This window comes from Pimephales promelas, chromosome 3 (genome assembly GCF_988280905.1).
Source record: "Pimephales promelas chromosome 3, fPimPro1.hap1.1, whole genome shotgun sequence".
NCBI classification, from domain to species: Eukaryota; Metazoa; Chordata; class Actinopteri; order Cypriniformes; family Leuciscidae; genus Pimephales; species Pimephales promelas.
The window spans coordinates 31,888,494-31,952,489 of NC_142771.1; the positions used below are offsets into that span (position 1 = coordinate 31,888,494).

Below are 63,996 nucleotides of genomic sequence, written 5' to 3' on the forward strand. Positions count from 1 at the left end.
ACTTAATTTTTCACCCGAAAAAAAAAAAAACGTAAGGGGTACCACTGTCGTTTTTTTTCGGGCCGAATTTTTGAGTTTCGATATCTCAGCTCTTGAAGGGGCTAGAGCCTCCGTTTTTGCACTCAGGTCTAAGTCTCATGGCCCTCTATCAGAATCCAGAGTTTTGAGAAGATTGGAGAAACTTAATTTTTCGCCCGAAAAAAACAAACAAAAGGGGTACCACTGTCGTTTTTTTTTTTCGGGTCAAATTTTTGAGTTTCAATATCTCAGCTCTGGAAGGGTCTAAAGCCTCGATTTTTGCACTCAGGTCTAAGTCTCATGGCCCTCTATCAATTCCAGAGTTTTGAGGAGATTTGAGAAACGCAATTTTTAGCCCGAAAAAAAAAAACGAAAGGGGTACCACTGTCGTTTTTTTTTCGGGCCGAATTTTTGAGTTTCGATATCTCAGCTCTGGAAGGGGCTAGAGCCTCCATTTTTGCACTCAGGTCTAAGTCTCATGGCCCTCTGTCAGAATCCAGAGTTTTAGGAAGATTGGAGAAACTTAATTTTAAGCCCGAAAAAAAAAACCGTAAGGGGTACCACTGTCGTTTTTTTTTTCGGGCCGAATTTTTGAGTTTCGATATCTCAGCTCTGGAAGGGTCTAGAGCCTCCATTTTTGCACTCAGGTCTACGTCTCATGGCCCTCTATTAGAATCCAGAGTTTTGGGAAGATTGGAGAAACTTAATTTTTCGCCCGAAAAAAAAAAACGTAAGGGCTACCACTGTCGTTTTTTTTTTTTTTTGGGGCCGAATTTTTGAGTTTCGATATCTCAGCTCTGGAAGGGCCTAGAGCCTCCATTTTTGCACTCAGGTCTAAGTCTCATGGCCCTCTATCAGAATCCAGAGTTTTGGGAAGATTGGAGAAACTTAATTTTTCGCCCGAAAAAAAAAAACGTAAGGGGTACCACTGTCGTTTTTTTTTTTTCGGGCCAAATTTTTGAGTTTCGATATCTCAGCTCTGGAAGGGGCTAGAGCCTCCATTTTTGCACTCAGGTCTAAGTCTCATGGCCCTCTATCAGAATCCAGAGTTTTGGGAAGATTGGAGAAACTTAATTTTTCACCCGAAAAAAAAAAAACGTAAGGGGTACCATTGTCGTTTTTTTTTTGGGCCGAATTTTTGAGTTTCGATATCTCAGCTCTGGAAGGGTCTAGAGCCTCCATTTTTGCACTCAGGTCTAAGTCTCATGGCCCTCTATCAGAATCCAGAGTTTTGGGAAGATTGGAGAAACTTAATTTTTCACCCGAAAAAAAAAAACGTAAGGGGTACCACTGTCGTTTTTTTTTTCGGGCCGAATTTTTGAGTTTCGATATCTCAGCTCTGGAAGGGTCTAGAGCCTCCATTTTTGCACTCAGGTCTAAGTCTCATGTCCCTCTATCAGAATCCAGAGTTTTGGGAAGATTGGAGAAACTTAATTTTTCGCCCGAAAAAAAAAAACGTAAGGGGTACCACTGTCGTTTTTTTTCGGGCCGAATTTTTGAGTTTCGATATCTCAGCTCTGGAAGGGGCTAGAGCCTCCATTTTTGCACTCAGGTCTAAGACTCATAGCCCTCTATCAGAATCCAGAGTTTTGGGAAGATTGGAGAAACTTAATTTTTCGCCCGAAAAAAAAAAAAAACCTAAGGGGTACCACTGTCGTTTTTTTTTTTTTTTCGGGCCGAATTTTTGAGTTTCGATATCTCAGCTCTGGAAGGGGCTAGAGCCTCCATTTTTGCACTCAGGTCTAAGTCTCATGGCCCTCTGTCAGAATCCAGAGTTTTAGGAAGATTGGAGAAACTTAATTTTAAGCCCGAAAAAAAAAAACCGTAAGGGGTACCACTGTCGTTTTTTTTTTCGGGCCGAATTTTTGAGTTTCGATATCTCAGCTCTGGAAGGGTCTAGAGCCTCCATTTTTGCACTCAGGTCTACGTCTCATGGCCCTCTATTAGAATCCAGAGTTTTGGGAAGATTGGAGAAACTTAATTTTTCGCCCGAAAAAAAAAAACGTAAGGGGTACCACTGTCGTTTTTTTTTTTTTTTTGGGGCCGAATTTTTGAGTTTCGATATCTCAGCTCTGGAAGGGCCTAGAGCCTCCATTTTTGCACTCAGGTCTAAGTCTCATGGCCCTCTATCAGAATCCAGAGTTTTGGGAAGATTGGAGAAACTTAATTTTTCGCCCGAAAAAAAAAAACGTAAGGGGTACCACTGTCGTTTTTTTTTTTTCGGGCCAAATTTTTGAGTTTCGATATCTCAGCTCTGGAAGGGGCTAGAGCCTCCATTTTTGCACTCAGGTCTAAGTCTCATGGCCCTCTATCAGAATCCAGAGTTTTGGGAAGATTGGAGAAACTTAATTTTTCACCCGAAAAAAAAAAAACGTAAGGGGTACCATTGTCGTTTTTTTTTTGGGCCGAATTTTTGAGTTTCGATATCTCAGCTCTGGAAGGGTCTAGAGCCTCCATTTTTGCACTCAGATCTAAGTCTCATGGCCCTCTATCAGAATCCAGAGTTTTGGGAAGATTGGAGAAACTTAATTTTTCGCCCGAAAAAAAAAAAACGTAAGGGGTACCACTGTCGTTTTTTTTTTCGGGCCGAATTTTTGAGTTTCGATATCTCAGCTCTGGAAGGGTCTAGAGCCTCCATTTTTGCACTCAGGTCTAAGTCTCATGTCCCTCTATCAGAATCCAGAGTTTTGGGAAGATTGGAGAAACTTAATTTTTCGCCCGAAAAAAAAAACGTAAGGGGTACCACTGTCGTTTTTTTTCGGGCCGAATTTTTGAGTTTCGATATCTCAGCTCTGGAAGGGGCTAGAGCCTCCATTTTTGCACTCAGGTCTAAGTCTCATGGCCCTCTATTAGAATCCAGAGTTTTGAGGAGATTGGAGAAACTTAATTTTTAGCCCGAAAAAAAAAAACGAAAGGGGTACCACTGTCGTTTTTTTTTCGGGTCAAATTTTTGAGTTTCGATATCTCAGCTCTGGAAGGATCTAGAGCCTCCATTTTTGCACTCAGTTCTAAGTCTCATGGCCCTCTATCAGAATCCAGAGTTTTCGGAAGATTGGAGAAACGTAATTTTTCGCCCGAAAAAAAAAACGTAAGGGGTACCACTGTCGTTTTTTTTCGGGTCGAATTTTTGAGTTTCGATATCTCAGCTCTGGAAGGGTCTAGAGCCTCCATTTTTGCACTCAGGTCTAAGTCTCATGGCCCTCTATCAGAATCCAGAGTTTTGAGGAGATTGGAGAAACTTAATTTTTAGCCCGAAAAAAAAAAACGAAAGGGGTACCACTGTCGTTTTTTTTTCGGGTCGAATTTTTGAGTTTCGATATCTCAGCTCTGGAAGGGTCTAGAGCCTCCATTTTTGCACTCAGGTCTAAGTCTCATGGCCCTCTATCAGAATCCAGAGTTTTGGGAAGATTGGAGAAACTTAATTTTTCGCCCGAAAAAAAAAAACATAAGGGGTACCACTGTCGTTTTTTTTTCGGGCCGAATTTTTGAGTTTCGATATCTCAGCTCTGGAAGGGTCTAGAGCCTCCATTTTTGCACTCAGGTCTAAGTCTCATGGCCCTCTGTCAGAATCCGGAGTTTTGGGAAGATTGGAGAAACTTAATTTTTCGCCCGAAAAAAAAAACGTAAGGGGTACCACTGTCGTTTTTTTTTCGGGCCGAATTTTTGAGTTTCGATATCTCAGCTCTGGAAGGGTCTAGAGCTGGGTTCACCAATCTCGGTCCTGGAGGGCCACTGTCCCTGCAGAGTTTAGCTCCAACCCTGATCAAACACACCTGAGCAAGCTAATCAAGGTCTTCGGGATCAGTAGAAATTCACAGGTAGGCGTGTTTGATCAGGGTTGGAGCTAAACTCTGCTGGGACAGTGGCCCTCCAGGACCAAGATTGGTGAACCCTGGTCTAGAGCCTCCATTTTTGCACTCAGGTCTAAGTCTCATGGCCCTCTATCAGAATCCAGAGTTTTGGGAAGATTGGAGAAACTTAATTTTTCGCCCGAAAAAAAAAACTAAAACGTAAGGGGTACCACTGTCGTTTTTTTTTCGGGCCGATTTTTTGAGTTTCGATATCTCAGCTCTGGAAGGGCCTAGAGCCTCCATTTTTGCACTCAGGTCTAAGTCTCATGGCCCTCTATCAGAATCCAGAGTTTTGGGAAGATTGGAGAAACTTAATTTTTCGCCCGAAAAAAAAAAACGTAAGGGGTACCACTGTCGTTTTTTTTTTCGGGCCGAATTTTTGAGTTTCGATATCTCAGCTCTGGAAGGGTCTAGAGCCTCCATTTTTGCACTCAGGTCTAAGTCTCATGTCCCTCTATCAGAATCCAGAGTTTTGGGAAGATTGGAGAAACTTAATTTTTCGCCCGAAAAAAAAAAACGTAAGGGGTACCACTGTCGTTTTTTTTCGGGCCGAATTTTTGAGTTTCGATATCTCAGCTCTGGAAGGGGCTAGAGCCTCCATTTTTGCACTCAGGTCTAAGTCTCATGGCCCTCTATTAGAATCCAGAGTTTTGAGGAGATTGGAGAAACTTAATTTTTAGCCCGAAAAAAAAAAAACGAAAGGGGTACCACTGTCGTTTTTTTTTCGGGTCAAATTTTTGAGTTTCGATATCTCAGCTCTGGAAGGATCTAGAGCCTCCATTTTTGCACTCAGTTCTAAGTCTCATGGCCCTCTATCAGAATCCAGAGTTTTCGGAAGATTGGAGAAACGTAATTTTTCACCCGAAAAAAAAAACGTAAGGGGTACCACTGTCGTTTTTTTTCGGGCCGAATTTTTGAGTTTCGATATCTCAGCTCTGGAAGGGTCTAGAGCCTCCATTTTTGCACTCAGGTCTAAGTCTCATGGCCCTCTATCAGAATCCAGAGTTTTGGGAAGATTGGAGAAACGTAATTTTTCGCCCGAAAAAAAAAAAACATAAGGGGTACCACTGTCGTTTTTTTTTCGGGCCGAATTTTTGAGTTTCGATATCTCAGCTCTGGAAGGGTCTAGAGCCTCCATTTTTGCACTCAGGTCTAAGACTCATAGCCCTCTATCAGAATCCAGAGTTTTGGGAAGATTGGAGAAACTTAATTTTTCGCCCCAAAAAAAAAAAACATAAGGGGTACCACTGTCGTTTTTTTTTCGCGCCGAATTTTGGAGTTTCGATATCTCAGCTCTGGAAGGGGCTAGAGCCTCCGTTTTTGCACTCAGGTCTAAGTCTCATGGCCCTCTATCAGAATCCAGAGTTTTGAGAAGATTGGAGAAACTTAATTTTTCGCCCGAAAAAAAAAAACGAAAGGGCTACCACTGTCGTTTTTTTTTTCGGGTCAAATTTTTGAGTTCCGATATCTCAGCTCTGGAAGGGGCTAAAACCTCCATTTTTGCACTCAGGTCTAAGTCTCATGGCCCTCTATCAGAATCCAGAGTTTTGAGGAGATTGGAGAAACTTAATTTTTAGCCCGAAAAAAAAAAAACGAAAGGGGTACCACTGTCGTTTTTTTTTTCGGGTCAAATTTTTGAGTTTCGATATCTCAGCTCTGGAAGGGTCTAGAGCCTCCATTTTTGCACTCAGGTCTAAGTCTCATGGCCCTCTATCAGAATCCAGAGTTTTGGGAAGATTGGAGAAACTGAATTTTTCGCCCGAAAAAAAAAAACGTTAGGGGTACCACTGTCGTTTTTTTTTTTCGGGCCGAATTTAGGAGTTTCGATATCTCAGCTCTTGAAGGGGCTAGAGCCTCCGTTTTTGCACTCAGGTCTAAGTCTCATGGCCCTCTATCAGAATCCAGAGTTTTGAGAAGATTGGAGAAACTTAATTTTTCGCCCGAAAAAAACAAACAAAAGGGGTACCACTGTCGTTTTTTTTTTTCGGGCCAATTTTTTGAGTTTCAATATCTCAGCTCTGGAAGGGTCTAAAGCCTCGATTTTTGCACTCAGGTCTAAGTCTCATGGCCCTCTATCAATTCCAGAGTTTTGAGGAGATTTGAGAAACGCAATTTTTAGCCCGAAAAAAAAAAACGAAAGGGGTACCACTGTCGTTTTTTTTTCGGGCCGAATTTTTGAGTTTCGATATCTCAGCTCTGGAAGGGGCTAGAGCCTCCATTTTTGCACTCAGGTCTAAGTCTCATGGCCCTCTGTCAGAATCCAGAGTTTTAGGAAGATTGGAGAAACTTAATTTTAAGCCCGAAAAAAAAAACCGTAAGGGGTACCACTGTCGTTTTTTTTTTCGGGCCGAATTTTTGAGTTTCGATATCTCAGCTCTGGAAGGGTCTAGAGCCTCCATTTTTGCACTCAGGTCTAAGTCTCATGGCCCTCTATTAGAATCCAGAGTTTTGGGAAGATTGGAGAAACTTAATTTTTCGCCCGAAAAAAAAAAACGTAAGGGGTACCGCTGTCGTTTTTTGTTTTTTTTTGGGGCCGAATTTTTGAGTTTCGATATCTCAGCTCTGGAAGGGCCTAGAGCCTCCATTTTTGCACTCAGGTCTAAGTCTCATGGCCCTCTATCAGAATCCAGAGTTTTGGGAAGATTGGAGAAACTTAATTTTTCGCCCGAAAAAAAAAAACGTAAGGGGTACCACTGTCGTTTTTTTTTTTTCGGGCCAAATTTTTGAGTTTCGATATCTCAGCTCTGGAAGGGGCTAGAGCCTCCATTTTTGCACTCAGGTCTAAGTCTCATGGCCCTCTATCAGAATCCAGAGTTTTGGGAAGATTGGAGAAACTTAATTTTTCACCCGAAAAAAAAAAACGTAAGGGGTACCACTGTCGTTTTTTTTTTCGGGCCGAATTTTTGAGTTTCGATATCTCAGCTCTGGAAGGGTCTAGAGCCTCCATTTTTGCACTCAGGTCTAAGTCTCATGTCCCTCTATCAGAATTGATAGGGAGCTATCAGATTTCAGCCCAGGACCAGAGATGATGAAATGAGACCAGGAGTCGAGAGGTTCAATCAAAGAGAAAAATTTACTGAAGAATAGTTTGCAGTTCAATTGGCAGAGCCAGCGTCAAAGTCTCACGAGGAGGTCGCAAGCTAACTCGTACCGTACACACAAATCGTACACTAGTTATACTGTTTTCAAGGGTATACATTGCATAAACATTCACTTCTGATTGGCTGAGAGAACATAAAGTCTAAACAATTATGTAGAGATAGAAGGGCAGGTTGACATCAATCTTGATAGCTGTCATTCAAGTCACGAGAAGTCCAATAATGGCCTCGGGGGTGCCATCGAAAAGTGTCATGAGACCTGCTCCCCAGGACACGTGATCTGCACAGAACATTCAACATACACCAAAGCCCAATAGGATACAGACTTAGCAAGATTGCACCGGTCTGAGCTCTTATTATCAGGTCAAGTGACCCAAAACATACTGATAAAACCTTCAATCCTCAGACAGAGAAGAAATAACAATTACTCTATTTCTTGAGGGATCCATGTATCAAAGAAGTACAATTTTATTAAACACCTATTAAAAACAGGAATGATTATAACTTGATTCGTGCTTATTATAAGAATAATGTAATCATAAAAAAAGATATACTTAAATTGAAGAGGCAAGGGATGATTCTGACCCCAACCCTTCAGTCCCCCGTTTTAGACCAATGTGGGGTCCAATACCGCCACGTCTGGTCTATCAAGTGAGGTCACTACGGAGAGGGGGAGTGGTGACGCATGCTTCCCTGACGGGTCACACTTGTCTCTTCACCTCGTCACGGACATGCTGGATACTAAAAAGTCCAGTCCCCGTTAAGAGGCTCTCCCGCCCTCCACTCACAACAGGGCTTCAATGTTGTCTCGATCCATTTTGTCCCTCAGGTGGGTCGTGAGCATCAGCAGTCTTTTGTCCTCCTCAGCAGGATTCAGATTTCTGCAAGCATTCCTGCACAGATAGGAGAAGCAAAAACGAACACACAACCACATACACAGACATAGGAACAACAACCCTACAAGGGCTCCAACGGCATACAGCGCATAGTGCACAAATCCCATGACTATCTCCTCCGAGGCAGTCATCAAATCCTCCCAAGCTTCTTCCACATACTCTTCTACGGTTTCTGCCATATCTGTGAATATAGCACCAACAGAAAAAGCCAACACAAATGCAACAGCAATAGCAGAGGGTGGTTCAGAGTCCGACATCAGAGCAGTTCCCTTTGACTTAAACCAGACAGAATTCAAGTACTCATAACCTGCAAATGGCTCAGTTTTCTTTACTTGCTCAAGGAAAGCTGTAATGTATTTCTGCTGAGCTTCCTGTGCCTTTACCTGGGGAAAATATTCAGTTTCCCGTTTCAATTCCGTAACACAAAGGGAACCCTCCGCTCCATTAACACCTTTATTCTGATCCACTGGACGCCACGTGGGACCCAAAGGATGGGACCACCTATGTTTAGCACAATTCTTGGGAGAAATGTCATACCCATCATGCAACTGAATTGGACCCAAAAACTGACGAAATTGTTTTTCCCTATCAAACCACTCATCCCCTATGGCTACATCCTTTAACTGAGGCCACATCCTCACCTGAAATGGTTGAAAATTATCCCACACTAGCTCCTCATATTTTACTGGTACCAAACGAGTCTTCATTCTAGTATACATCAATTCAATAGTTAATTTAAGCACATGTAGGTGCATCCAGGCAGTTACATTATAAGCCATGGAGGTTGGGCTGTAACATTTTTCCTCCAAATAGTCATGCAATTGATTCACTTTAATAGATGTTTTATTGGCAATACCTCTAGCGAGCTCGTACTGATGTAACACGTCATGGAAATTAGTCCAAGTGTAACCTGGCTTAACAAAAGAGGAATTACACACTTCCATAGGCACTTCCATTACCTTCACACCGGTGAGTTTCTCCGAAATAGATTTACATTTTCTGACATCCCCTGAAGGAAAGGTTTTAACAAACCATCGTCGAATATTTTCACCTAAACAACGTTCCACCTGTGCTGTCCCTTTCCACGGATCATCAAACCTAGTGTACCTGGGCCAAGAGAGAGACAAAGCATTGACAAAAGGCAAACCATTTTTACTGCCATTGAGGTCAAAATTCATTTTGTCAGATTTATCGATTCGTCCGAATCGGTCACAAACAGCACCATAAGACCTGTCTACGTCCCACCTGACCATGTGAACCCTCGTGGGAACTAACACTTTCCATCTCATGGCATCCTCATCTTTCACGATCTGTTGATACAAATCTGAACCTGGTTCTTCTCTCACAACAATGTTGCTATGTATGTAACTTTGGACCACATCTTTGACAACCTGGTTGGAACCTAACTCAGTTTTAGCTTTGGGCATGTAATATGACATTATGTGTCGAGGGTCAGGTGCACTAGGGAAAAGGGGAAGTTTCACTGGTTTACCTCCTAGAATCATGTGGGAGTCCCCTAATGCTGCAGCCTGACGCTTCTTTCGCCCTGCTCTACTCTCATTCTTCCTGGGCTTCAACAAATAGCTATTAGCCATATTTATTCGTTTGGAGCAGGCAGTGTGATTCTCATGGGCTATGCTACCTGGAATCCAACTCATGGAACTAAAGTTTGCTTCATAAACATAAACGCTTCCATCTCTCACCCAACGACCTTTTTGCATAATGAGGGTATTATCAGGATAATTTGGGGAGTGACCAAGCCAATAGGTCACTGACTCATTTCCGTCCAACCGATAGCATCTATCGTTTACTTTCTGGTACATAGTCGAAATCAAATTTAGACCCTCTGTTGAATTTAGACATGGGTATTGTACCCAGGAAGGACGGTTGTCAGTTTCTTCACAATCCCAATTAGTCGAAAAAGCATGAAATCGACCGGTCCAAATTGAGATCTGTATCCACAGTAGGAATGACAGAGCGATCAAGATTAAACATACAAAAGAGAGCGGGAGTACTAATCTGATAAAGGCCCGTCTCATTTTCCGTCGTTTCTCATTACAAACTTCTTCTTGTAGAACTAGCAGCTTCAATATGTCGTCTGGCTCAGCCATCTGTAAATGATAAAACAGTAATGCCAGAATTTAGATACTCACACACGACAGACATTGAAGATGTACGATTTATCATGTTATTATGTGGTGTTATTCTAGTTGCAACACCTCTCGAGTGGTTTCACCTGTGACCAATGTCTCCATACTGTACCCAATACACCTCTGTCAAGTAACACAGATGTGTTAGTGGTCAACAAAACTTGGTAAGGTCCGTCAAATTTTGGACCTAGAGGAGAAATTATCTCCCTTTGCAACATTACGTTGTCACCTATCTCAGGCAACGAAGGCATGTCTTTTTGCTCAGCATTATCTTTCTCTGCTTGTCTGATACTGACACTAACCCTGGTGTCTTTCAAACAATCATCCAAAGCCTTCAGATAATTTTGCAGAGCATCTTTCAAAGGCCCTGACGGTCCCTCATGTTGCAGGGGAGCGTCCCAGGGCAGTCGCATGTAGCGACCTGTCATTATCTCAAAGGGACTGATTTGTGTGGTTTTGTTCGGGCTGGCTCTCATACTTAAAAGGATGGTTGGGATAGCAGAGTGCCATCCCTTCCCCCACTCCAGAAGTTTCTTTCTCAGTGAAGTTTTAATCGTCCGATTAGAACGTTCGACAGAGCCACTAGACTGGGGGCGAAACGGAATGTGGAAGTGCTGTTTTACTCCCATCAATTTCATCACGTTTTTCATTACCTTCCCCGTGAAATGTGTGCCCTGATCTGAGTCAATGTGCAATGGTAAACCCCATCTGGGGAAAACTTCATTCAACAGAATTTTTGCGGTCGCGTCTGCTGTGCAGTTTTTCAGAGGAAACGCCTCCACCCATCTGGAAAACAAATCAACAATCATCAGAATGTATGAAAAGCCTCCACTAGGGGGCAGGGGGCCTATGAAATCAATCTGAAGGTGGGTCCATGGCCCTTGAGGTCGAGGGGCATGTCCTAAAGGAATTTTTAGCTTCGCTGGGGAATTCACTTTAAGACATACTATGCATCTTTTACAAAAGTCATTGCAAGAAGCCCTCAACTTTGGCCACCACCAGGTTTTTGAAATCATTGCATGTAAATTCTCAGGACCAGCATGTGCCAAACCATGATACAAAGACATTAGTTCAGTCCTAGCAGAAACAGGACAAACATAACGGTCATTGAATTTCCACAACCCTTCTGAATTTTTCTTTGCACCTAATTTTGTCCACTGCTCTATCTCCTCAGGGTCATTCTCCGCATAGAGTTCAAAAATGTCTCTAGAGGGTTCACTCTCCTGTGGAGCAAGAGCCATCACACTCACACATGTCTCAGTCAATTTTGCAGCCTCCTTGGCAGCAGCGTCAGCAGCTTGGTTCCCTTTTGCCTCTGGGGAACTGTCAGTGGAATGTCCAGTGATTTTGATGACGGCTCCTTCTGCGGGAAGATCACATGCAGCCATCAATTCTTTTACCTGATGCTGATGAGAGATGGGGAGACCAGCCGTGGTTAGAAATCCCCTGCGTTTCCACACAGGGCCGAAGTCATGAACCGTGCCGAAAGCATAACGACTGTCAGTGTAGATATTGACGCGTCTCCCTTTGCTGTGCTGTAATGCTCGTGTTAAAGCAACCAGTTCTGCCACTTGAGCCCCTCCCCCTGAAAGAGAACCACAGTCAACAGTTTCACCATGTTCATTTACAACAGCCCAGCCTGTGAATCTTTTCCCTTGTTCATGGAAGCTGGACCCGTCCACAAACAGATTCATGGCATCAGCCAGGGGCTCAGACTGGAGAGGGCTTTGGCAGTCTGTGTCAATCAGTCGTGCACAGTTATGAACAGTTCCTTCATCTGGAAGCAAGGAGGCAGGGTTTATAGCAGTCTCAATGTCAATTTGTATCTCCACATTTTTACTCAAAAGAGTGGCTTCCCATTTAGCCCGCCTCTGGTTAGAAATAGATCCTAAACGAGTGTTTGTTAGCAGTTTCAAAATCTGGTGTCTAGTGTGCAAGATCACCTTTTGATGAGTCACAATGTTCTCGGTGCTTTTCACTGCCCACTCGGCACAGTCACATATCAGCAGACATGGATGCTGTCCTGCCATGGAAACAGGAATAGGAGTAGAATAGTAGCCTACCATCCCATACGAACTTCGTCCTGGAACCTTTTGACCCAGGGCAGCAGAGTAGGATCTGTTTCCCACCCAGGTCCACAGATGGAAAGGTCTGGTTGAGTCAGCATGTCGCAGTGCTGGGGAGGAAGCAAGAGTTTCTTTGATACTCACAAAAGCCTCCTCCATCTCCTCGGTCCACTCGATCAGATCTGCTCCAGGTTTTCCTCCTTTCAGTGCCTCTGTGAGTGGTTTAGAAAGTTCAGTGTATTCACAGACATACTGGCGGCAGTAATTCAAAAGACCCATTACTTGCCTTAGACCAGTGACAGTGTGCGGCTTTGGAAGTTCAATGATAGCTTTAACTCGTTCAGGGGTGATGCGTCTGCCATGCACCCCAACAATCTGTCCCAGATAAGTCACTTCAGGCAAAGCTAGCTGTGCTTTCTTCAAGTTCACTTTGAATCCCCCGTTTTGGAGGGCATTCAAAACAGTTTGGACAGCAGTCAAATGTTTGAACTTAGTTGGACTAGCAATCAAAATGTCATCCACATACTGCAGGACAACTGATCCGTCTTTTTCAATTTGTTTTCTTACCGGATCAATGAAGGATGCTAGTACCTGATGAAACAAGGTGGGGCTGTTGCAGAAGCCTTGTGGAAGCCGACTCCAGGTCCATTGGCGACCCCTGCTGGTGAAAGCAAATTTCCCTTGGTCCTCCTTTGCTAAGGGACAAGTCCAAAAACCGTTAGAAATATCAAGAGCAGTAAAATGACAATGTTCAGCTCCTATTTCGTGAAGGATAGTTGCGGGGTTAGCCACCAGAGGGTGCACTTTCTCAGAAACAGCGTTCAAAGCAGTATAGTCAATTGTCAAACGCCAGCTTCCGTCAGGTTTTCTGACAGGCCACATTGGAGAATTCGTGGGAGAGGAACATGGAACAATTATTCCTCGCTTACTTAACTCATCTACAACAATGTCAGCTCCCTCTCTAGCTTCATTTTTCAAGGGATATTGTCGTTTGGCTACATGCATGGGACCTGGGATGCTTAGTGGCTGGATCTGTGCAAGACCACAATCATATTTGTCTTTTGCCCATACCTCTGAGAATTTTGAAATTATGAACTTCCACTCAGGGCGAGTTTCAGTTAAACCGACAGGTTCAGCCACTGCACATCTCTCATGGTGGGGACCAGAGTGAGATAAGCGAATTGTTTCATTGCAGCCAAGCACAAGCTTATCTTCTGAAAGCAAAACATCAGCTTCGAGTTCTTTTAGAATGTCAACACCAATGATAGTCCCCACACTATTATTACCCACCCAAAACTCAGTCCAATACACTTTGTCAGAATCAGAAAGCATTAGAGGAACATAAACAGATTTGTGAAACACAGTTTTGCCATTTAGGCCTTCTATGTACAAAGTTTCAGGAGTGATCTCAAGATCGAGATCAGTAATTGATACTGTAGCACCCGTGTCAATTAAAGCCATGCACTGCCGGCCTCCTAACAATGCGCTTACGAATGGACGAGTGTCAGCATCATCATCAATATTACCGGAGGCCGCTGACCCCTAGTCTCCACCTATCAGCTGTCTCAGCTTTGCAACATCAGCGTGAGACAGAGAGGCAGATGGGGGAGCTCCCTTTTGTGAGTTATCACTAGAGGCATTGTTTTTGTTCCCTCCCTTCTTCCCATTTCCTTTATTCTTGGGTCTACGACAATGTCTAGCAATGTGACCTTCCCTACCACAATTTCTACATTTAGCAGCTGACTTGGGACAGTTTCTGGAAGTATGGCCTAACTCATCACAGTTATAGCATGTTACATCATTGCGGGGAGGGGCTTCCCCTTCAACGGAAACAGCAGCCGCATTCACAGTGTTAACATTAACATTAGCACGTCTTTGCAAACGGCTCCAGCTCGTGGAGCACCAACGAAGCAAATCTGCCCAAGTTTGGATCTCAATACCACTGTTAGTCAGCATATCGTGGTATTGCGTATTCAGACCGCCTGTGGCTGATTCAATGGTCATAGACGCATCAAAATCTTCCTCAATGTTATTAGCAGCACAGTAGGTCTCATAGGCAATACGAAACCGGTCTACATACTCTACCGGGCTTTCACCGGTTTTCTGTTGGATTTGGGTTACACTACTCCACGGGAAAGATCCCTTACCCAGCAATTCTTTTACAGCATCTTTATATGCACCATAGGCCACACAAAACTCACCCCAATTTGTAGGGACCCGAGGGAAAAAGTCTACAGCCTGGACAGCCCTCAATTTAGAGGCGGGAACTAACCCTTCAACCAGCGACTGTACATCAGCAATGCCTAGATTCTGTTGCCTAGCAACAGCCTCTAGCTTGTCCCATAGAGTTTTGTTTGGGTTATACAACTTAAAAGGTTCCAACCCTGCAAGCAAACTGTTTTTCTCGGTGGGGGTGAGTCTGATCCATTGACCATTCTCACACCCTGCACCCATTTCAGTATTCAACCCGGCCCTGTGTGTATGTCTAATTGGGGCGGCGGATACAGTAGCCTTAGGCTTAAATGTCTCCATGGGGGTCAGATTAACATTTTTGACCCCTGAGTTATTTTCTACACGGTTTGCTTGCACAGAAGGAAACTCTGAATTGTAGGGAGGGGGAGCTGCAACAGCCACATTTAACATCTCGCGTACCTCAGCATAGGGCCCGCAATACTGTTTCTCAGTCTGTTCGGCAGAGCCTGAAGCAGCAGCTACTTGAACAGAGGGAGAAAAGAGAGCGGGGGCGGAGGGAGTGAGAACTTCCTCCTTCTTTCTAGCCTGTTCTGCTTTTTCACACACAGCCTCAAACCCTTTGCTCAAACTACACAGATCAGTGCCTACTTCAGTCCCATTGATTTTTATCACTCTATCACGTAGAGCAACCATACACTGCCAACCCTTAATCATGTTTGGGATTGCCTCTTCAGGGGTTACGGGGATTCCTCCCATCTTACAAATCCATGAATAGGCAAACACAGACAAAAATTTCACTCTGTCAGCCTCTTTCTTTTTATGCAGCCAGTCTATCTGCTCTGTGATTTTCCAATCAGCATCAAAACCCTGTCTGACCATTTTCTTAATCAGTATTGCACATTTTTTTGTTTTGAGCGCATCAGAGAAGGGCTGTTTACAGCATGCCGTCCCTTCAGCCTCATCAATTTGGTCAGAACAATTTGAACTATCTTTGTTATCTGCCATTGTTGGTCACAGATAAAACTCACCACAGAGAATGTTTTTTAATAGTGAATTGAAAAATACGTTTTAAATGACAAGTCTGGACTTCTACACAAAGAAACCACAAAGTATTCTTCACTCACGACTCCCGATCACAACCTCTGATCCATTCCAATTTGGGTCATAATTTATTTAAAAAGAGGGATCGTTCTTGATGCATCCCTGGCAAACAACCCTGTTTCTATTGCTATTTTTATTTATTTATTTTTCTCTAACTTATTTCTCAGTCCCTAACTGACTACTCCACTAAATTCGGGGATCCCCTTTCTGAGATGGAAGAGATAGAGTAGGTTCACGGCGCCCTAGACCTCCCGTCCAGGGTCGTACTCTGCTGGGGTGGTGCTACACCAACAGCTGCCCAGTGGGCCCCCACAGAGCACGCTTCGCTTGCGCTGTCTGCTCTTGTTAAACTTTAAACAATGCTGTCAGCGACTTTTCTTTTTATACTTTAACCCTTAAGTATAATAACTCTTCACTCTCCTCATCGGAGTGAAGCTCTTCCGTTCCCCTTCACAATCTCTTCCACTCAGACAGACCTATAGCCTATAATATAATAAATCTTCCTACCTTGTCTTGTCGGTTTGCCAGGGTGTCACCTCAGAATGATTGCCCGCATTCTCCACCACTGATAGGGAGCTATCAGATTTCAGCCCAGGACCAGAGATGATGAAATGAGACCAGGAGTCGAGAGGTTCAATCAAAGAGAAAAATTTACTGAAGAATAGTTTGCAGTTCAATTGGCAGAGCCAGCGTCAAAGTCTCACGAGGAGGTCGCAAGCTAACTCGTACCGTACACACAAATCGTACACTAGTTATACTGTTTTCAAGGGTATACATTGCATAAACATTCACTTCTGATTGGCTGAGAGAACATAAAGTCTAAACAATTATGTAGAGATAGAAGGGCAGGTTGACATCAATCTTGATAGCTGTCATTCAAGTCACGAGAAGTCCAATAATGGCCTCGGGGGTGCCATCGAAAAGTGTCATGAGACCTGCTCCCCAGGACACGTGATCTGCACAGAACATTCAACATACACCAAAGCCCAATAGGATACAGACTTAGCAAGATTGCACCGGTCTGAGCTCTTATTATCAGGTCAAGTGACCCAAAACATACTGATAAAACCTTCAATCCTCAGACAGAGAAGAAATAACAATTACTCTATTTCTTGAGGGATCCATGTATCAAAGAAGTACAATTTTATTAAACACCTATTAAAAACAGGAATGATTATAACTTGATTCGTGCTTATTATAAGAATAATGTAATCATAAAAAAAGATATACTTAAATTGAAGAGGCAAGGGATGATTCTGACCCCAACCCTTCAGAATCCAGAGTTTTGGGAAGATTGGAGAAACTTAATTTTTCGCCCGAAAAAAAAAAACGTAAGGGGTACCACTGTCGTTTTTTTTCGGGCCGAATTTTTGAGTTTCGATATCTCAGCTCTGGAAGGGGCTAGAGCCTCCATTTTTGCACTCAGGTCTAAGTCTCATGGCCCTCTATTAGAATCCAGAGTTTTGAGGAGATTGGAGAAACTTAATTTTTAGCCCGAAAAAAAAAAAACGAAAGGGGTACCACTGTCGTTTTTTTTTCGGGTCAAATTTTTGAGTTTCGATATCTCAGCTCTGGAAGGATCTAGAGCCTCCATTTTTGCACTCAGTTCTAAGTCTCATGGCCCTCTATCAGAATCAAGAGTTTTCGGAAGATTGGAGAAACGTAATTTTTCGCCCGAAAAAAAAAACGTAAGGGGTACCACTGTCGTTTTTTTTCGGGCCGAATTTTTGAGTTTCGATATCTCAGCTCTGGAAGGGTCTAGAGCCTCCATTTTTGCACTCAGGTCTAAGTCTCATGGCCCTCTATCAGAATCCAGAGTTTTGAGGAGATTGGAGAAACTTAATTTTTAGCCCGAAAAAAAAAAACGAAAGGGGTACCACTGTCGTTTTTTTTTCGGGTCGAATTTTTGAGTTTCGATATCTCAGCTCTGGAAGGGTCTAGAGCCTCCATTTTTGCACTCAGGTCTAAGTCTCATGGCCCTCTATCAGAATCCAGAGTTTTGGGAAGATTGGAGAAACTTAATTTTTCGCCCGAAAAAAAAAACATAAGGGGTACCACTGTCGTTTTTTTTTCGGGCCGAATTTTTGAGTTTCGATATCTCAGCTCTGGAAGGGTCTAGAGCCTCCATTTTTGCACTCAGGTCTAAGTCTCATGGCCCTCTGTCAGAATCCGGAGTTTTGGGAAGATTGGAGAAACTTAATTTTTCGCCCGAAAAAAAAAACGTAAGGGGTACCACTGTCGTTTTTTTTTTTTGGGGCCGAATTTTTGAGTTTCGATATCTCAGCTCTGGAAGGGTCTAGAGCTGGGTTCACCAATCTCGGTCCTGGAGGGCCACTGTCCCTGCAGAGTTTAGCTCCAACCCTGATCAAACACACCTGAGCAAGCTAATCAAGGTCTTCGGGATCAGTAGAAATTCACAGGTAGGCGTGTTTGATCAGGGTTGGAGCTAAACTCTGCTGGGACAGTGGCCCTCCAGGACCAAGATTGGTGAACCCTGGTCTAGAGCCTCCATTTTTGCACTCAGGTCTAAGTCTCATGGCCCTCTATCAGAATCCAGAGTTTTGGGAAGATTGGAGAAACTTAATTTTTCGCCCGAAAAAAAAAACTAAAACGTAAGGGGTACCACTGTCGTTTTTTTTTCGGGCCGATTTTTTGAGTTTCGATATCTCAGCTCTGGAAGGGTCTAGAACCTCCATTTTTGCACTCAGGTCTAAGTCTCATGCCCCTCTATCAGAATCCAGAGTTTCAAGAAGATCAGAGCAACTCAAAATTTCGACATTTTTTTTTTGGTGCGAAAATATAATTTTCTCCAATCTTCGTGAAACTCTGGATTCTGATAGAGGGCCATGAGACTAAGATCTGAGAGCAAAAATGGAGGCTCTAGACCCTTCCAGAGCTGAGATATTGAGATATTTATAATGGCATAAATGCTGCATGGGATGTCAATATCTCAGCTCTGGAAGGGTCTAGAGCCTCCATTTTTGCATTTTTATTCCATATTTGTCCATTGTGAAATGCTCCAGAAGTTAAAAAAAAGGGGGCTGACATGTGATGTCCATTGTAATGGACACAGGGTTTGAGTGGGTTAATGCCAGTCTCTGATGGTGCTCAAAAGGACATATGGGGGCGATCCTCGTTTTGCATTCATAGACAAATGGAAAGAGACGAACTGTTTAATGTATTTTTGTATGTGAGCATGAAACACCGCATCTTTCTACATCTTTCCACCTACAGACATGCACTATACACATGTTTTGGTGTACTAATGCAGGAGGGTCATTTTCACATAATGTGCACCGCATCTTTCTACATCTTTCCACCTACAGACATGCACTATACACATGTTTTGGTGTACTAATGCAGGAGGGTCATTTTCACATAATGTGCACTATCTCTTGAAATCCAAATTTGTGAGAAAATATATAAAAATAAAGGGAAAAAAACAGCAACATATAGAGATACTATAACATAAAGCATTAAATAAATTAGAGCTGTAAAATCGATTAATCGTGATAATCACATCTAACATAAGTTATTGTGTGTGTATATAATACTATGTATGTATGTCTATATATATATATATATATATATAGACATACATACATACATACATAGTGTGTGTGTACATATATACACAGACACATTTATGTATATAATATATGCATAATAATTTATATATATGCATACATAAGTTTTAGTGTTTGTATATATATATATATATATATATATATAACTTAGTTCGATTTGACTGTACTAAAAATATTTACATAACATAAATTGTATTGGCTACTTACATTCAATTAATTGCACGTTTTCATTTTTTTAATTCTGTGTCATTCAAAGAAAGGATGTAAAAACACTTACACACACACACACACACACACACACACACACACACACACACACACACACACACACACACACATATATATATATATATATATATATATATATATACAGTGGCGTTTCTAGGTTTCAAAAACATCAGGGGCTGAACCCGAAATATCAGGGGCTGGGGTGGGGAATAAGATAGCATGATTCGATACAGAGAATAATGCATATTGCAGGCCTATATGCAGCGGCAGACTGGCATCCCTGGCACTGTAACCATACCAGCCCACATTACCACACAGTCACACACATTAGGTGAGGAAGTTGGGGGGTTCGGAAGCATACTCCCCCGAGAAAATTTGGATTTCTCGGACCTACATGTGTGCATTTTAGGGTGTTTAAAGGTCATAAAAATTGTATAACAATAGCTTTAAATGTCAGTGGGCACTGGCAGTAGCATAAAAGATGACAGATTCTTAAATATGAGAATGAGGATAAATGTTGAAATGAATGATCCACGCTTGGATGCAAATGCAGAATGTTTGCTTATTGTTGACAATACACAATCCATATTCCTAACAGGAATGGCCTTAATGAGAAATCTTTCAAGGATTATTTTGCATAGCCTAGATGAATTTCAATCAAACACCAGTGCAATCTTTTTGTGTCCAGACGAAAATGAGCAATTTATATATGAAGAGTTCAGATGCAAAAGCCTCTATAGTGCCATTTGAAATTTTCTTCTTTAATGATAATTTTTATCAAGCTTGTATATTTAAGTTCAGTGATTTCACTTAAATGGCAATGATAATTACCTATTAATTGTTATTTAAGTGAAATTACTGAACTTAAATATACAAGTTTGATAAAAATCATCATTAAAGAAGAAAATTTCAAATGGCATTTAGAGGCTTTTGCATCTGAACTCTTCATATTAGCATTAAAGATTGGTTTCAGCAACTTGTTTCTTTCTAAGGTTAGATAATCTTTTTTTTTTTGTTGGCACTAATCTGTTAAGTTAAAGTTAAATTGTTCACTCATAAAGACAGTCACTTGTCGCCACCTACTGACTTACTTAATAATGCAAGTTGGGCAAACACAGACAAGCAGAGTGATAAATTGTGAAAAGGCTGATGCTGGTGAAATATTTGAACACATTCGAGGACCATACAAATATATATACTTAAAAATGTTATACTAAATATATATTTATAAATATATATTTATATACTAAATATATATTTATACTAATGAATTGAGCTTATAGTTTATGTAATTAGCAAATAACATCTGTGTTAAATAGTAATATATTGTAATAATGTTAATCAAGCTGACTAAATCACATGACTGCAATGTTAATTCTCCATTTTCAGTGTATGTTTTATTAAAAAAAAAAAAAACGCTGATTAAAAGCCGTATAAGCTCGCGAGATGAAAAGTGACATCGGTTACAATAGGCTAAAGTTAGACAGAAACGTTGATGCTAGCGATATGATTTGGACGTTTTGACATTTAGACGTTTTCTTCGGGGTGGATCCAGGCAAATTAATCCTTTTCACCTTGAAAATAATATATATATATATATATATATATATATATACATACATATGAAGAGTTCAGATGCAAAAGCCTCTAAGTGCCATTTGAAATTTAGACGTTTTCTTAGGCGTGGATCCATTTTCACCTTGAAAATAATAAATGGTTGTTTTTTTGGGTTTTTTTTTTTTTTTTTTTTTGTGCATTTTAAATAATAGAACATTTCTCAGTGATCGTAAATAAAACAAAATTCCATTTTCTCGGTTTAAGGTCGTTATGGCAGAGGCGAATAAACATCCGGATATCTCTCCAATGGAGCGTGTTAACGCAAACGTGTAAGTTTCACGTTTGAGAGGGTTAAACCGTGACATTTACACATTTTCCAAAGTGGACTATTTAGGCTGCTTCATTAAAAATGTATATATACACTCACCGGCCACTTTATTAGGTACCCCATGCTAGTAACGGGTTGGACCCCCTTTTGCCTTCAGAACTGCCTCAATTCTTCTTGGCATAGATTCAACAAGGTGCTGGAAGCATTCCTCAGGGAGTTTGGTCCATATTGACATGATGGCATCACACAGTTGCCGCAGATTTGTCGGCTGCACATCCATGATGCGAATCTCCCGTTCCACCACATCCCAAAGATGCTCTATTGGATTGAGATCTGGTGACTGTGGAGGCCATTTGAGTACAGCGAACTCATTGTCATGTTCAAGAAACCAGTCTGAGATGATTCCAGCTTTATGAAATGGCGCATTATCCTGCTGAAAGTAGCCATCAGAAGTTGGGTACATTGTGGTCATAAAGGGATGGACATGGTCAGCAACAATACTCAGGTAGGCTGTGGCGTTGCAACGATGCTCAATTGGTACCAAGGGGCCCAAAGAGTGCCAAGAAAATATTCCCCACACCATGACACCACCACCACCAGCCTGAACCGTTGATACAAGGCAGGATGGATCCATGCTTTCATGTTGTAGATGCCAAATTCTGACCCTACCATCCGAATGTCGCAGCAGAAATCGAGACTCATCAGACCAGGCAACGTTTTTCCAATCTTCTATTGTCCAATTTCGATGAGCTTGTGCAAATTGTAGCCTCAGTTTCCTGTTCTTAGATGAAAGGAGTGGCACCCGGTGTGGTCTTCTGCTGCTGTAGCCCATCTGCCTCAAAGTTCGACGTACTGTGCGTTCAGAGATGCTCTTCTGCCCACCTTGGTTGTAACGGGTGGTTATTTGAGTCACTGTTGCCCTTCTATCAGCTCGAACCAGTCTGGCCATTCTCCTCTGACCTCTGGCATCAACAAGGCATTTCCGCCCACAGAACTGCCGCTCACTGGATGTTTTTTTCTTATTCGGACCATTCCCTGTAAACCCTATGGTTGTGCGTGAAAATCCCAGTAGATTAGCAGTTTCTGAAATACTCAGACCAGCCCTTCTGGCACCAACAATCATGCCACGTTCAAAGTCACTCAAATCACCTTTCTTCCCCATACTGATGCTCGGTTTGAACTGCAGGAGATTGTCTTGACCATGTCTACATGCCTAAATGCACTGAGTTTCCGCCACGTGATTGGCTGCTTAGAAATTAAGTGTTAACGAGCTGTTGGACAGGTGTACCTAATAAAGTGGCCGGTGTGTGTGTGTATATATATATATATATATATATATATATATATATATATATATATATATATATATATATATATATATATATATATATATACTACTGACACTTCATACATTTATATATTAATGCAAATGCAAATAAATATGTATCCGGCTAAATAGAAATGGAAACTATAAAAAAAAAAAAAAAAAAAAAAAAAAGCCAAACCAAAAACTATAGCCTATCATTCTTATCGAGGCATTTCACCAAGAGTAGTTCCTATATTTTCCCAAAGGTACAGATATACAACCACAAATAAATCATGTAGTTAAACTGAACCGAGATCATTTTTTTACAGTCTGTGGTTAACACAGATGGTTAACATCAAACAGTCTCACGAGGGACGCGCTGCCTGGAACTCATGTGACCAAATACGGAACTTGAGGGAACGTCGAAACATCTATTTTTTATAAAAATCCTCAATTGCTACGTTGCCTTTACCTACTATATGTTTAGATATTGACTTCGCATAACACGTACAATCGACACTTTCCAGTGTTAGTCTAATTTTGAAGTGAGCTCAGCCCACGTATTGCGGAAATACAGTAAACTATAGCCTACGTAAGAGAACTAACAAACAGGAAACGTTTTCCTTATCGCTCACCAGTCTGTTCACAAGAAAACGAAACAAGACGTGTACTCATTTCAAGTAAGTGTTTCAATCTTCTGAAAGATCTTCACTTTAACGTTTTGATGTTACAACTCTTACAACTTCATTGCTATTTGTAGCTTTAGTTTATTAGATTACATATGTATTCTCAAAAAAGTGAAGCTTGCGCGGATCTGTCAGGAATTATGGAATGCTCCGACATTACAATAGCTAACCACTGTTCTCATATTTACTAAAAAGCTTTTGTTGATTTGAATTTGAAGCAGCAGTCGAGGCGATGGCTAGCGCACCCCCATTGGAGACAGGAACACTTGTGGGATACCCACCTCCTCCATCATATGATGAGGCTTTGGGATCAAACCCAACGTACCCAGCAGGGACATATGCTCCAGCTGACATGAAGGCACCTGTGCCTCCATATCCACCACAAGCCTACAGCCAGATGTATCCAACACCACCCCAGCAAGGTCAACCTGTCACCAACCCTGTTGGTAATGCCTTTCACTCTTTTTTTTCTCCGTCAAGATTTAATCTGACCACATATTTTTAAACTCAGGTTGTATACATCAGAAGCTAAGAATAAGTGTCTTAAAGGAGTAGTTCACTTTAAAAAATAACTTTTGCTGATAATTTATTCACCCCCATGTCATCCAAGATGTCCATGTCATTCTTTCTTCAGTCGAAAAGAAATTAAGGTTTTTGATGAAAACATTCCAGGACTTTTCTCTATATAATGGACTTCAATGGGAACCAAACGGCTCAAGGTCCAAAAGGCAATTTCAATGCAAACTGTCCAAAGGGCTTTAAACGATTCCAGACGATGAATAAGGGTCTTATCAAGTGAAACGATTGCTCATTTAAAAAAAAAAAAAAAGTTCAGGTTTTATAAGCTCAAATGGTCGCCTTGCTCTGTTCTGTGATTCGTGTTCGTTTATTTTGATGAACGAGTTTGAACAGGAGAGTCACGAACGCGAATCACAGAACAGAGCAAGGCGACAATTTGAGCTTATAAAACTTAAACTTTGTTATTTTTTTTTTAAATGAGCGATCGTTCCACTTGATAAGACCCTTATTCATCGTCTGGAATCATTTAAAGCCCTTTGAAGCGGCACTGAAACTGTCTTTTGGACCTTGAACCATTTGGTTCCTATTGAAGTCCATTATATGGAGAAAATCCTGAAATATTTTAAAAAAACCTTCATTTCTTTTCGACTGAAGAAAGAATGACATCTTGGATGACATGGGGGTGAGTAAATTATCAGCAAAAGTTTTTTTTAAAAGTTAACTACTCCTTTAAGAGTAGTGGATGTATCTCGGTTGACTTCTGCTGTTGATAAACCACATAAACCGACCTGGACCAGCTACAAACAGAAGCTGGTTGTATCTGGATTTTCTCTGTTAATGAATCTGGGGAAGTTTACTCAGAAGCCGATAACCTCAACTTATAGTTGCAAAACCTGAGGTAACTTTTTTAGGGCATTTAATTTGCCAAAGCAACTTATTTTCTTACCTAAAAAATATCTTGCATCTAAGAAATTATATTTAATGTAAAATATTTTCATAAAAAATGTATTATAATTTTATTTATATATATATATATATATATATTTGAATAAAATTTTCTAAATTAAAGATTTAAAATCTTTATTTTTTCAATAGGACATATATATTTTTCATTAAAAATTTTCCTAACAAACAGAGTTAAAAGCACACATACATCGGCTGCATCCGAAAGCTTAGGCAATGACTTGGTTGCCTCGATCGCTGCTTTATCAGTAAAGGACTTTGCAGTGTTTACACACGAAAGTACCAAAAGAAACTGATTTCGGACTGACTTCTGAGGCAGTGTAACAGTTTAATGATCCACAACTACACAGATTGAGCTTTGGTGAAAACTAAATGAATATTTAATAACTACGGTCAAAAGTTTCCACGATCAAAAGTGGAAAAAGTTCACACAAACTGAACACCAATTTTTAGGGCCTGTATTCATTAAGAATCTTAATGCAAAGAATTGCTCCTAATGACTCCTAGTAAGAAAATTCTTAGAAATGTGGGCATTTACTTTTAACATGAAAGAAAAAAGTGAGGAAAAAAGTAATTAAGAAAGCATATTAAGTTTAACCCTTAAAAGAGGTCTTCAAGTGAAAATCGTTAGGAGTACGGACGAGGACTTTTAAGAGGCTTAAGAGTTTCTTTAGCAGAGGAGAAAATGGCAGAGAGATGAAGAAATGTGTAACAGGCAATTACAGTGAGTTAATAAGACGCTATAGATGAGATCATGAAAGCAAATCACCAAGCCCTGGGCCTGTATTCATAAAGAAAACTCTTAATTTAGTTAAAAAACTTTTACGTAGGAGTCTTAGCATAAGAGCGATTCTGGACCGATCTGAGAGAAACTCTGAGTAAGGAAAAGACAGAAACTCTCATCTTAGTGAGGGGGTGGAGCTGACCCCGTTGCTATGTATGACACAATCTTTTAAAGACTGTTGGTTGGCCAAGAAGGGGGAAAAAAAAGTCATTTTAACTATAGGGTCTGTTCAATTTTTCCTATTTTACCATTCTCTCTCACTCAGCCCTGCCTTGGAGCACGTCCTCTTTTCACTAGCCTTCCCGTTACTGACTATGTTAACGTGTTTGTTTCTCATTCTCTCACACTGTTCCCAGTAAATCTATTTTTTTCATGAGCCCAATGTGAACTGTTAATGTGCAAGAAATATTTCACTTTGAATAGTACTAAACATACGCAGCATTTCTAAGCATTCTTCTTGTTGTCCTTTAGTATCGGTTCAGACAGTGTACGTCCAGCCTGGTCTGCTTTTCGGGGATGTTCCAGTGCAGGCAAACTGTCCAATATGCCAACAGACCGTGATAACCCGTTTGGAGCACACATCAGGAGCATTGGTCTGGCTCTCTTGTGCGGGCCTGGCCATTTTTGGGTAAGATAAAGCATTGCATGATATCCAGGTTTGGTCTTTAGCACATGAACATTCCTCTGATTGGTCCGTCTCGCGTCTCTTGTGTTGTAGATGTATCTACGGCTGCTGCCTGATTCCCTTCTGTGTAGACAGCCTGAAGGATGTGACGCACTACTGTCCAAACTGCAGCAGTGTTTTAGGATCCCACAGGAGACTCTGAAGTGGTCGTGATACACACCTACTGTGCATTTATAAAGGAAAAAAGGTTACAGTGAACCAGTTCTTTAGCATGAGGCGTTTCAGTATCAGGGCCGCCAACACTGACATGTATTCAAACTTATATACGCACACCTTAACATACTAGTCTTTTCTTTGTAAACTGATTTAATTGTATCTTTTTTACAATTGTATGACTGTTTCAATTGCAAAGAAATCTCTGTAACAGGTAATGTGATTTCTGCACAATTACAGTGCATCATTAATCAAACTGACATGTTGAAAAATATCACATGTGACTTGTATATAAATAAATAAATAAAGAAATGTCTTTGCTTTCTCACTTAAAGCGTCTTGTAACGTATATTTTTTTTAGCTTAGTTTGCTTAGCAAATACCGCGAGAGCCCAGAGCCGAACAAAGAAAACACATTAGTGAAACAAGAGATTTAGGGCAAAATCTGCTGGAGATCTTCTACTTCATAGATCCAGTTTTTCCTGTGAATCAGTGCGTTTTCAGAAAGATCTGCCATCTTCACAGCACGCAACACTGGCTCTGGATTGTGAGACTGGATGACGCCCATAACCATGACGTATTTACCTGTGGACAAAAACAATCTTTTGGTTTTCATTGGAAAGATAATGCAAAAAATAAAAATACCTTAATGGTGAAAAGGTCTTCTCTGTGTGACGTGTTCACTGACGTAACCCAATTCACGAGTCACACAGGACATGTCACTTCGCACCTTGTTGTGGTCGAAATGACTCAAGATACACTGCGCACTGAACTCATTTGTGTAGTGTATGATTTGTATACCGTTGTTTTGTTAGATTGTAGGAAGTCTGAGACATGAAGTGTCCAATGAAGTGCACTTTTTCTTTTGGGAATTTTTAGTGTGAAAACAAACTACAAAAGGGGCATAGAATAGTGTGTAAGGACACAAATTGCGAAGCTCCTTATCTTGTATATTCACTTTATATATACAATACCAGTTTGGAAAAAATATTAAGCCTGTAATTAATTGATCAAAAATGCAGAAAAAACAGTAACATAGTGAAATATCGTTACAATATTATAATTATTTCGTTAAAATGGAATTTGTTTCTGTGATGAAAAGCTGAATTCTTAGCATCACTGCTTAGTACACATCACATGATCCTTCAGAAGTCATTTTTTTATATATTTTGATTTATTATCAATGTTGGAAATTGTTGTGCTGGCTGCAGTTTATTTTCATATAGCCTGTGATACTTTGTTTCAGGATTCTTTGATGAATAAAAAGTAAAAACAATTTTGTAACAATATGCACTATCATGCAGACGTTTTGGGAGAGTTTTTGAAAGAAATTAATCCTTGTGCAGCAAGGATGTGTTAAATTGATCAAACGTGACAGTAAAGCCATGTTGTTAAATCATATTATTATTTAGTTAAAAAACAAATTCTGATATTCGTCTTTTCACTGGCTCAGTAGAAGTGTTTTGTAGAAGCTGTCTTACAAACATATGAAAAGCGACTACTAACCAGGACTCAGGCAGGGTTTTCCTCTCGGCACGCTGTTGATGCCGCTGACGAGAAAGTTTCCGGTCTCGTCCAGAATGAGCACCGTGTTTTGGTCCGACTGCACCTTCACCACTGTCCCCTGCATCCAGACCGTTGACACCTGTAACGAGCTCTGCTCGCCCGCTCCCAGTCGTTTAATAACATACTCTGACCTCCCGCTGGGTGTATGGCACTCTTTCCCATCACGCAACTGACTGGATAACACTTTCACTGGTGGACTTCGAAACTTGTCTGCACAGAGAAAGCTTGCTCCCATCATAGTTGATGCTGGTGATGATGAGCCGCGCGCTATTTTTCTTTCGAATGAACCGGACGTGACGACTTTATTTCAAAATAAAGGCTCAGAATATTCCGAATAAGTTATCTCAAAATGTAACAAAAACATTGATATTACGATATGTATGCACAGTAACATTGATCACGTATTATATTGCTGGGTATATTACTGCTTCCAAATTGCATTACAATTACACATTCTCTCCCGGATTCACAGACAAGGCATAGGACTAGTCGAAGACAATTTAGTTAGTTTAATAACTACAATGGTTAGTTCAGTTTACTAAAGTTTATGAACTACAATGTTTGATTTGGACACCTGAGGGCAGTAGTGTGCACAGGTAGGAACAGATTGGCACTGGCTGGTTACTTCCGGGTTCTGGACTGGCTGCACGTCCATGCGGGGGCGCTCGCGGTCGAGTGCAGAATGAATGGGAGTCAACGGGGTTTCACCCCCATAAATCCACTTTTCTCCGGATGTAATTTTTTGTCAAGTTGCATTCAAAAGGGAGGACTAAGATAATACACTCAGCTGAAAATTGCATTTTTAAGTTCACTTATCTGTTCTAAAAATCCATTCAAAAATGTGATGACGTCACACAATAGCAGAATGCTAGCGTGTTCCGGCCAACAACGGCCTAACCTGTAAGAAATCAAAAGGACATACGTACTCGTTCATTCGACTTTTGGCCTATAATCTATATTGAACTTGCGGAATCAACAATAAAATCTATGTTAATTTAACGACAAGCAGGTGAAAGAGACACTTTTAGCCGTTTAGCTCCTTAGACTCCCATTCATTCTGCTCTCGCCCGCGATCACCTCCAGTGGAATTCTAATGGAACTGCAACCAGGATGATACACAATGGGGCTAATAGGAAGTGCCAAGGCTCTCCGTTAGACGGGCTCTGGTAGGAACTAGCTGGCCTGTTGCACCTGGGTCATGGGCATATGGTTTTTAACCAGCGTTAGAGATGCTGTATGTTTGCTCAGCTGAAAAAATAAACCAGCCAAAAACCCTGAAACCAGTCTGGAAATTGATATGTCTTGCCTGCATACATCTCCTGCCCTGGGTGCTAGAAGTTTCCATTTGAAAGTTTGATTTAAGATTAATTTTCTTTTGTTTATTGACAAACGACCACTACATTAAGGTAATTTATCCCTGCATTGCATGTAAATATGATGTATATATAATATAATATGTTTTAGACGATAGACAATCTTATTTTATTTATCTTATTTACTTAATTTTTTGGAACCTTCATAAACAGCCATCAATGTGTGTGTGTGTGCAATGTGTCTAATTAATTTGTTTCTTTAATTTGTTTCTTTCAACCTACATTCTAATTAATTAGTTTTTTTTTTTACAATCTTCTTTAAAAAACGCAAAGAAAAAATAAAACCAGATAGCTGGAATTTTGTTCATCATAGAGTACCATTTATTCATTTCAGTATGATTACTTTTTACATTATCATAAATAAATAGGCATCAGAACAATTTTTTTGTGATGTTAAGGCAAAGAAAAGGCATTCATATAACGATTCTAAATATCTGAAGCAATTAAATATAGAAGCTTTATTGACAAGTATTGCAATCAAAAGGTTGTATATCCTAGTAAAACATTAATCTTTCCATATATGTCAATTACAATAGGGCAATTATGAATAGGATGAATTATAGAATAAGACTAATGACAAACCAAAAAAAAAGTGTGATTTTAAACAGATTGAGTAGACTAGATTGTATTGATATATTTAGTCCACTGGAGAGTCTCATAGTTGGCTGATTTGGGGTCAGTATATAATCTCCACTTTAATGATGGTAAAAATGAGTACAAGTATGCTGAGTGAAACTGACCATCCACTGCGTCCGATTCCTTGAAAAACAACAACAACAACAAGTTATGATTTCTAATAGGCTTGTCGGGTTAGCTCAGTGAAAAAGGGAAATTCTGTCTCCTTAATTACTCACGCTCATGTGATTCCAGAAAAATAAGACTTATGTTAATCTTCGGAGCACAAATGAAGATCGTTTGATGAAATCTGAGAGATTTCTGTCGCTCCACTGAAAGTCTAATCACTCTAAACGTTCTTTATATCTGTCACTTTATATGATGAACAGATTTAATTTAGGCTTTTATTCACGTATAAACATTTCTGTTTGGAGGGAAAGAAATCTCTCAGATTTCATAAAAATATCTTAATGTTTGGAAGGACATGAGGGTGAGTAAATGATGGCGGCGTTCAAGATGATTTTTTGACACCTCACCTGGAGCGCCTGCAGTAATTTTAACAGTGGTAGCTGTGACAGTCGGGGCAACAGTTGTTGTGTCTGCTTTTCCTCCAGTCAGACCAATATTCAGTTTGTCCAGCTCCGACTGGAACTGTTGTGAGATCCAGGACCGCACGACTGTGTCATTTTCAAATGTTTTCAGATCCTGCAAATTGGTACCAAGAAGACCCTGGACATCTGACACACTGAGGTTCTATAACATAAAACCAGTGGACGTTGTGATGAGGTATACACATGAGTGTATACATGATGAAAACAGAGGAAGAAATGACAAAACACCAAATGCTTTTCTTTGCTCACCGAGATCACGTTTGCATCCAGATTTCTGAAAGTGGACAGGCTCATGCTGATATTATATCTCGTCAGATTCTTAATGTAAGCTAGATCTGCACCACCTATAAAAAACAAACAAACAATAAAAGCTTAAAGGAGTAGTTCACGTTTCAAAAAACTTTTGCTGATAATTTACTCACCCCCATGTCATCCAAGATGTCCATGTCTTTCTTTCTTCAGTCGAAAAGAAATTAAGGTTTTTGATGAAAACATTCCAGCATTTTCTCCATATAATGGACTTCAATGGGAACCAAACAGTTCAAGGTCCAAAAGACAGTTTCAGTGCAAACTACAAACTGTTCAAAGGGCTTTAAACGATTCCAGACGATGATTAAGGGTCTTATCAAGCGAAACAATCGCTCATTTAAAAAATAATAATAATAAAGTTTAAGTTTTATAATCTCAAATGCTTGCCTTGCTCTGTTAGGATTAGGGTTAGGGTGTGATACGCGTTCGTGACTCTCCTATTCGAACTCGATCATCAAAATGAAAGAATCTTTTCCCGAGTCAATTCGTTCATTTCGTTTGTTGAATGAACCAAATGACACGAAAAAAGATTCGTTCATTTTGATGAATGAGTTCGAACAGGAGAGTCACAAACGCACATCACAGAACAGAGCAAGGCGAGCATTTGTGCTTATAAAACTTAAACTTAGGTTTTTTTTAAACGAGCGATCGTTTCGCTTGATAAGACCCTTATTCATCGTCTGGAGTCATTTAATGCCCTTTGAACAGTTTGCAGTTTGCACTGAAAGTGTCTTTTGGACCTTGAACCGTTTGGTTCCCAATGAAGTCCATTATATGGAGAAAAATCCTGGAATGTTTTCATCAAAAACCTTAATTTCTTACCTCAACCAAGAAAGACATAGACATCTTGGATGACATGGGGGTGAGTAAATTATCAGCAAAAGTTTTTTTTTTAAAGTGAAATACTCCTTTAAAGTGAACTAATTGTTTGTCAATTTGTGTGCACACCAGAGCTGGTATTTTAAAAGTGTCTTAAAAGGTGCATTCGGTAGGATTAAATTGACAATTGAAATTGCTCCCTTACCAAGATAGGGTTCAACCATCTGGAAAACTGACAGAATTTCACTCTGGTTTACAGTTGTTATGGGAAATGCTTTGTTAGCGATGGTGAAGAGGGCGTTCTTGTTCTCAGATGAACATTTAGACACATTCAAAGCATCGGCCTGCCTGTTATTGAGGATAATACAGATAAATTGTGTGATTAATGCAATACAGAAATAGAACTATGTTTTGTCAGGAATATATATATATCTGTGTGTGTGTGTGCGTGTGTGTGTGTGTGTGTGTGTATATATATCTTCTTTTTTTCACACACATTATCACTCAAAAGTTTGGGGTTCTGCAAGGATGCATTAAATTAATTTAAAGTGAAACTAAATACATTTTGTTAATGTTATAATAGATTTCTATTGTGAAGAAATGCCTTTTTTTCAATCTGTAATCACCAAACAATCCTATCCTGAAAAATATAAAATGGTTTCAACAAAAATATTAATCAGCTGTTATCAACATTGATGATAATAATAAATGTTTCTTGAGCAGCAAATCAATGCGATCATGTGACACTGAAGACTGGAGTGAATGATGCTGAAAATTCAGCTTTGCATCACAGGAATAAAATACATTTAAAAAAATTAAAACAGTTACTTTTGAATTGTAATGCTATTTCACAATATTGCTGTTATATTGCTATATTTTGATCACGTAATTGCTGCCATGGTGAGCAAAAGAGACTTATTTAAAAAAAAACAGACGCTACAGACCCCAAACTTAAAAAAAAAATGCAAATGTGTGTGTATGTATATAAAGCACCAATAATAAACCTTTAAGAGTACTACATCTGGTTTAAGTCTTTACCCAATGCTTTCAGGCAATATTCTTGACAGTGTGTTGGCATTCAGAGAGCAGAGATTTGGTCCTCTCACTACATTCAGCTCAGTGGTATTCAGGACATTGTTAGCGCTTAGATATTTGGTAATGATTTGCTTGCTCTGAAAGACAAATTCATATTTGAACACAAAACCAAATAGTTGTCAGCTGTAAAAATTCATCTGAAAATTCACGTCAAAATTGGCACCTGTTCAGAGGACCATTCGCCATCGTTGGGATTCATAAGTGCAGCCAGTGTGTCAATTGCAGTGACGTTCCATTTGCTTATTTCATCCAATGTTGCGTTCCTGGACACTGACTTCAGCACCTGGACCTGATCCTCTGAAAGGCCACTTGGCGATATCTGATGGACGAGAACAACACATCTACATTGAAAACTGTCCAGGATGTCCTGGATGATTTGATCAGATCTTAATATATGACATATTTACCTCATTGAGTTTGTCCAGAATGACTCTCTGGAAGGCGCTAATCTCAATTTTTTCACACAGGCTAGCGAGGTTGTCCCTCACTACAGTTGCATTCAGACAGTTTTTGAACTGCGACTCATCATATCCAAAGGGGAAGGCGTCATCGCTGATGATAGTACTAGTGATGATGCCCTTGGTACAGCCAACCACTTGAAACACAAGTGAACAAATGAATTAGGAAATGTTGCTCTATTATGGAAGCTTGTTTCCACCACAGAATAAACAATTGGAAAAGCTAATTGTGCTATTTTATGTCACTATTTTGACTTTTTTTCCCCGCAAACTGTGAGATGCAAACCTGCAATTGCGAGAAAAAAGTCATTGTTGAGAAATAAAAAGTCACAATTACATTTTTATTTTTTATTCTGTCAGAGAAACAAGCGTCCATACTCTATCCATCACCTTCTTTTAAACATAAGAGTGGGCGCCATTTGTAACTTAAACTTGAATCCGATCAAAAACAGTCCTTTATGATAATGCAAACTGGTGTTTGTTATAATTTTACTTTAACTTAATATTGCAATCATAAACTGGTTTCAATCACAAATCATGTATTGAAGTGTGTTGCGAAAATAGTTTACTGCACTAGTTATTCACATACACTGTAAAAAAAAAAATTTCAGGATTTGTAATCACAACATTTTTTGTTTTGTCAAATCAACTTAAATAATTTATGTAGTTAAGATAACTTATTATCTCCTTCATTGTATTAACTCACTTTTTTCCAGTTCAATGAACTTAAAATTTTAACGCAACCAAGTTACTTCATTTTTTTTACAGTGTGATTACATCTTATAAATCTGAAATCTTGCACATTTACAGGAAATAGATCACTTTCACATTGAAAAACAAGGTGGATGTGGATGTGTTTATCGAGCAATATCACACTCGCAGTTGTCTTGTAGTGCTGAATATCATTTCCATCAGATTCAGTATTCAGGACAACATTGTTTAATTGCACAAAAATCTGAGATAAAGATGGCATACCGTCTCTCTTGGCTCTTACAGGTAGAATGATTGCTTGAAACAGTCTTCTCATTTGAGGTTTTGGTGTGTTTCGTACACGCACGAATTTAAAGAAGGTTTTGAAGAACTTGATCAAATCATTCTGTTTAAAACAAGAGAGAAATTTAAAATATTTAGTCAGTGTTTACTGAAATCTGGTGTAGTTTACTTTGAAACAGTTTTCACTCTGACATTGCAAGTAAAATCCCCCAATAATTACAAAGAAATTAGATTGAATTACATGTAAAATTTTGACTAAACTGTGTATTTTCTGTGTTTTATTGAACAAATTTAGTTTTACAGTGGAGCTCAACTGTGTATGATATTCATATGTACTGTACCAGTCTGAATGATCCCCAAAAACTTTGTGAGAAGTACAAGGGCAGAATTCCCAGATCACTGAGCGTTTTCTGATTCCAACTGGTTGATGGTCTAAATAATACAGTCATAATCAGACAACCAGACAATCATAACCAGTGAATTTTTTTTACTAATGAACAGAATCAGGGCTGAAAAATATATTCTCTGCATAATGATGATCAGTTGACAACAAATCATTTAATATCAAGATAACTTGCCCATATTTTGAAGTTCCCTTATTAAGAACAGCTTCCATTGCTGATATTTGCGCACTTGAGAGATCATTGCAGTTCTTCAAGTTCTCAAGGATCTCTGGGTCTGAGTTTGTAATGAAATCAGGGTTCGCAGCACATGCTAAGTTGCCCAGCACTGCCAAATCCTGTTTCTGGATGCTTGTTCCTGCAATGCCCTGAATTGAATAATATACACACTTTTATTAGTGCAGTCAAACGAATAAAATATTTAATCATAATTAATCGCATTAATGGCATAGTTAACTCGCAATTAATCGCACATTTTTTATCTATTCTAAATGTCTCTTGATTTCTTTTTTGTCGCATCACTTTTTCTAATTTTAATGCAACATGAAATATTGTGGATCGGCTTGCTTTGTGCAAATGTTTTTTATGAAAAGCAACATTGACAATACTGTGTTGAATTTCACACTAACATTCTCACTTGGAGCAAATAATCTCTCACACAATGTATCAGTAAAAGGGTGAAAGAAATACTGACGAGGTCCTGATATTGACGAGGGGCGGAGAATTCGCATCAGCTGTTTGTGTGTGTGCTTGGCCATCGCTCAGTTCACAATGTCAAAAAATTATAATTTGGCAAATTTTTACAAGTACACTTTCTATTCAGAATCTTATTGGCATCCATTTCGGCGTCTCACGCTCGCCATCCACTCTAACGTAACGTTAACCAACTATTTGGCCAGCTCGCAATAAGTGTGTTTCCGGTCTAGCTAGATCCGGTAATTTCAGACAAGATGCGGAATGTCTGAAACATTTTAAAAACTTTTTGGATGCCAAAAAGTTTCTATTGGGCGCACTGGTAATCGTCATAGCGGCAAAAGTTGAACTTTTTTTGAAATTTGACTGCAGTGTGTGGTTTAGCCATTGAAATTAATGGGTTTCATAGAGCAGCGCTGCGCATGCCACATCCTGTTGCAAAAGCATGTAAAAAAAACTACAAAGTTTGCTAGGCCAAAAAGACTGTTAATCTCACGATGAAAAAAAAAAATATCGCGATAAAATGGGTTTGCGTTAACGCCGTTAAAAACATGTTTAACTGACAGCTCTAAATATTATATTAAATAATATGTTCAATAAAAATATCAAATCATAATATCTACACAGGCCGTGACACACCAAGCCGACAATCTGCCATTTTCGGGCCGTCGTTTAAGCTCATTTTAGCACTGCGTTTTATTCGGATTGAGAATTTTGAATTTGACTACTGCCATCTGCTGGTATGGAGAGTTATTTCCTCTCAACATGCTAGTCTGTAGTGTGTTCAAGCACAACATTTTGGCCTAGATGCACACGACACCTGTCAGGTTTCATCATTGCTAGTTCTCTGATGTCAGTTTGGTGTGTCTGGGCCTTAAATAATCAATATCACAGCAACATGGGCATAATCACTTTTGTGTTATCTACAGTATACTCATTTTGAGCTATCCGTGAGTATGCGTGTATGACTACGCCGTTAAATGTCCACGTGTATGTACACGCCGTTATATGTTCGAGCGAAAGAAAGCAACATGTAGATTGGTAGGGGAAGACTCATAAATGCTATTAACCCCAGTGACGGCTAGGTTTAGGGACGGGGTTGGGGTAGGTCACATATATTTATATATACAGTAATGTAACGTTAAGTCAACCGCGTTCATAAACATGCTGAAAAGCGATTATGGGTGTTGATAGCACGCCAAAAATGGAAATACGAATTGGCGTGTCGTACGTACCACATTTCATGAGATCAGTCTGATCATTGGATGATACTTACCAAGCAATCTAAAGCATTACTCCACAAGATGTCCCTTCTTCCACTCAGTGTACTTGAAAAGATTGAGAGATCTGCTGCTCCGACCTCAGTAAAATATGCCTTGCAGAAGCTTTTGTTGATTGCCCTATAACTGAGCAAGACAACACACAACTTTAACAGAATACTTGATTGAAAAATTTCTGAGCAAAAACAAAATTACAGATGGACCTTACTCATAGTACAGCAACATATCAGGAGGGTAGTTGGTAAAATCCACAATTGATTCAGTTCTAATTTGGTTGTACATGCAAGTCAGCTAGGAAAACAATTAGCAACAAATCATGTTAATTTGTTCACGTTTTGACATTGAACACATTTTTGAATAGCGTTTTTGTCAGCTCTTACCTGAGTCTCGCTCAGTACCACCTTAGCTCTATTTTCTCTCCGTCGGCAGGCTTTGATCAGGCCTCTGATTTTAACTTTGGAGTATTTTTGTACACGGGAGCATGTAAATCCTTGCAAAACGTCCACTGACAGGCTGTAGAAAACAGTCATGCATTTGCCCTTGTTAGTTTTAATGCATACTCATAAAGTATTTTTGCATAAACCAGTTAAAAAAAGTTTGCAAAGATCCTTACTCATCAGGTTGATCAAAAGCATCCACAACAGTATCAAAGAACAGAACTGCCTGTAAATAAAAATACGCCATTAGCAGAAAAATATTATACATGTAAAAACTATACTATATAATGGATGTTTTTATGTTTGTACCTGTTCAGGTTTCCATTTTTTAGTGTTAAAATTTTTCACAATTGTTTGATCTAAAGTGGAGCGAATAGTCACAAAGATTCTTGGAATCTGAACAGCCATATCATCGGGAATGTTTGCCATTAGTTGATCTACTGACGAACCCACTTTGAGTATCTAAAGATAGAAAAGACATAAAGTCCCAACTTTATATGGTTTGCACTTGAAATGTCTCTAAATATGTATGAATGTTGTTCACATACCTGGGTCACAAAGGTTCTCTGAACAATATCTGGGGCAATTAGTATGTTTTTCACAAATTCTTTGTTTTTCAATGTTGTAAGGATTTCTTGCGGCCGAATAAATGCCAGTTGTTTTGAAGGGATCCCTCCAATCAGGGATCCAATACTCAGCAAGCTGCTGGAACTTTCAAACTGCAGAAAGTACAAAAAGTCATTTCTTTTGTTGGATTTTGAGGTTCTGCTGAAGAGGTAATTTCAACAACTTTTAAAGCGTCACTCCACCTCTGGAAAGATGAATGTGTATTTAAAAAGGGTCATTTATGTAGAAGAAACGTGAAATTATTTTTGAATTTGGAGCTTTCTAGACTGAGAAAAGACAGAAAATGTATTTTTGGCTTATGTGGATGAAAGACAACAACTCCCAGAATGCACTTGCTTCGCTGCCCTAGGAGGCCATGCCTACCGGTAACAGTGCAGTAGTTAAACAACAAGTCTAGGCTACTAGTGAGTCTCCGTGATGAGTCTGCCCAAAAATGTGTTTCGAGATCGCCCAAATGTCCGGTATTCGGCTTTTGTGTTCTACAGTCGTCATTCATCATGTTTACTGTGGCGAGCCGGACGAGTGAGGGCCGTGGGAGAACGGCACGAGGACGGTGGCGTGAGTACCGATGAGCGACATCTGTGAGACGCACCGGTCTCGTATCTCTCACGGAGGAGCGGGAATTTTCTTAGCAATGTTGAAACGCACATCAACCGATCACTTGTTTAGCGTTCATGTAAACACTACATTCAGATTCTCCAATCAGAATGAATTCAGTTAGATTGAAACCAAAGCTGTGGATGTAAACAATGAATGGCGACTGCAGAAAGCAAAAGTTGAATCCCGGACATCGACGGCCGGACGTGTCCGGGAAAAAGAGGACCGTAACCTCTAAAGTTACTACTCGGCTTTCTCCACAGAACAAGAGGCTGCTAGCTTAGCTTCCAAAAAAGATGGCTGACACTATGTGTAATCCCAATCCTCCATAATTCATCCGTCTGCGTATTTAGTAGCTTCGTCCATATTTTCAAGACCTTTCTGCCGGTGAAATCAGACGCATTGGTCTGTGATTGGTCTGTTAGCGCATTAGGCCCAACCCCCTGTAGGCGGGTTTGAATGGGTGGGATCTAGTGCTTGTAGTCTTTACAGAAATCCCCCCTCTTACACTTCCTCCCACAATGATGTAAAATGTTTTTTCCGTCATTGTAGGAGGAAGTGAAAAAGGTAAATAGCAGATTTCTCTCAACTCAGGGGAAAATGAGAGAGTGTTGCACGACCATTCAATAGTATAACTGGGTTTCTAACAATGGAAAGCTTAATGCAAATGGGTGGAGTGTCCCTTTAAGGGAAGTTTGTTCAATTGGAGGCTTAAATATTACCTTGAATGATCCACTGAGAAGCACTTTTATGATTGCCTGGGCTTGTCCAAAGCTCCATCCAGACACACTGCTCAGTGTTGAGAGCCCACTGAGAAGAACCGACGGAGGTGCTAAGTTCAATTGTACAGTTGTTAAGCCAACGACTTCATTTCCCAAGTTGCTAATAGCATTAGCATCTATGATTTTAAAGTTTCCCGCAAGGGCTGTAGATATCTGAAGGAATATCAGCCAGTTACAACACAGTTACATGAAGAAATGACTTGACTTTATGTTTTAAAGGAATACTTACTGCAGGATCAACATTGAAGCAAGATAACTTAAAGTTTGAAAGAATTGTATTAGTTTGACTCTCGTTAAGTGCTGTAAAGGTTGATACTGGGGCATCGCACTGCAAAACTGAAGGCAATCTAGAGCAGAGAAAACATAGTTAATGTTTTGACAACTGAACTCGGAGAAAGTTCTGAGATTTTGATGGGTCTCAGTTAAAACTTACTCAAACAAACTAAAGCTGGGGTTTTGCAGAAAGACGAGTTCAGTGTAGCGGTTGAGCACGTTCTTTGGAAGTGTCTTTAGATTGAACAGTTTTATATTTTCAGGGTTCACAGTGAAGGTTTTTATCTGCAAACAACAAAACGGGAGAGGAATAAGCAATATGTATTTGGGGGGGCATTTTTTTACTCTGTTAAAGAGTTGGATTCCCATGCTAAACATGGACAAAGTTTAAAAAAATAGGTTGTTTCATTGAGTATTTCAAGTTTCAAAAAGTTTTTTTAGTGTATGGGCACGTATGACGTCAGATGCGCCAGAATTTCCTTATATGGTCCTACCTAATACGTTATTTCCTTACTATTTCCAACTGGGCACACAGTTGTAGAGCGATAGGATGGTCGAAAACATGGTCTGATGATAAATCAGGTATTGATGGTCTATCTACTGTATGTGAACAAGTGGATATAGTTCATACCGTGCTCTCAGAACCGAAAGAGTAGAGATCGTCCAGACTCAGAAAATTTATAAATACACCAATGTGGTTTACAAACCACGCCGTTGAGTTAAGTGTTGCGTCAGATTGTTTGTAGCATTTTGGAGCAGTGTCAGTGTCTGTAAATGTAATATATATATAAGGAAATGAACATTTTGTTATTTTTAAAAAAAAAGTTGTATTGTTAAATATTATTAAAACTGAAAATGTTATTAAAGCCTAATTCACCTGCTTTCAGATAGGTCTTAATGATGGTGTACACATCTGCACTGGAAATCTGAGAACCATTAAAGGTGAAATCGTTGCCTAAAACATTGACCCTAGAAGAACAGAGAAAGCACCTTAAAACTTTGCACTTAAACTTCCGGGCAAGCAAATTTGACTGTAGGGCATTTGCACTAACATTTTCCTGTATGACAGGCAAGATGCATTCAGTGTCTCTTTTGACCCTAGTGTATCTTTGTTCAGGAACTTCAAGTAGAGCCTCAATCTACGGTTAAACCAAAAATCAATCTCCGTCTGATTGTCACTTGTCAGTGCCAGAGGCCAGACACAGGGAAAGATGGTGCTTTTCACATTATCTGGAACGTCTTCCTGCAAACACAAAGAAAGCAATTACATTGACGAACTGAAATATTTTTATATGTAAGTGTCCCTACATAGAATCTGTACATTGTACCAGTGTTGTAGTACTCGAGACTCGGACTCGTCTTGGACTCGGTCTCGAGACCATATTTTAATGATCTTGGTCTTGTCATGGACTCGTGTGCATTTGGACTCGGAATTGACTCGTACTCGAACATTTTTTTTTTAGGACTCGGACTTATTCCCGAGTCCACTCCAGTTCAATTCAAAATATTTTTCATGATTATTAATGTATGTTAATAAAATATTTCTTTAAATTGATTGACACGCCCAGTGATTGGTGATTTTCTAGTGCGCAACTGCGCATGACAAATTGTAATAAAATTACTTTTAAAAAAAACTATGTGGCCTTTTTACCCTAAACTGATCATATTTTTTAAACTCTAAGTAAATTCAGTAAAAAAAAAAAGGATTTCTCTAAGTAAATAAAAGTAAATTAGGTAATCAACCCTCACTGGTCTCGGTCTCGACTCGGACTCGACCGTCTCTGGCTTCGGACTCGACTCGGACTCGACTCTCTATGGACTCGGTCTTGACTCGGACTCGACTCTCTCTGGTCTCGGTGTCGACTCGGACTCGAGTGAGGTGGTCTCGACTACAACACTGCATTGTACTATGTGCAAATAAAGCAAAACTCACGGTCTCCAAGAACTCAGGGGTTCTGACAAAGTTGTTAAAGATGACACAGATTTGTGAATCATTGTTCACCACTTCCAGCTGTCTGAGGTAGGTTCCCAACTCAGAAGGAGACACAGAGTTTACGAGCTGAAAACATGAATAATACACCAGTTACAGTTACATCGTTGAGCAGCAGAACTGTAGAGTTGATGTGGAGCGTACCTCATATTTCCGAGATTGTGGTATCAGAGCGAGGAATGTGGTCAGATTTGGAAGTGGCCCAAAGCCGAACAGGCTTTCGTTCAGGAATGCGATAAAGCTGTTGTTTCTGTAGCACCTCAGAGGCTGTGGCCCTGCAAAGAAAACAAAAAACATAAAATGTTGGATCTTACCCAATGTTAAAGAGTATCTAGACAATGATCTGTAAGAATGGATCTTTATTAATACCAGTCATTGATTCGAGTAACTTTTTTGACATTTGTGTATAAAGTGTTTTATTTCTACAATGTGGTGTAGACTGTAAAAAAAGATGGACGACGCCCCTTCACTCTTTTCCATCAGAGAGAACCGAAGTCGCCAGTGTCTCGATATGACGCTAAAATCTTGGAACTTGAGTCTGCGCACTTGCGTGTTTCGGGACCAGTCATGCGCACTCGTGAGCAGGAAGTAAAGCCGCGAAATCAAGGCCGCGCCCTCATTCTCGCTGAATCAAACGCAAGCACACGCCCCGCACTTTCATTAAGTGTCCTCTGTCTGCTTCGTTCTTCTCCAATGATGTCTGCTGATTGCAGAACCTCGTTAAAATAAGGTAAATACAACTAACCACATAAGCAACATTATTAAAAAAAGTCTATTGGTGCTTCAGTGACTACCTCGCACAGAGAACCGAAAAACGAACACTTGAAATTACATCAACGTGATAGAAACTACAGTAAATGACAGAAACTATCTTTGGAAAAAGGATATGTGAAGTGTAATTTAATTGTTTAGTTGGTCTCGCGTCCCATTGAATAACATGGGGAGGCGGGGGTTATGAGCTATACTAGGTCCGGTCACACGGGGGCGATCAAGACGTTTTGGTTTCACTTTTGAGGGCTTGTGCGGCACGCTTGGTAAAAACGTCTTAGTGCTGCCCTCTTCAGGTTGAACGGTGGCTACTGCAGTTGAATTTTCCTATTGGATGTTCCGCACTTCGTGACGTACGCAGGTTTCAGCTCACTTCGCGAGCTACGCCCTTGGCAGTATAAAAACCAGCTTGTTTTCATCTAAACCACTGTAGCGAGTCAGGAGTTGGAATTGCGAGTATTGAAAACGACCAGGATAGAGTGATTTAGGTCCCGTTTACACGATGGGAAAACGCAGATATTTCTCTGTGTTTTGCCCTCTCATTTACACGAAAACGCCGTTTTTATCACTGAAAACGATTATTTCTAAAAACTCCAGCCAAAGTGGAGATTTCTGAAAACGCCGGTTATGTGTTGTCGTGTGAACTGGGAGAAACGGCGTTTTAGGTTCTCTCTTGTCGTTTCTGAGGATTCTGATTGGCTTGAATGGCTTTATCCTTAACCCCTACACTGCCGCCAATAGGTTTGGCATAGTTATGATGGCGCTCGACAGCGTATTTATGAGGGTGTGTAAACCATAGATATGTATATAAAGGCTAGATGTGTTACGGCGGAGTTTCCATCGTCATCACCGGCGGCCATCTTGTCACAGGCAAGCTGATGTAAGATGAGCGATCAGCACGAACACAAATACTCTTATCTCGTTGAAATCTTGACGGATTTACAAACGGTTTGGTTTCTTACAAACGTTATTAACGTGGCTATAATTATCTGGATTATTATTTATTTATACACTTTTTATTCATAAGTATGCAGTGTCATAACTACATCTCTGACGTTTATAACAAAACAAACCGTTTGAAAATCGGTAGAAAATTGAGCAAGTTATGGTCATTTAAACAGTACATGAATGTTACGAGTGAGCGAGCTGCCTGTGACAAGATGGCCGCCAGGTGCAGACGTCGACCTCCATTGGCCAGCAGCGTGGACGACATATCTAGCCTTTATATAAATATCTATGGTGTAAACGATGTTATTTTTGAAAACGGAGAGGGGGAAAATATTCGTTTTGCTAAATACCCGGCTTTGTGTAAACGTGGCCTTAGCATCTATTTCGTCCCCTCTATCTCCGCTGGGGTCTGCCCACTTTTTCAGCATTTTTCAAATATTGCCAGTGGGTGGAGTCAGGCTCTGACCAGGGGTTTAGTTACCCTTTAAGTGAATAAAAAAAGATACAGATACTGAATATAAATTAATTTTTAAGTTTATTATTTTTTTTGTTTGTTTTTTGAGTTGTATCATCACACCGTGATGAAGGAATTTATTTCAATGACTTTTATGTGACGGTTAATGAAGAAATACCTCTGAAGGACTGAAGAATGCTGTTGTAAATCGCATTTTTGGTATTTGTGGGTATTGAAGAGTTTAACAGCCCCAGTCTGTAAATTGAAAACAAACAGTGTATAATGTCTTCTCTCAACATGTTACAATACTCACATAAATGCAATGTACAGTCCAAAAAAATTGTCTTTGTTCTTACACGGATTGAGTGATGTTGCAGTCTCTTGTGCTGAGGATGGTAAAAAGTGGAGACACAACGCTTTCTGAAAGGTTGGCTAACAGAGGTTTTAGTCTATTCTGGAACCAGACTAGAACTTCCTGATTAGTGACATTTATATTAGACAGGTTGGCTCTGTCAAATATCTGTTTTATCAGCGCTGCATTTACATCTTGTGTGAGTCGGACGTCCTGGACAGGAGACAATAATATCATTGCACCATTAGCATAGTTACTCTGTATTTTTTTTTTAGGTTTAAACATCATGAACATTGTTTTCACACCTTCACTTTCTGGGAAAAGTCGTCAAAGAAAGCAGAGAGCTGGCAATCCTTAACAAGCTGCATGACAGTGATGACACTTGGAGGATCCTTAAACGCACCAGGTGTGACTGAATACTCAACTAGTTGTCTTAGACTCAAAAGAGGTAGAACATCCCCCTAAATTGACGAACAAATTCACTGTCACAATGATTGTTGTTTTTTTACCATAAGATATTTTGCATAAATTGCAATATTTAACACTCACCGCTGTGAAGTTTCTGTTCAGTTCCACGAGGTCCGTTAGGGGAGCTGACTGAACAAACGGTCCAAAGTTTCTGTTGATCCACTGCGTACTGTTGGTAGAATTTCTAAGGCACCCGGGATCTGAAAGAGCCACGGGAACATTTTCATTGTGATTCATTACATTAGTTTAATGTGAACCCAGTTGTCTGGTGTGAGTGGTGGTATTTGGCATTGGCAATTGATGTTTTTAAATGGGGCATGACACATTAATTGCACAAATGATATCATGAATTGAAAGAGGGTTAAAATACTCCAAACCAACCTTCAGTGTCATTGCGAGAGAGGAAAGCTTTCATGAACTCTTTGTAGACCAGATCCTGTCTTTGAGTGGCATTAGGTTGCAGTGGAAAGCAAACGTCTTGTCCATCTCGTAGAGGAGCATTCACAAAAGCCTCAGTGCTGAAAGATAATAAACACCGTATTTAATTTTTTATCCTAGTGTCTGAAAATGACATTGACCCTTTAGACAATGTAACTATGACCAACTTACATTGTGCGGTAACTTTCACAATCGAGGTTTTTACTGCTGAGACAGGACAGGACTCCTTGAGACACTGATGGTAAGAAGGGCTTTAGTCGCCCCTGAAACCATGATCGAATGAAGACAGGATCTCTCAGTCTCTGAGGACTAAAGCGATCGAGCCGGACTTCAACAAGCACATCCAGAACATCAGACCAAGACACATTGCTGGGACTCATCTGCTGGGTCTGGAAAATAAACATATTTTATAAATTACATTAAAAGCAAGGGTTGGTAAGACTTCTTTTTATCTTGTTTAAAATTAATTCAGACTTTTATTTGACTTTTTTTGGCAACTTTATTTTAGTATTTTATATTCACACTACATTTCAAAAGTCCTGGCGGCAGCAAGATTTATTTATAGATTTTTTACTTTTATTCAGCAAAGACAAAACTATGGAAGCTTGTTTCCGTCACTGACTTTTAATATCACAATTGTGAGATATAAAGTCGCAATTCTGAGAAATAAAGTCACAATTGTGAGAAAAAAAGACAGAATTGAGACTTTTTATCTCACAATTCTGACTTTTTTTCTTACAATTGCGAGTTTACATCTCACAATTCTGACTTTATAACACATAATTGTGGCTTTATATCTCGAGATTCTGACATCTTTCCTCACAATTGTGAGATATAAACTCGCAATTGCGAGTTATCAGGCCAATTCTGAGGAAAAAAAGACTGACTTTTTCCCCTCAGAATAGTTTATATATCATAATTCTGACTTTACAACATGCAATAGAGACTTTATATCATGCAATTCTGACTTTATAACCTGCACTTGCGACTTTATATCAGTCGATTCTGACTTTATAACACGCAATTCTGGGAAATAAAGTCAGAATAGCGAGATAAAAAGTCGCAATTACCTTTTTTTATTTTTCTTTCTGTGGCGGAAACAAGCTTCCATAGAAAAGTGACAGTAAATACATCATGATTTTACAAAATATTTCCGGCAAATTAATGCTAATTAATCACAGTTTCCACCAAAAAATTAAGCAGCACATCTGTTTTCAACATTAATAATAATAAGAAATGTTTACTAAACATAAAATCATGATTTCTGTAGGATCCTGTGAAGACGAGTAATAATGATGAGCATAAGAGACTTCATTCCAAAACATTATAAAAACTTCCTGGCCCCAAGAATTTGTTCAGAAGTGTGATATTAAAACATAGGTTTCTTACCATGTTGGAAAACTTTAGCAGTGCATCATCAAGGTTTGTGCCAGTTTTGGTGAAGAAAAGCTTCCAGGTCTCTTTTCCCACATTGCTGGGCTGTTTGCAAGCCAACACGTCGGCCACTTGTTGAGAGTTTAACTGTGACAACTGAAGACACAAATGAGCTTTTATTAAAACTAAATCAATGACTAAAAAAACAAAATGTTTTGCGATATTACCGTTGGTAGACAGGCAAACTGCAACACAGTGAAGTTGCAAAGAATCAGTGGGCCTGTTGCATTTGGAGCCGCTCCTTTCAAGAACTGATCCAAAGCAGAGCTGCAAACCAGGAGAACATGCAACATGTATTACAGACCAATGTGTCCTCAGTGCTTTAACTCATTTGAGTGCAGACAGGAAAGCTCACCTGTTGACACTTGCACAGAGGGAAGACTCTGGAAAAGGACAAGACAACAAAGACTTTAAGTTTTAGAAACATCACTGACATCTCAAATAAAGTAGGATATAATCAGTCACTTACCATTTACAGGAGTTGTTGTGCACTGCAAGAGTGAGAACAAAAGTTGCATTACAACTGTTTTTTCATTGAAACGTAAAAACAGACGCAATCTACTAAACATGAAATGTATCTTTTTGTTCATCGTTACTTACTTGACTCGCTCTCGCAATGCACTCTGGAGGGAAATAAAACACAATTCACACTTTAATTCGGGGAGAATTTTGCACTCAGTTATTCTGATGTGATCAGCGTATTGAGGAGCCAGTGTTATTGTTCGGTTCTGCCTCACCATCGGGAGGAATCATCATCACGGTGTCTCTGATCGTCAGCAGGGCTTCAGACTGGTTAGAAGGGACTGTTGATAATGTCTGATCGATCTGGTCAAAGCTGATTCACAGAGAAAAGTCATTCAATAAAATAAAATCGTATTCAATACTAATACATCCAGATCACGATTTGTTTTGCATTTTAAAAGCCACTTACAAGATTTTGTAGTTTTCACAACTGAAGTTTGCCTGCAAAAGAGTTATAAGAGGAAACATTACATTGTTGGACAGGAACAAAATGGATAATAAAGTTGACACATAAACAAACAACAACATCAATAATAGTAATAGTCATTTTGTTTTAAATATTTTAAACAAATTATTAAAAACACTTTAAAACAATATGTATTATTATTATTATTATTATTATTATTGCAATGGTTTTTTTAAGTGATACATAATAATTATTATTATCATTATTATTAAATGAAATATTAGATTACAGCCTGGAAAGTACTGCGTAATTAAAGCGATTTAACAGCGTAACCTTAAGTAATTATAGTGTACCTATAACGTACTTACAATATAAGTATAAAGGAACAATATTTTAAGTTTGGGGAATAAAGGGGTAACAACCTGGAGAATTAAACAATTATTTATACTTTAAGTATTAAAGAACTAAAGAGTGCGGTAACGCTTCCTTTTACAGTACAGTACTTACAGTGTACTTACAGTGTAATTACCTAGAAAGTACTGGCTAATATAAGGTAAGTACATGGAACAGGGGTAGGTTTAGGGGTAGGTTCAGGGTTAGTACTAGTTATTACCCAGTAATTACACTGTAAAAAAATATTTTCAAGATTTGTTATCACAACATATTTTCTTTTGTCAAATCAACTTTATAATAATTTATTTAGTTGAGATAACTTATTATTTTGAGTTTCTGATGGTTAAATTAATCTACTTCGTTGTATTAACTCACTTTTTCCAGTTCAATCAACTTAAAATTTTAAGGCAACCCAGGTTACTTACTTTTTTAAGTTAAACCAACAATATTTTTTTATAGTGTAGTAATCACAACATATTTTCTTTTGTCAAATCAACTTAAATAATTTATTTAGTTCAGATAACATATAATTTTGAGTTTCTGATGATTAAATTAATCTCCTCTATTGTATTAACTCACTTTTTCCAGTTCAATGAACTTAAAATTTCAAGGCAACCAGGTTACTTACTTTTTTAAGTTAAACCAGCAATATTTTTTTACAGTGATGGGTAACTGGACTGTTAAAGGAAGAGTTTCCAAGAGTGCTTATACTACTATTATGATATAACAATCTTACATTTGGGAGCAATTTAGTAAGAAAATACTGTAAAATTACTGGCTTTTTAAAAAAATACAGGGTACATATCTATGCATTTATAATCTTTTTAACAAAAGTGCACTGAAAACAAAAACTATTGCAACTTTTGCTTAAATACTGGGGAAAGATACTCTGGTTTCATGTAGTGGTGCTTGTTACCCCCTTGTTCCATGTATTTACAGGGTAAGTACAATAAGTAGTATCATAATAGTAGAATAAGTACCCCTTAGTTCTATAATACTTACAGTATAAATATTTTTTTTAATTCTCCTGGATGTTACTCCTTTATTCCCCAAACTTTACCCTTATACTTACATGCAAGTACTTACTATAATTACAGAAAGTTACACTGTAAATTACACAGTAAATTCCGGGCAGTAATCCTTCAACGCAGGTTACATCTAAATTGTGTCACCTTTCTAGCCTGAGTCTGGAGAGAGGGGATGAAGTTGTTTAGTTTGTCTCTGTTAGGGGCTTGAAGAAGGAAGACAAAGACTTTTGTGAGGATGTTCGTTCGGTCTGCTGGTGAAGCAGGAAGACTAAACACCAGCTCATCCAGTTGCATCGGTGTGAGAACAGAAAGCACTTCCACCTGCAAATGACACGAGACACAAACTTCACCGACACGTTTACAAAACTTTTATATATGTGTTCAGTCAGTCTTTACTCGAACCATCACTAAAAGCAAAAACTTTTGACTCACAGCTGAAAAATTGCGGCTCAATTTTGAAATCACTTGAAGCTGTGCAAGCGGAAAGAAATTGCCAAAGTTTTGCTGGATGAAGTCCAAGCTGTTGTTGAATGGCAACGTGCAATCGTCACCTGAAACGACAACATGAAATACTTTGTTCATTTCTGGTCATTCATATGTCCTGTAAAGTATTAAATGAAATGATGAAGAGTCTGACAATACTCTTAATTGTCTGTTAAATTGATTGATAAATAACATCTACTTGTGTTTTGACGTTGCGACAGGAAAGAAACAATGAAGTCGTTGAGGACCCATCTCTGTATTTTATTGCTCATCAGTCCAAAATTATTATTTAGCTCCACAAATCTGCAGAAATAAAACAGGTATGTAAGTGGATAGCGATTACAAAAGTATTTTTGACAATCACATGACTCAGGGGCATCACTAGATCCTATTTACTGTCCCAGGTACCACAGTAAAAAATATTATGTCAATGGAAATTACCAGTCACTGACCTGAGAATAATTTCTATTGATACAATCATGCCTTGTATGTTTTACATCACCAGTTTATCATGAGTACTAGTGTTGGCAAATTTGCAAATTTAATGAAATTGTGACTCTCACAGTTCACAAACTGAATCAATTTTAGCCACACCACAATAGTAACAAGATATTTTAAAAGGCAAAGAACAAACAGTACCTTGTCTGTAATAGGTTAATAATAATACTATTGTCACTATTTTATTTGGTAACACTTTACAATGGGTGCACTAATAAGTATGCTTAACTAATGCACAGATAATACTGAATTAATGTGTAAGTAATGATTATCTAAGCTATTCATTAATGATTACCACATTAGGAACTAATTAAGAGTCTGAAATGTTAATGTATTAGTTCATTAATGAATTGTTATTAATTTAATATGTAATTGTGGATTAATTCCATAATAACTAATTTTTTAACAAATATTGTTAATTAATATGTTAATTACCAGAATGAGCCAAAGCCTTGTATTTCAACTTCCAGATAATATGACAGGTACACTAATATGCATTAATACATGATTAATTACTTCATTGTTAGTGCAAATTCATGTGCAAATTACTACAATTACTAAATAACTAGTTAATAATGATGTGCCCCAACAAGTAAAGTCATAACATAATGATACCTTTGCAAATCATTAGCTAATGATTAATTAAAGCTTTTTTGACTAATTGTGGTAATTAACACATTAATTTACACTAGTAGTTAATAAAATATGTTATTAAGGAATTAATACACAATGACACATTGAATTAATAGCAATTCATGTATTACTTAATCTATTAATCATATAGACTCTTTATTAGTTGCTGATGCGGTAATCATTAATTAATGGTTTAGTTCTTCATGAGTTATACATTGATGCATATTAGTGCACCCATATTGTAAAGTGTTACCTTTTATTTTTATTTGTTGTTTTTTATTGATATTTTCAATTTTGGTTCCTGGATCCTGGTTAACTTATGATCTGGTGATTGATAAGATAATGAACAGTTTTCAGATATCAGCTGAGCGGAATGTGAAGAACATACAGTGCATTGTAGGCCTGACAGCTGAAGCTACGGGTGGCGAGGCATGACAGGAATTCTCTTGACATTTTGGGCAGCAGAGGCTTCATCTTGATTTGGAACCAGAATCGCATGAACTCCACATCCACAAGATTTCCAGATACGAAGCTTTCAGCTGGAAGTTCTGCAAACAAGGCTGTGAGGTTGCTCTGAGCTGAGCTTGTTGTCTGAATCAAAAATAAAAGTCTTGTCAAAAAAGCCAGTCCTTTGAATATAACACACACACACATACACATTTTTATTTGTATCCTTACGGATTGCTCCATCTGTGTCTGCAGTGGGCTGGAGAGTTCAGTGATCAGAAGTCGCAGGTTTTCCTCAGTGAAGCTCAGATTTGATTGAGCAACACAATTAATCGCTTTCGCCAGACTCTCTTCAGTCTGCGATATCTGCAAATGACCAGAAAATAGCTTAAGTGTAAATCAGTTTGAGATATTTGCATCATGTAGTGTTCCATTGTTTCTATGCGAACAAAACATCATTGTGCGGTGGTTTAATTTTTCACATTCTTTAGATTTGTGACATTGTTGGACTTAATCAGGGTGTGGTTAACAATGCATAAGACTCACTTGACAAGAACTATATATGCTGGTGACTTTACAAATGTCGATAGGATCTGCAGTTTGGGGTTCTGGAGCACTGAAAAAATCACAGAGCACAGCATTAGTTAAAACAAATCAGATATGCTGTGAGGAACAAATGTTTCTAATTGTAGTGCACGTACTAGTGGCAATCCTTTACACACTGCAATCATTTTCTTAAAGGGGTAGTACACTTTAAAAAAAGCTTTTGCTGATAATGTACTCACCCCAATGTCATCCAAGATGTCCATGTCTTTCTTTCTTCAGTCGAAAAGAAATTAATGTTTTGCTGAAAACATTGCAGGATTTTCTCCATATAATGGACTTCAATGGGAACCAAACGGTTTAAGGTCCAAAAGACAGTTTCAGTGCAAACTGCAAACTGTTCAAAGGGCTTTAAACGATTTCAGACGATGATTAAGGGTCTTATCAAGTGCAACAATCACTCATTTAAAAAAAAACAAACAAACAAAGTTTAAGTTTTATAAGCTCAAATGCTCGCCTTGCTCTGTTCTGTGATGCGCGTTCGTGACTCTCCTATTCAAACTCGTTCATTAAAATGAACAAATCTTTTTCCGAGTCGACTCGTTCATTTTGTTCGTTGAATGAACCAAATGACTCGGAAAAAGATTTTTCTTCTATTTCGAATAGAAGAGTCACGAACGTGCATCACAGAACAGAGCAAGGCGACCATTTGAGCTTATAAAACTTAAACTTTTTTTTTTTTTTTTAAATGAGCGATCGTTCCACTTGATAAGACCCTTATTCATCGTCTGGAATCGTTTAAAGCCCTTTGAACAGTTTGCAGTGAAACTGTCTTTTGGACCTTGAACCGTTTGTTCCCATTGAAGTTCATTATATGGAGAAAAATCCTGGAATGTTTTCATCAAAAACCTTAATTTCTTTTCGACTGAAGAAAGAATGACATGGACATCTTGGATGACATGGGGGTGAGTAAATCAGCAAAAGTTTTTTTAAAAGTGAACTACTCCTTTAAATAGTAATTTAGTTTTGTTTTCCAGTAAATGTTTGTCTTGTTTTCCAAATATTAAATAATTGTTAGAGATACGGGGGAAACTATAGACTTATTATCAGAGAATATATTTATTGTACAATTCTCCTTGTGAAATGAATTTATCACGTTTAAATAAGATTTGCTAAAAAAGACAAAAATACTGATTAAAAAGTCTGCGCTTTGTTTGCATCCTTTAAGGAGGTCAAAAATGTTCTGCAATCATTTAACATTTTTACCTCCTGTTTCTTCCGAGTGCTCTAATTTTATGACGCAGACAGAAGTGCTATACTCACAAAACAAAGTTGGATATTGTTGCGACATCGCTAGGTAAAGTCTGGTTGGTTTGCAGATATTTCTTCATCACAGGAATAACCACAATCTGGAACCATTCAGTGACGTTGCTGATGTTAAAAGTACTTATTGGGGTTTGGTTGGTGTCCAAGCTCAGGATCCAGTTCAGCACAAGATGTGTTGCATTGCTGATAGTGCTTTCATCTGTCTGAAAGAGAACAAACACAGAAAATCTGTCGAACAGGCTTAGGGTAATTACAGCGTATGTTAAAGGCATTTTAAAAATGTGATGCTCCTGGCACAAGAAAAACTAAGAGAGGCAATTAATAGGATTAGGCTATGTATAATGGTATGGAAGTAAAAAGAAACATTATATTGACTCTAAAGCCACCTTTTTTAACATCTATTCCTTGTAATGTCTATGAATTATTCTTCTGGGAGTATTCAATAGCGAAAAAGTTCAAACTATGTTCAAAAATGTAAGGACTGACAACTAAATAGACCTATTATACTATTTTATAAATCACACACACACTTACTTTCTGAGCAAAGGTCACACATGATCTGATGAATCTTCCCAGTGGTCTCAAATATACCTGGAAGTCTGTGAGGTTCTGCACACAGATGTGACAAGAATTAGCATCATCTTCTTCATTCATGTTTCATCACTGGACTCCTTCATCATCGTTATACAGTAAATTCTTATCTAACCTTGCTCAATCCATCTGAAGTGCCATTGATAAGTGTTATGTTCGTGAGCGGCTGTAGGAAACTTTGGAAGATCTTATCGATGGCATCAAAATTTAGACTAGCAGTTGCAATCAACTGAAAGATCAGCTCAGCTTTCTGCTCTGGACTGAGATTATCCAGGACATCCAGCTGCAAAGAAACACAAAGATTCAAATGAATGACCTAAACAGTTAAGGCCCGTTCACACCGAGAACAATAGACCCCTATTCAGTTGTTAAACATGGTGACGTTTTTTGTGGGCGGGGCTTAGGTGGAGGCAGAACTATTCTCCTGGCTAGTTAGCAAGTTTTTTTTTTTTTTAACAATGACTGGAGAAAATCCGATTTTATATTAATGTGTAAGGTCACTCACTGTCCAGGACCGCGATTGTTATTTTCAAAAGTTAATTTTAACAGACGGAACCAGACTGGCCGACCTGTAGCCTACACGCTTACTCATTGCATGGACGATCTGACTGACAGGATTACCGAAACCATGGTTGAAGGGCCTGACTACCCAGATAGCAAACTGACATTGAATCAACGTGGAAATATGACATCGAAACAACGTTGATCTGACATTGTTTTGCTCATCTAATTAACGTTGAACCAACGTCAGATGCGTCATTCTTTCAAAACTAACGGAAAATCAACTTGAAATCAACAATTTTGTTTCAATTTTCGATTTCATTTAGCTTTGAAGAATGCCGCGTCTGACGTTGGTTCAGCGTTAATTCGATGAGCAAATCAACGTTGTTTCAATGTCATGAGAGACGTCGTTTCCACGTTGATTCAATGTCAGTTTGCTGTCTGGGTAGTTACCTTATAGAGAAACCGATCGTAAGAAAAACACATCTTTAGATGTCTATATAACTATATGCTTAATGGTCATGTACAAGACTTGTGTGGAAGTGAGTTAGCATTTTAGCACTTCCGGTTCCCTTTGTCCTAAAGTCTATGGGTTTTTTTTGTATGGGTTTTTGCTAAATCACCTGAAATAAGGTCTGCGGTGAACAAAGCCTCTAAATATTTTCACGTTTTAGATAAAATACACCAGTTATAACCTGCTTGTGGTTTTTTAAAACTTTATTGTGTCTGCTTGTGTTTTAAAAACTTTATATTGGCTTCCAAATGTTTAGACATACATATATGTCTAAATATGTCTAAATCTAAATTTATAGCCTACTTGACGCGCTCGCCGTTGTGCTCTTCTGTGAAACGACAGGGGGCGACTCGGAGTAATTCTCCTCTAAACCAGGAATCAGCAGTGAGTGTAGTTTGCAGTTTATTAGTAGTTTATTAATTGCTAATTCATAAAAGAGTAAATGCAGTAGGTTTATTGTAGCCTATACTTTCACTGCATGTAAACTAGTTAAACAACTGAAGCCTTATTGAAAAGTGTTTAAACCTTAATTTCATCTACAGGGCTTACTTCTGCTATTGTAGGCTTAATTTGTAAATGTAACCAATTATTTTAGACAAGTGCAAACTGGATGCTTAATGCAAATGGGTTCCTGTTCACAAAATGAGATTTTATGGTCGCACATGCAAATGTATCTGTGTATAGAAGGATCATAAACATGCTGGAACATGCTCATACCAGTTCGGCCAGATTCGGCTCGAAGTCGTTCATCTTCGGAAGCGGCGCCGCACGCGATGTTATAAAAAGTGCTGTGCACACCGTGATATGGGGTTTTGCGCACCCAACGCGCACGACCGTCCACACCGCAATGACGTCATTTTTGCCGCGCGCCCTTCGCGCTCTTGAGGATGCGTCGATAATAGAGTGCCGAAGTGATGACGTCACTTTGTAGGACAACTCGGAAACTAGCGGGTCATGGGTTCCCTCGGTCGAAAAGCAATGCATTTTCCCCATAGACTTTTGGAAAATCGCAAAAAATAAGATCTGTTTAACAAAGAGTAGTGATACACGTTTTGTCTATCAAGATACCCAGATAGCAAACTGACATTGAATCAACGTGGAAATATGACATCGAAACAACGTTGATCTGACATTGTTTTGCTCATCGAATTAACGTTGAACCAACGTCAGACGCTTCATTCTTTCAAAACTAACGGAAAATCAACGCGTTGTTTCAACGTTATGAAAGCAAACCAATTTTCGATTTTCATTTAGCTTTGAAGAATGCCGCGTCTGACGTTGGTTCAACGTTAATTCGATGAGCAAAATCGACGTTGTTTCAATGTCATGAGAGACGTCGTTTCCACGTTGATTCAATGTCAGTTTGCTGTCTGGGTAATCTTTACAAGTTAATCCAAAATTTATACATTTTGAAGCCTATATAAAGATTTAAAAAAAAAAACACAATCAGACACAATAAAGTTTATAAAACCACAAGCAGGTTATAACTGTGTGTTCTGTGTCATAGATCAAAACGTGAAAATATTTGGAGGCTTTGTTCACCACAGACCTTATTTCAGGCGATTTAGCAAAAACCCATTGAAAAATCCCATAGGCTTTAGAGCGAGGGAACCGGTTAACACAGTCTCATCCCAAAAAGTCATATAACTGACGTTTTGGGACGTATTTTGACCATACGTCAATATCCGCCTTTTTAGGGCCCCCTTAAACGTCGGTAGATGGCGATCCTGGGCCGTCATACAACTGACGCTTTACCTTTAACGTCAGTTAGGTGACGGGTTAGGTTTAGGTATGGGGTAGAGTTAGGATCCCATAACCTCATCTACCGACGTTTAAGGGGGCCCTAAAAAGGCGAATATTGACGTATGGTCAAAAGACGTCCCAAAACGTCAGTTATATGACGTCTTGGGATGAGACCGGGCTGAACCGGTAGTGCTAAAATGCTAACTCGCTTCCGCGTTTTGGCCTACAGAGTGACGTGGTAACTACGGCACTCTATACACAAGGCTTAAATGTTGTCTGCCTCTTAGAAATCGATTCGAGGTGAAAATCACGTTTTTAATGTTGTCTATATGTCTATGTGGTGTTTTTAATATGCTTTAAGACAAATCATGTTCAAATGCATAAGTCAACACCATTGCTAAGTATTTTCTCCTTTAAACCGCAGTGAACCAAAGAGTCTCAAAAATGCGGTTTGAAGTCGTCAATGTTCTCTATGTCACAAAAAATCTGTTGTAACTGGTCTGACGCTGAAGAGAGAGATACATAAAAACCTATTAGGCCTATCATTCTGATACACCGACTTGTGTAGAGTAGACGACTCTGTATAATTCTCTCTTCTTCTATTTCGGACTAAACTTCTTCAAGTTGCTGACTACAGGGGGGAACTGTAAAATGCGCGAGCTCGATTATCCAGGAAGGATTTTTTTTTGTTGTTTTTGTGAAAGTGATTTTAAATAATATATTCTACCACTATGCTGTTATAGTTGCGGTGGTGTGGATTGCACTATTCTTTTGAATTTAAAACTATTTTAAAAACCGTTATAATTATCTTCCTTGGAGTGGACAGGCTTAATGCTAGGATTCAACTGCTTGGTTTGATCTACTTACCCCATTAAAGTCCTTATTCAGAGCTGTGACATCTCTCAGACTTGCGATGGCAGAGAATGTTTGGAAGTTCTGCATAAACCATTCACTGGTACTGTTTGCACTTTTCACACATCCAGCTTTAAAACAAACTCAAAGTCAGCTATACTCATAGACAGTTAAAGCTGTAGTCTACGTGAGCTGACATCTAAAACATATTATTGCACAAAATACAGTACCGTCAGATGTATTTCTTGCCAGAAAAGGTTGTATGAAATTCTGATACACCATCCTTTGTCTTTCAGGACCGATTTGCAAGCTTAGATCCTGTACCCTGTAAAATGTAAATTAAGTCGATTGAACAACAAACAGCTAGACTATTTCAGAATATTAGCATGATTTATGGGATTTACGCACAGTGCTTGGAAGCTCTGGCAGGTGAGGTTGCTTTGACTCAGGCAGGAGAGAGTCTCTCTGGACAGAGATGACAGATATGGACTGAGCTTCACTTGGAACCAGAGCCTTGCAAACTCCACATCACTCAGTGATCCCACTGTTGTCATACTGGACCTGGCATTATTGATGGAGCTCACCACACGACTAACGTCAAGTCTAGATCTCTGTTTGGAAAATTAAAAAGGCACTGGATTGGTGACTTCATTTTAATAAGCAGTAAATGAAATATGTTGATATTTAGAATTACTGTACCAGCAATGTGTACAAATCAAAGGATGAGTCAGCAAATGCTTTGAGATTTTTGAGATTCCCCTGTGATATGGCCGAAAGTGGGCCTATCCCTGAACAGGTGAGGATGTTGTTGAGCGTCAAATTTGAGAACTGAAAGAGGAATGGGGAAACAAGTGATGACTGATTCACATTACATGGAAACCTAATATTGCCCACATCATATTGAATCAAACGATTAAAAAAAAAAAAAAAACTCACTGAAGAGAATGAATCCCTATTAGAAAATGTGCCTGTAAAAAAAAAAAAATAAATAAAAAGATATGAAGGGGGAAAGAAAAGACTTGACTGGAATGATCAGTTTTGTGGCAAAAAAAGAAAAAAAGAAAATTCAATACGCACCATCCACACACTGAAGAAACAGAAAGAAAAAAAAAATCATAAAAATGGTCATTGTTTATAGTAAATGATTAATCACGTTCTCTTTCTATCAAAGTTAGTGTGCAAGAACACTCTTTTATTTCAATCAAGCAAAACTTGGAAAATGATTGAATAAATATTTTCCAAGGATAAAATTGTAAAATATTCTAAACAAGCAGCATCCACAAAATAAAGTTGTGCAGAAAGTGCTTAATACCTCTCCGTTTATCAGTGCGAAAAATCCTATTAAAAGAGAAAGTGTAACTCGTGAACAGTGTCTCTTTAGAGAAATGTATATATATAATTATAATAATTTGCACTGGGTGATTAATTAGATCAGTAAAGAGATCAGCTCCTCTTACCTAAAGCAAACAGCACAGAAAGCTGAAAGTTTGCCATTTTCACACCGACACCCCTGATCTTAAACAAATAGAAGGCAACAATGGCATTATTTCAAACAAACTGAACTTGCATGTGATGAATAATTATCTTCTTTATTCTAAATAGGCGTACATATAATGTAAATTATAATTTTAATTATTAATAATAATTACAAATTCATTTAAATATATACATATATATACATATATATCAAATATAATGTATTTTTTTAACACAGGAATGTGACAAGGAAAAGCACTTACCAGGAGAATCTGTGTGTGTGTGTGTGTGCCAGTCAGCAGCCCTGCAGGTCCATATATTAACTAAGGTATAAGAAGGGTGTGGGCCTGTTTACCGACGTCAGCAAATCCAAAACAAGACCAACAACTAGGCTACTTCTCGAAAATGGCAAAACAAGACGTATGATTACATTCTTTTGCTATCAAAAAAACGAGCAAGTCTTCTTTCAATTTGAACTGATTGATCAATTATATACAGAATATATTTTTAGATGAGACCCCATTTAATAAACGCCTTTAACTACATGTACCAATGTTCAAATGAATAAAATGCACTCGTGCTTTTTACACTGTAATTGCTCAATTACAGCTGTAATTTCTGTAATTATGTCTATTGTTACACTGTTGTCACTTCTGTTATTTACATGATGGATACAGTGCTCATGTCAATAAATGTGCAGTGTCCTTTTATGAAATTGCAACACTTTACACTAAGGCCACATTAGTTCAGTTTTTTGATGTATTAAATTGCTGGGTTGTTCTAACCCATGTTTGGGTTCGTTTGTTTAAATTAATCTAGATATTTGACCCAAACATGGAAGCATTTTTACAGTATAGCATTTACTAACAATGAGCAATACATTTATAACAGATTTTATTCTTTTTTTCTTAATGTTGATTAATAATATGTTCATTGTTAGTTCAATTTACACCAGGACCATTAAGCATTTTCCTTTTTTAGTTCACCAATGGAACCTTGTAAAGTTTTACCAATAAAATAAACATACCGTTTCGGACATTGCCGAAAGTATTGTGAATGTTTCCCTAGACCCTTCAGTTTGAAACATTAATAATCTATTTCATTTCAGGGCTTTTGAGGTCATCTACTTCTACAACACAAATATTCTTAACATGTCAATCCTACAGTAGCTAATATTACAACTGAACCCTGATTTGCATCAGTACTGTATAAATGTGCATAGTTTCATTTTAATTTGACACTTAGACACAATGGCATCTGGATGTATTCCAGTGAGGCAGGTGCATGTACAATTACCAGACTAAACCAGTTTAGATAGTCAAACCTGCTTTCAGGTGCAACCCACTTCAACTTGCACTTCAATAGACTTATACAACAGTTGAACACTAAGGCCTTTAAACCCCAGTGAAGGAGAAGTGTTGATGTCTTCATTGAAATGTCTGGCACAGTTGTTTTAACTATTCTCTTGAACAAAATTACAAGAGATTGTAATTGCTTTGGTTGTTTTGAATGTTGTCCCAGGTTTAACAATTGTACTTGGTGAAATAATAACACAGTCTCATCCCAAAAAGTCATATAACTGACGTTTTGGGACGTATTTTGACCATACGTCAATATCCGCCTTTTTAGGGCCCCCTTAAACGTCGGTAGATGGCGATCCCGGGCCGTCATACAACTGACGCTTTACCTTTAACGTCAGTTAGGTGACGGGTTAGGTTTAGGGTTAGGTTTAGGTATGGGGTAGAGTTAGGATCCCATAACCTCATCTACCGACGTTTAAGGGGGCCCTAAAAAGGCGAATATTGACGTATGGTCAAAAGACGTCCCAAAACGTCAGTTATATGACGTCTTGGGGTGAGACCGGGTTGGAAATAATGTCAATCAAGCGTGGGCTACATAAATGATTGACAGCAGTGTAACAAACTAGTGTGAAAATATCAGTGAAGCTATTAAACAAGCAAGAAACAATTTTATTCAAACTATCTCTGTGATGGAATCTTAGGTTAAGGACCAATGAATAATCATTTTACATTTACATTTACATTTTTTTTATTCATTGAGCTGACACTTTTATCCAAAGAGACTTACAATTGCTATATGTCAGAGGTCGCACACCTCTGGAGCAACTAGGGGTTAAGTGTCTTGCTGTGGTGTCTCACAGTGGATTCGAACCTGGGTCTCTCACACCAAAGGCATGTGTCTTATCTACTGCGCCATCACCACCCCTAATCATAAACAATTAGCCATATTAAGACCGTCTTAAGATCTATATGACCAAATAGCAGTTTACCACGGGGCAAGCAGGCTTACTTTTTGTTATTAGATTAGACCAATCTATGTTTTTATGTAACTGATTTCAAAAAGTTATGAACAGTCTTAAAGGGATAGTTCACTTTGAAATTAATTTTTGAAATGTTTTAGCTTACCTCAAGGGCATCCAAGATGTAGGGGTCTTTGTTTCCACATTATTTTCAATTTCGACATTTTTCGGTCAAACCGTTGTTGTCTGTCAGTCATATAATGGAGGTTTAGGGGGTCCACCTCAAAGAGCATGCACAGAGAATTAAAAATGAAACATGATTTAATGACTCGTAAATATGAGTACACATTGATGACCTAAGACACGAAACGAGCGGTTTGTGTGAGAAAACGAACAGTATTTATATCGTTTTTTTCTTGTGTAACCACAGCCACGTCCAAGTGATCTGAATCAGTTGTCCAATGTCCAACTGAACTGAACTGAACTGAACTGAACTGAACTGAATCATATCCAATGTTCCGCCGGAAGTGATATCTCGCGCATGTACGTCACTCTTTGTTTAAACAGAGATTTCGGAAGTTTTACCTTTCACTGTGAAGATCTAAACATATTTAGATATACAAGAAATCGCAATGGAAGGCGATTTAGATATATCTAAATATTTTTAATAATGTGAGTGATGTGTCCAGCGGAACGTTGGACATTATTTAGTTAGGTTCAGTTGGACATTGGACAACTGATTCAGATCAGTTGGACATGGCTGTGGTTACACGAGGTAAAAACGATATAAATACTGTTCGTTTTCTCACACAAACCGCTCGTTTCGTGTCTTAGGCCATCAATGTGTACCTACTTACATTTACGGGTCATTAAATCATGTTTAATTTGGACTTCTCTGTGCATACTCTTTGAGGTGGTTGACCATAGACCTACATTATACGACTGACAGACAAGAACGGTTTGACCGAAAAATGTCAAAATTGAAAATACTGTGGAAACAAAGACACCTACATCTTGGATGCCCTTGAGGTAAGATAAAACATATCAAAAATTAATTTAAAATTAAATTAAATTAATTATAAAATTAATTATCCCTTTAAAGAAAAACATTTGATGACTGGCTTGTAAGGCTATTCTTAGCAGCTTATGCAAGCAGTCCCAGGTTTCACAGACAGGGCTTAAAGTAAACCAGGATCGGGCCTTAGTTCAAATGGACATTGAGATTTTAATAAACGTGCCTTAGAAAAAAACAAAAAACATTAGTGTTTATCTTGAGACAAAAAATAAAATAAAAAATGGCACTAACATTAAGATCGGCCAGTGCAGAGTCTGACTGGGAATAGATGGAAGCCTTGTCTGTTATGTTCTTTCTTAAAGAAAAGATTCTTTCAACTTAATCCATGTGCACCTGTGGAGAAACACTCCCTGTTAGAGTGACAAACAAAATCAGCAATTATATGTAATATCAAACTACCAAATCATCTTGGGAATGTCAGGAATCACTGCTGCATTGAGTGTCAGTGAACCTGTCAAAAGAAAATGATACCATACATGCGAAACATCAACACAAAAGACACTGAGGAACAGAAACTAACTTCTTGAAACTTTACAAATCTGCTTATCAGTTGATGGAAACTCAGTATTCACGTTTCTTAGGGGTGAGCGGGGTACAAACTCACGCAGGGCTAACATACATAGTTTAAAACTTTCCACACATGCCAGCATGACAAAACCTAGTTTATTAGTTGCCAAATCAACACTATAGAGAAAAAAATCTGTTAAAAATTAAAACAAATCTGAAAAAAATAACATTTATTTAACAATGGCAAGTTCATTTTTCATCTAGTTTTCTGTTCATTTAAAATTAGACAAACCTGATAGTATTTGAATCATATACTTTATCTGTTTTTTTTTGTGTTTTTTTTTTAAGTTTAGATATTTAATGCTAATCTAAGCAGCAGAAGACACTTTAAATCCCAGTTGCGCAGGTGGGGCATGTTGTTAATGCCCCTATTAGAACTATGCTATTCTATGAATTATATTCAGAAACCACGAGAAAAGGGTGAATAAAGGCAATGTTCAGAAATTATTAACGGTTACACTTTATTTCGATAGTCACTTTAGACATTCTACTAACTATAAGTAACTTTTCAACTACATGTCAACTAAGTGTCATTAGAGTATTAGTAGGCTGTAGTAGACTGTCAGTAGACTGTTAGGTTAGGGTTAGGTGTTAGGGTTCATGTTAGGAGAACAAGTTGACTTGTAGTTGCTAAGTTACTTACAGTCAGTTGAATGTCTGTTGGGGGACCAACAAAATAAAGTGGTAGCAGATATTAAGCAGACAGTCTACTAATACTCTAATGATAGTTAGTTGACATGTAGCGGCAAAGTTACTTATAGTTAGTTGAATGTCTAAAGTGGACTATCAAAATAAAGTGTTACCTTATTAACTATTATAATGTTTTGAACTATGCTGTATAGCTGTTTTTTTTTTTTTTTTTTTTTTGTGTTTGTTGTCAAACTCAAAATTATGTTTATTTTTAATTATTTAAAAATGCCATTATTTATATGAAAAGGTCAATAATTGTATTTTAAATTTTAGATCAGATAACATTTTAATGATCATGTTATAACATGTTCCACCTTTTACTTCCATTCTTGTGGGTTAAATCAAGAAAAAAGTATACACTGTATGAAACAAAATCACATGGTTGTACCAGACATGTGGGAAATGAATGTGGGAAAAATAAATTCTCTGAACCCCACGTGGATTTACACAAACTGAGAAAGTCAAAAAGTGTTAGGTTGTGTCCCGCTCTCCCCATATGATAATCATTCGGAGGAGAATTCTATATTTACTATATTTATCTCCTAGTAGCTGTTCATGGTATTAATGTAGTGAAGAGAGTAAAAGGTGAAGTGAATTGATCTGGGTCTGCGACTATAGATTCAGTTTCACTTGAGAAATGGTAATTTGCAAAGAAAATAATGACTTTAGGCAATTAAAACCTGTTCAACTTGATGGTTGACTTTGATCTGAAAATTCTGGATTTTATGATTTTTTTTCTTTTTTTTTTTTTGGAATGCCAGTATTTCTTAAATGTTCACTTGCTTCACTTGTTCACAGTGTGCTTCAAATCTTAAAGGTATATTAAAAAAAAAAACTGTATTTTGCAGATGATGTAACATTAATTAAATAAAATGTCACTTGAGCTGTCATGACTTTTTTCTTTCACTTTAAAAAAAGTGCCAGGGGGCATTCAAAACTCACAGGTCCAAGATTGGCCGTAACCCACCGCTCTTTTTGGGTACAATGACGCAAGGGCCATAAAACCCAGACCTCATCTCGGCTGGAGGGCGCGACTTGATCGCATCCTTCGCCAGCAGGGCGTCGGTCTCTCGGGCAAACTGAATTGCATAGCCGAGCCGGATGGTACGGATAAGCCCGCGTGATGGCCTCGGAACTTTCCCCCACGTGCATCGACAGGTGAGTTGAAACTCATTATAATATGCAAAACTGTTATCCATTCGCAGCAGTGGGCGTTTACTTCCAAGTCTTCAGTGCGAGACGCCCATAAAAACCAAGTGTTTTTGAGCTAGGCTCAAAACTAGGGTAGAAAATAGCCTATTACTTATTAATTTTGATGTTTTTTAATGCAAAAACCAAGCAAATGTCATAAGTTGACCTCAGAGAACAATATAATAAAATTTAAAAAGCCAGTTCATGACCCCTTTAATATAGTCAGTTTCGTGGATTCGTGTTAACGGAATCGTTTTGACAATGTTGTCATTAGTGCGTGGAAAAAAGGAAAAACTCTTCCATATTTT

At 38.7% G+C, this 63,996-nt stretch overlaps 3 protein-coding genes and 1 long non-coding RNA gene across 5 annotated transcripts; 1 reads left to right on the top strand and 3 right to left on the bottom strand.

Annotated features, from left to right (window-relative positions):
- The first annotated feature begins 22,916 nt into the window (after nucleotides 1-22,916).
- litaf (lipopolysaccharide-induced TNF factor) lies at nucleotides 22,917-26,503 on the top strand. 2 transcript variants are annotated; one of them, XM_039686525.2, is made up of 4 exons: nucleotides 22,917-23,059; nucleotides 23,284-23,511; nucleotides 25,803-25,959; nucleotides 26,050-26,503. In XM_039686525.2, exons 2-4 carry the CDS (start codon nucleotides 23,298-23,300, stop codon nucleotides 26,156-26,158), a joined length of 480 nt encoding a protein of 159 aa, XP_039542459.1. In that variant the 5' UTR covers nucleotides 22,917-23,059; nucleotides 23,284-23,297; the 3' UTR covers nucleotides 26,159-26,503. The 2 variants fall into 2 exon arrangements, with proteins under 2 accessions (XP_039542459.1, XP_039542460.1); XM_039686526.2 differs by having other exon boundaries at nucleotides 23,287-23,511.
- rmi2 (RecQ mediated genome instability 2) lies at nucleotides 26,250-28,019 on the bottom strand. Its single transcript, XM_039686527.2, has 2 exons — nucleotides 27,675-28,019; nucleotides 26,250-26,753 (listed from the first exon to the last, which is right to left on the bottom strand). Exons 1-2 carry the CDS (start codon nucleotides 27,970-27,972, stop codon nucleotides 26,602-26,604), a joined length of 450 nt encoding a protein of 149 aa, XP_039542461.1. The 5' UTR covers nucleotides 27,973-28,019; the 3' UTR covers nucleotides 26,250-26,601.
- A 1,464-nt stretch (nucleotides 28,020-29,483) lies between these two features.
- Nucleotides 29,484-57,419, bottom strand: mslna (mesothelin a; the record flags this gene model as incomplete). The annotated part of the gene is made up of 51 exons (XM_089128746.1): nucleotides 29,484-29,866; nucleotides 30,259-30,475; nucleotides 30,583-30,677; nucleotides 31,667-31,809; nucleotides 32,500-32,633; nucleotides 32,720-32,875; nucleotides 32,964-33,151; nucleotides 33,990-34,110; nucleotides 34,349-34,439; nucleotides 34,586-34,776; nucleotides 36,378-36,507; nucleotides 36,590-36,672; nucleotides 36,762-36,894; nucleotides 36,995-37,044; nucleotides 37,128-37,280; nucleotides 37,367-37,537; nucleotides 38,765-38,977; nucleotides 39,054-39,171; nucleotides 39,258-39,382; nucleotides 39,729-39,865; nucleotides 39,975-40,066; nucleotides 40,150-40,340; nucleotides 41,031-41,156; nucleotides 41,232-41,362; nucleotides 43,436-43,512; nucleotides 43,614-43,822; nucleotides 43,915-44,070; nucleotides 44,159-44,277; nucleotides 44,459-44,595; nucleotides 44,687-44,904; nucleotides 45,905-46,045; nucleotides 46,117-46,216; nucleotides 46,305-46,332; nucleotides 46,419-46,440; nucleotides 46,550-46,572; nucleotides 46,687-46,784; nucleotides 46,881-46,912; nucleotides 48,443-48,619; nucleotides 48,731-48,849; nucleotides 48,981-49,084; nucleotides 50,301-50,503; nucleotides 50,591-50,725; nucleotides 50,906-50,975; nucleotides 52,226-52,431; nucleotides 52,763-52,837; nucleotides 52,935-53,102; nucleotides 56,445-56,560; nucleotides 56,660-56,754; nucleotides 56,838-57,040; nucleotides 57,129-57,257; nucleotides 57,366-57,419. Coding segments are annotated over 51 exons (6,486 nt in total), but the record flags the coding sequence as incomplete, so codon positions are not given.
- A 68-nt stretch (nucleotides 57,420-57,487) lies between these two features.
- Nucleotides 57,488-58,216, bottom strand: LOC148982046 (uncharacterized). Its single transcript, XR_016155173.1, has 4 exons — nucleotides 58,169-58,216; nucleotides 57,887-57,944; nucleotides 57,742-57,767; nucleotides 57,488-57,516 (listed from the first exon to the last, which is right to left on the bottom strand). It is a non-coding gene; the product is annotated as an uncharacterized LOC148982046 (long non-coding RNA).
- Nucleotides 58,217-63,996: the final 5,780 nt, after the last annotated feature.

Bases quoted from the DNA above. Each gene is read 5' to 3' on its own strand.
- litaf (XM_039686525.2), top strand. From the start codon at position 23,298: ATGGCTAGCGCACCCCCATTGGAGACAGGAACACTTGTGGGATACCCA. The intron at 23,512-25,802 runs GTAATGCCTTTC...GTTGTCCTTTAG, and splicing joins ACCTGTCACCAACCCTGTTG to TATCGGTTCAGACAGTGTAC. The intron at 25,960-26,049 runs GTAAGATAAAGC...CTTGTGTTGTAG, and splicing joins GCGGGCCTGGCCATTTTTGG to ATGTATCTACGGCTGCTGCC.
- rmi2 (XM_039686527.2), bottom strand. From the start codon at position 27,972: ATGATGGGAGCAAGCTTTCTCTGTGCAGACAAGTTTCGAAGTCCACCA. The intron at 26,754-27,674 runs GTTAGTAGTCGC...TTTTGTCCACAG, and splicing joins AAAACCCTGCCTGAGTCCTG to GTAAATACGTCATGGTTATG.